General features: G+C 35.3%; 1 long non-coding RNA gene across 1 annotated transcript; it reads right to left on the bottom strand.

The window, feature by feature from the left end:
* Positions 1–22873: 22873 nt before the first annotated feature.
* Positions 22874–56211, bottom strand: LOC118610055. Its single transcript, XR_004953759.1, has 4 exons — positions 55887–56211; positions 32062–33141; positions 27028–27230; positions 22874–22941 (listed from the first exon to the last, which is right to left on the bottom strand). It is a non-coding gene; the product is annotated as an uncharacterized LOC118610055 (long non-coding RNA).
* Between the last annotated feature and the right edge of the window lie 6701 nt (positions 56212–62912).

Genomic DNA, 62912 nt, shown 5'->3' with positions numbered 1-62912 from the left:
GAAACCTCATATGTAAAGGTTCTCAAATCCTTTCTCATTGCATCTCCCATGTGTTCTTTCCATCATGTCTCTCTTTAAACCAAGAATCTACATTTTTCTTACCCGGAGAATGATGAAGTCTCATAACCATGGGATTCCAAACAATGGAGTAAGATTTATAAATTTATTTTAATGTAGTAATTTATATAACAAACAATATATCATATTGTCTCAGATATAGGTTTTTAAAAGTATTACTGTATGAGTTTTTAAATAAAGGGCCATAATCAAGCAACAAAATTTAAAACAGCAATAAACTATGTTGACCATTTTTATTTGCATTTTCCATCTATAAAATGCTGATTACCACCATGAACTATGCATCATTAAAATCCCAATGATAACTATCTAAACAGTTAAAATAAACCTCATTTTCCCACATAGCAAAGCAATCTTTCTCCAAAATGTTTAGTTCTTGGTTTTAAAGCTTAAACTTCTACCAGGTCTCTCTTTGGATTGCTAGTTAAGTTATATTAATATCTGACATGGGCTGTTCCTTTCAATTACCTATCTAATTATTTCCTTATCCCTTTTAACCTTGAAAAACATCACCCTAAAATTAACTTGACCTCAAAATGCTACAGCTTTGTACATAATTTTTGTATGGCCAAAAGTTTTGCTGTGATAAAAATAAAGATTTTTAAAGAATCACATTGGAATTGTATGTAACTTTCCTTTAAAAGATTGCTTTGTTCACCTTCGACCAGCTGAAGGTTATGATTTATATTCAGGCAACTTTTCATATACTTGTGTGTGTCTTTAAACTACTATGTGGACTGTTTAGGGTTGTGTTGAAATGAATCCATCCTAGAACTGGACTCCTAGTTTGCACATTAATCACCCAGTCTAACCAAGTGACCTTACTATTTACCAGGGAATTAGATTCTGAAACATTCTAGAGAGACTGTCCAGAGGACAAGGTAAACCTCCAGAGAATGGGTAAAAGTTTTTTGCATTTCTCTCAGTGTACAAATTTGGGATTTGAGACAGCAAAGTGTAACTTCTACAATCGACACTTCTACTCTTGCTCACATGTGTCTACTAGACTCACCGGAAGGGAGTTGATATTTGTGGTCACCCATTCACCTGCAAGTCCAACCACATCTAGCCTACTAGATGTGATTTTAAAAGCTGGTTTAAAAAGTGAGGATTTCCTAGAGAAAAAAGATAAAATGGCAAATGAGCCCAAATAAAAACTCAGGACTAAAAAGTGGCTCAATTTTATAGCAATTTCTCAACTAGCAGGTGTTCTTGGATCAAACACACTTTAATTATTTCATTTTATAAACATTATTGAGCAACTATCATTTGCAGTGACAGTGCTCAATATTGGGGATATGGTCGTAAACAGGTGGACATAACCCCCTACCATGTAGCTCTTCCTAAGTGGCAGAAGGAAAAGATATTAATCAAATAATTGACACAAATGTGTTTAATTACAATTGTAAAAAGCGCTACAAAGGATCAGCATGGTACGAGACCATCCTGAGGGACCCAAGGCAGGAGAGGCAGTCTCTAGAGAAGACTCTTGGAGGAAGTGATCTTTCAGGTAAGACCTAAAGTTCATATTCTGACAAAGAGTAGTGAAGGATCATTACTGGTGTGAGGAACAGCTTATGAGAAGATCCTAAATTGAGAAGGATAGTCAAAGGTGAGGATCCCATCCTGTGTCTAAAGTAGAAAGATCGAGAATGGGGGTGTACCAAGCTGCCTCAGTGAATGGGGGAGGCACCATCTAAAAGATGGATAATTTTGACTTGAAAGCTACTTATACATTTTTTTGGAGAAAATATCAGGTCCCTTTTATAATGATTTTTTTTGAAGATTTATAGTAATAAAGAACCATCTAGCATTAGTTGTCAAATCAGGCGATCTATGTTCAATTCTGTTTAAGTTAATCTTCCCTTCCTTAGCTCCAACTAGACAACTCAATTCGGTATTGAATGAAATCTACACATAATGGTTTGTTATTAAACCAAACAATTTCTTGGCATTTTATGAAGTAAGGATTGAGAGGGCTTATCAGGTCATAAAACCTGGGCTAATCAGTCTCTTGCAGTCTAACCAAATGACCAAAGCTTGATGACACTAGGAAGGTTGCAAACAAGAAATAGTAAAAAAAAAAATTTAATGGCCATTTAGCAAATGAAAAAATATCCATCTCAAAAGTAATCGAGGACTATCCTATAAAATATGACTTTAACAAATTCTTAAAATTTTAATAGTAGCTATAGCAATTGAAATCAATACATTATTACTTTAATAGTTAATATTATAACATTTTTGCCTGTTAAATAGGACAAAAAGTAGGATTTACTTAGAAAAGTAGTCCTAGAAAAAAAGAGTACTTTGTGAACCTTAACACCGCTTAAAAACAAGACTTGAAAAGATAAAGCTGATTCACGAATAAGTTAACTACCTACAGAAGCAAAACTCAACACATTGAAGAATGACAACATCTATATACAAGATAACATAAAATTTACAATGTCTAGTATCCAATAAAAATTACAGAGCATACAAAGAAGCAGGAAAACATATAATCCACAACCAAAAAAAAATTAGTAAATAGAAGAAATAGAACCAGAAACGGCATGATGGAATTAACAGATAAGGACTTTTAAAACATCTACTATGACAAATATATTCAAGGATTTAAAAAAAAAAACATAAATGTAATGAAATAGAAACAATAGAACTACATTAAATAGAACTTCTGGGACTAAAAGTATAAAATATTTAAACTGAAAAATTAACTAGATTGCTCCAATAAAAGATTAGAGGTTATAGTGGGTGAAAATAAAACTAGTGAATTGGAAGAAAGGTCAATAAAAACTACCCAAACTGAAGCATGGGAATAAAAAATACCGAAAAAAATAAGATCAAAACCTATTGGTATGTGCAACAAAACGGTGCCATTTAACATATCCTTAATCGTAGTCACAGAAGAGGAGCAGCAAAAAATATTTGAACAAATAATAGCCAAAAAATTCTGAATTTGCTGAAAACTATAAACCCAGAGATACCACAAAGTTTAACAGATTCCCAGGTGAATAAACAGTAAACCACACCACAACACATATATTGAATTGCTAAAAGCAATTATTTAAAATTTTCACGGCTGCCCCCCAAAAGGATGCATTATGTACAAGGAACGAAAGGTAATAATGACAAAGGACTTCTCGTCAGAAATAATGAAGACAGAAGACAGTGAAATAATTTCTTTACAGAGCTGAAAGAACATAAATACTGACGAGTAGAATTCTATATCACAAACAGAAGAGAATTTGTTCACAGACGGCACAAGATACATTAAAGGCAATTCTTTGGCCTAAATAAAAATAAAAATTTTTCTTTAAGTGAGGCTCTACTCAGAGAAATAGAGAATGTTGCAAATGATAAGTGTGTGGGTAAGTTTGTCAGGTTATTTTTCTTATTTTGAAAATTTTTAAAATCAATTTGTTTAAATCGAAAACAATAATTATTATTTTTTCTCCTCAGAGGCATCAGGAAAAACCAATAATATGATGACATAAGGAAGAGCAGTATGTGTTGGATTTGGCAGTATAAAGGACATTGGTTATGTTTACTAAAAAAAAAAGTTGCAATGAAATATTAAGATCAGAAGCTAGACTGTGCCAGGATGACTAGTGAATAGCAGTAGAATTTTTATTTTGGTTTGGGAAAATAGAATTATTTTTTTCACTAAAAAACATGTTCTTTATGGAAATATGTGTAATTAGTTTATAATGGTTACTTTCAAATAAATTGATAGATATTTTTTAACTTACCAATCTAACTTATAATATTTCTAATACAGCCAAAATTATTAGATATAACCCACATAAAACAAATTCTTTGGATTTTTAATAATTTTGAAGAAACGAATTCTTGAGCCCAAAAACTTTTTAAAACTATTGCTTTAAAAAATGCTGCCTTCATAAATACAGATACTGTAGATACAAAATTGTTTTGAGGTAGAAAAAAGTATTTCTTGGGGTGGTGTCTTATTTAAAAGAAAGCAATAAGTTAAGAGTTTTTTTCTTATGGTGACTTATTATGCATTTTTTAATGATATACGGGCATGACAATTATGCCTAGTGTTTGCATTTGAATCTCAAATGATCATTACTGAATACAAAGAGGAAAAAAATAACACCTGGATATCACAAAATAAACCAATAATGCAAATTGGCTTATGAATATTTAATTTGCATATTAATTCACCTATAGATAAGCACGGCTTGCAAAACAAATGAATAAACTCATAAATATTCCCTGAATTATTTATCTATTTGATATTTTGTAGGTGTGCTATGCAAAATTTTGCTCTAAAATGGCAGTTGGATAGTTGAAAAAATGTTCTCTTATGGTAATCACTGGACACTGCTGTGCTAATGAAAGCAAGATGAAAGATTAAGATTTACATAACTGCACACGACTTGAAAATGAGATGTTAGCGTGATTCTTATTTATACATTTGAATACTTTAAAGCTGTCAGAGATGATAATGATTAACCAGAAAAATCTGGATAGTTTTTGTTGGCCTTTCTTCAAATTTATTAGTCTTATTTTTTCCCCCCCTATAACCTCTAATCTTTTATTAGGCCAACCAACTGAACTTTTTGGTTCAGATATTTTGTTTTCTCAATCCTAGAAGTTCTATTTAGTATAGTTTTATTGTTTCCATTTCTCATCTCTAGTTTTCATGGGTGTGAGGATAGAGTCCTACTCATCGTTCACTTAGTCTCTTGCGTGTTCTATGTATTCAGTAAGATAGGGTCTTGCGCATATGTCCAAAATATATTTACTTTCTTCTGAGAGTTCACTTGAGTGAATTACAGGATAAATTCCTTTATTTTGCTGTTAACTCAGTTGTGTATGCTTTTCCAAAATCTCCTTTATTATTTGAAGTACTACGTATCATAATAGGGCTTCCTTAAGTCTTTCTCAATACCGTAAGATTAAATAATTTTTATTTCCTCAGAAGCGACATAGAATATTTTAAGTTTTATTCTGGGTTTTTACCTTTGAATGCACACACACACACACACACACACTCACACACACACACACACACCTTGCAGTGTGATTGTTTATACACAATCTACTTTATTAACTACATCATTTGATCTTTGCAGTAAATGAGCATTGTCTTATTCAGCTTTGTGCTGATTTGGTGCAAAGCTGAGAATTTAGTAAATGGCTTTTTGTGTTAACTGAAATGAATTAAACCTTAGTAAGTTCTTTCAGCTCAGTTCAAATCTCTTAGTGTGAGGACCAAAAAACAAACTTTATACAAAAAAAGTTAAGCATCAAGAGTATTATCTTTATATTTGGTATCATTACTGCATAAGAATTTAAGAATACTTTATTTTCTATTGTAAAAAAATATGTTAAAATCGATATTTTTAAATGTTGAGATAGATTATAAGCATATAACTTTTATATGCTTTTATTTTTTTCCTCTAAATTGTATCAGAGTCCTAATTACTTGATATTAGGTTATATAGGGAGATGAACTGTTAGAGATGTGACTAAAAATTGAGATGTCAATGGCATCTGTCACATCAAGGTCCCACTTTTGGTAATTAATTTTTAATCATGTCTTTGCCTCATTCATCTTCCAAGTTGCTAACAACATCTCAATAGCTTCCTAACAGAACTTCTTCTCTGTAGTTATGTTAGTCTATTAGTCTCCTAATCCTACAAACCATGGCCAAGTGAATGTTACATTCATTCATCAACTATATGAAAAAAAAAATTATTGAGTAATTTAATGTTTTTGTAGGGGAGAAAAAAATCATTTTTCCTATACCTTTCTAGGTTCTTGGCTGAAGCCACCTGTCATAAAAGACAGATTAACGAGAGGAAAACATAAATTAAATAACATGAGACATACCCGGGAAAAACTGAGTAACTCCCCCAAATGACCCAAGCCACCACCTTAAATACCATCTCCAACTAAAGACAAAAGGTGTCGGGGATGAGGGTGTCCAGGAAAAAAGCACAGTAAACAAGGACATGGTTGTTATGCAGTTTTAAGTTACAGTCTTCTCCACTGATACGAATTGCCAGAAATTTAGTCATCTTCTTCTCTGTTTACAAAGAGGGAGAAACCCTTACAGATGAAGATTGACCTTAAAAACGCAACTGTCTCTCACAAAAGGGTGACTTCATTTTCAGAGCTTCTCTCGCGTCTATTTCTTTAAAATAATCAGTTTAAAAATAATCGGTATGTCAAAGAGGTGGTATATTTTGTTTCCTTTTATGTCAAACACATAGGTCCTGGCGTGGTCAATCGCACACCCTATGACCGTTGTCTTTCATCCACAATCGAGCATATTGCCCAAGCTAGAAGAGTCAGAGCCCTTCCCCAAGAATTTTTTAAATGAAGCAAATGCTAAAGACCTCTTTTCTTTACTGGGGTATAAGTGTTTGACCCTGACTCCTGGTGCTGTGTCCTCTGCCACATAAAGTAGTAAATGAACCTGGAGAGAATGAAGCTGATGATCAAAGAGAATAGAAAATGAGATTTACTTCTCTCCCCCCTCCAGTATTTTTCTTTTCCAGATATTTCTCCCCAAATTATTTTCCTGCCTTCCACTTCTAGGCACACTCTGCAATCTATTAATCTTTAGCAACAATCCTCATTTTATTAGTCACAGACATTTGAACTCTTGGTTCTATTCCTTCAAAATAAGTACTACGTTTTTAAACCCAGGGGTAACCTCTTTTAAAACATGATAAGATAGTGAGTAAATATGCTTTATACCATAAATAAACCTTACCTGGTATGAAAGGATGTACTTGCTGGGTGATTCTATTAACCTCTTTGGAAGAACAAGCAACTTTCTTACACAGTGAGTTTAATGATGTTTGGAGAAGATAAAACTGATTGATTCGGCTAATAGGAAAAGTCAGAAAAAGCTCATTCCTTAGATTTTTATTTTTCCAATTAATCGACCTTAAACCCTGAGGCCTCTAGGACCCCCAAACCTGTTTTAATATCTTCCTCTTAACTTCTTTCTATTTAGTCCCTTTCCTAGCCAGCCTGGGCCCCATGGCTCATCACTTTATTCTCTTGTCAATATTCCCAGCTTCTTATTGTTGTCTTCTGGCCTCTCCCACTCAGCAAATCTTCCTCTAAACTTTACCCCAATCGCTACCCCAAATAATCTCTCTCCCTGCAGAGACAAAAGCTATCAGATTCCCATTTCTCTATAAACTTAAATGCACCTTCTCTTAAATAGAGGTATATTCATAACAAAACTTTTTCACGATTGGTAAAGAAAATACCTAACTTTAATATCTTAAAGGAATTCAAAGAGCTAGGATGTATCGGCGGTAGCCATGAGGAAATGTTTTACAAAATAATGCGAGTCTCTCAATAAAAGAAAAAAATACATTTACTTAGCTAAAGGCATTTCATAAAAACAGAATATATACTTAAGATAATGGGAAGAATGTGTAACAACTTTAGGTTACTGGCAATTTCTGGAAAGGCAGTAGAGGAGGCTCAAAAGAGGAGCTACCTTTCATTATTACACTTAATACAAAAAATCAGTAAGCCATCAGTCACAAAGCGCAAACCACAATTCTTTTATGGTTGGCTTTCTTGTTGGTGAAATTGACTTAGTGATATATTTGCTCAGAAAAGCACACAAGATTGTGATGGGCAAACTAAATAATATATGTGAAAACATTATTTAACCCACTTCCCGTTTGCCCTGAAAATACTCGCTGGCAGCTCACACAGCTGCAGCATTTATCTTGAAATAATTTGCGGATTACAGTCCTAACTTTAGCCCCAAAGTTTGCCACGAAATATCTCTTTCATTATTATTTTCACATCGCTCTAGTATATCGATAGTCTTTGGAAACAAATGACATCATTCTATGGATAGCATTCTGCTTTTAGTAGTGGTATTTCCACTTACAAAATATAGTAATTCTTGTGCACTGAAAATGTCAAATCTTAGAAAATGTAGCATTCCTTCATTTTAAATTAAATGAATGCTGGCAGGGGCTGTACTTTCTTACAGGAAAAACGTTGTTAAAAAGCACAGTGCAAGGAACGAACGCTGTCTACCGTGGGTCAGGAAAAAGCTAAAGTCACGAGAATAAGGATGAAAAACATCTAGACGTCTCGAAAATGTGCATTCATTCTAGCAAGGAAAATTGATCTATCATCAAATAATTTGAAAGCAATATTCAAAGTAGAAGAGACAGAAAAGAAGCATATATCAAGTAATATCAGAGCATGGAAAGAGAATGGCCAACTCTACTTGAGAGAATCGGGAGCACAAGGAAGAGTAACATTTAACTCGATTTTGAAGCTAACTTGTAAAGAAAGGTGAAAGAGCATCTCAAGCAAAGGGACTAGACATGCAGAGGGTTGACGGTCTTGGTTACAAGGGAATCGGACACGGCAGCGTGTGCAGTGCATCGGGCTGGAGACAGGGAGGCAGGACTGTGAATGCGGGCTGTCCGCATCCATCTGCCTCGAAGACACCTCATCCCGTGTCTTGCGAGGACTCAGTCATAGAATTCGTCTGGATGGCAAGAAAGTGCTTGAAACACCTCCCTGGGCTTAGTCATTTAAACTGTCCCATTCTGTCTGCAGGAATCTAGTCTTAAATCCCAGTGAGTGTTCCCAACTCTTGAGGCTTTGCCTACCTCTGACCTTGACTTGCTCCCTCCCTGTTCTGCAGTGGGGTGTCCTGCAGGCTGTTTTGTCAGGGCCAGGTTAATCATTTATCTCACCATGAGAACCAAGAAGATGACTAAAAGCTGAAATGACCTCTAACACACACATACACATATACACGTACACACACACACACACACACACACACACGCACACACTCCACAACCTGGAAGGTCAGAGAGTTGAATTAAAGCTTAACTGTTTTACCTCCAAATTATCGCTAATGCTGAAAATATACAAGTCTTTATCTGAAGTTTTTCAGGTCATGTATGGGAAGGGTGAATTTAGGGTGTGGTTTGATTCTACCAGCAGCTATTTTTAGATGAAGCATCACAAGATTTGCTTATTCTAAAAGGTATTTGTCCTTCCTTATTCAGTCTTTCAAAGCTCAGAAGATCAGCAGCTCTAAAGGACATTGTTCTATGTTGAATAAAATGAAATCCATGCTTTGTGCTCTGGGACAATAATTGGTAATATCCTTAAATTTGGCTGATGGGGCATGAAATTCAATTACTGTTCAAGTATTATTTGAACTATACGAGTTTGTTCTTTTGTAAAATTTAACAAATGAAAAGGAAGTAGAATGTCTTCTAGTTGAAAGATATAATTGGCATTGCTATTCTGTAATTATAATTAGCTTTATATTCCTTTACTTTTTGAAGCCTGGTCTCAAGGGATAAAAAAAAGAAAGAATAAGAGAACAGAATAAACCAGAATAGTTTGGCTAGGTCACTTATATCTGCTTTGCAAGTTTTTCAACTTAAAAATTTTATAGCAATTATCTTCAGTATAAATAAGCAACATATTTGTCTTGAGATCAAGTCTCATTTAAGTATTCTGTCAAAGACAGAGCATCTCCTCTGCTATATTGACGTGAAATGCTGAATCATTTTCTCTTAAACAGAATCTGCCTTGTTAGTTTCTCTGGTATCCAAATAACTTCACGCTCTCTGCAAAGGTGAAAATACTGGATCCATATTTTCTTTGAACATTTCACTTTTCATATGAGAGATTTTAGAGAATAGCTACAATTTTCTTATTAGCCTTGAAAAATATAGGTAAATTATTCATTTACATGAAAAGATTGTAGCTCAATTTTTATAAACCTTCCATTTCAAGGTGTATTAAAAATGCTGGTGTCCATTTAGGTTTATCTTGCCTCCGAATGTAAACCATGATTCGAGTAGATCTGTATTTGTAAATAGTCATTTGTTTTACTTAGAAACTTTGCTAATACTGAGCACAATGTCTACAAATGAACCATAGAACCTTCCTTATTTCCCAATCAGTAAGTAGGTGTGGTCAACTGCAAATCATTTCAATTTGGTTTTTAAACTCCAAAATTATTATTATTTAGATCATTTTTTATTATAGTATAATTTCCAGGCAATAAAATACACAGAAATTAAATGTCAGATAATGAATTTTTTAAAACCTTTTTAAAATTTAAGTTTATTGGGGTAACATTAGTTAATACGATTATGTAATTTTCAGGCGTACATTATAATATAACATCTGTATATTCTATTGTGTGTATATTATTTTTAAATATCATTTTTAAGTAATTATTTTAAACATTAAATATTATTAATTTAAATAATTAATTGATTTTAATATTATTAAATATTAAAATATTGTTTCTAAAAATAAGACTATTTCGAAGCTAAGCATAAATATTAGATAAAGCATGAAGAATAAATAGTACATATTCATTTTTTTACTTAGATTATCTAGCTTTATCTATGTTATGGTATCAGACTTTAGATAAAGTACACAAATTCTGTATAAATCAAAGACCCCAGGCAAACCATTTACATGTAATTTTAGTAATCTAGTTAAGAGTTATTTCACACCTCAAAAAAGATAATTGAAAGAATGCTAAAATATTTTAATTCTAAGCTTTTACAAAATTCTTGGTGATTGGATGGGAAATATTTAAATCATGTATGTGCTCTCTTCCCCTACTCCCACTTAGGTCTTTCAGATAAATCACAGTTAGGAATTTTAATATCTTGGAACTAATTACGATACAAGGAACATTTTAACACATAGTATTTTAGTAATTTCAGAGCCTCCATTTTAACAGAGTCAACTGTTTGGTTACCATAAGATAAAGCCTTAAACAAAATATCTTCCTGAGTTCAGTCAGTGTTTTTGCTACTATCAATCAAAACACAGTTGTTACAATTAGGAAATAGTATTAAAATGTATCTGCATCCCCTACATCTCTTTTCATCTCTTCCCCACCCAACGACATGAGTATTTGTCAATTGAAAGGCTAATAACAGCTTTTGTTGTTGTTGTTGTTAATGGATGAACTATTAAATCCAAAATTAAAATCACTTTCCTCCAATTCGCTAGAAGTCACAACTAAACTAAGTTGAAATACACATCCAGGAAAAGAATCTGAGTTTGATATTTTTTTCTTTTTTCCATTCTAATACCAACTTTACAAAGAGGCAATTTACACCAAAAAATGCACTCATTTTACGTGTATTTTTTCATAAGTTTAATAAATATATACAGAACTGCGTTTCACCAACAATTAAGATGCACACCAATTCCAGTTCCCTGTGTTCAGTCCTCTGAATCCAGCCCCAGGAAATAACTAACCTTTTTCTATCGCTGTATATTAGTTGTATTTTCCAGAATCTCACAGAAATGAAATGAGATATGTACATTTCTGTTTCTGACTTCTTTCATTCAGTATAATATTTTGAGATTTAGCCATTTTATTTTCTTTGAACTAAACATCCACAATATCCTTGAATGTTTGACAGAGTTCATGCGTGAAACCATCTGAACTTGGAATATTCTTACCATTTCATTAGACATAGATCTAGGCAGATATTCTATTTTTTCAAGAATAAGTTTCAATAACTTTATGATTTTTATCTTTTGAAAAAATTTTCCATTTCATCTAAGTTTTCAGGTTTATTACAATTTTTTTCATATTTCTTTACCATCCCTTAGATATCTATAGAATCTATAATAATTTCTTCAATTTTTTCTAATATTTGTTATTTGTATCTTTTGCTTTGTCTTGATCAATCTACCCAAAGCTTAATATTTAATCAAGCTGTCAAACAATCAGTTATTGATTTCATTGATTTTCTTTATTGTTTTCTGCTTTTATCCTTATTAAGATTTCTTTCCTTCTACTTTCTTTAATTTAATTTGTTTTTTATGTTACTTTCTTGAGATAGAAACTTAGATCATTTGCTTTTCATCTTCTTTTCTACTATAAGATCTTAAGACTATAAATACTCCTATAAGTGCCACTTTAGTTACATTTCACACATTTTGATATAATGTGTTTTCATTTGTATTTGGTTCAATTTTTTTCTTTTGATTTCTCCATTGCCTGGTGGAATGTGATGCTTAATTTCCAAATTCGAGGGATAGTTCTAGATATCTTTTTAAAAATGGTTTACAATTTAATGCCATCACAGTCAGAAACATACACTGTATGATTTCAAATATTTTTTAAAAAAATTTTTAGACTTATTTTATGGCTCAGTATAATGCTTATCTTGATGAATATTCCATGAGTACTTGAAATGAAGTAGTATTGTTGTTAGCCCAGTAGAGAATTTTACAAAATTCAACTAGTTCAAATTAGTTGACAATGTTATTCATGTCTTCTATATCTCTCTTTTTACTGTCTACTCGCTCTTTCTCGTACTGAGAAATGAGAGTTAAATGCTCTAATTGTAATTGTGGATTAGTTTATTTTTCCGTTCGGTTCCATCAGTTTTTACTTCAGTACCTCAAAGTTCTGCTATTTAGTGTATACACATTTAAGATTTTTTTGCCTTCCTGTTGAGTTACCACTTTATCCTTTTGAAATGTTTCTTTTTATCCCTGATGATTTTCATTATTGTGGAATCTACTTTGTCTAATACTAATATAGCTACTTTAGCTTTCTTTTGATTAGGGCTTACAAGGTGTACAATTTTATTTCATTTACATTTAACCTGTAGTATTTTTTAGTTATTGTTATCCATTTGCCTTTTCTATATTTTTAGATATTTTACACTTAATATAATTTTAATGTGTATGGCTCAAAATTTACCATCTTGCTATTTGATTTATATTTGTCCCATCTATTCTTAGTTTTGGGTTTTTTGGGGGGGGGGGTTCCCACTTATTCTGTCTCCTTTTGGATTACTTTTGCCTCATTATATATTCTTCTTTAATTTTTCAAATTATTGTTCTAGAATTTACAATATACATCTTTAACTTATCACTGTCTAGCTTCAAGTTAATAAGATATTTCTATTTCCTTCTTTTTTACTATTGCTATTGAACACTTTACTTCTACTTAGGTTAAAAACAAAAGTACTTAGGATTTTTTTGAGTTTTTTTTTTTGGGAGGATTCTTTAACAGTCAATTGTCTTTTAAAGAAACTTAAAAGTGAGAAAAATTGTTTGATTTTTACCCACACACTTATTGTTCTCAGTGCTTCCCACTCCATCTGTAGAGCTAAACTTTTATCTGATATTATGATTTTTCTTCTGCCTAAAAACACTTCCTTTAACATTTCTTTTAGTAAGTTTCAGCTCTACTGTCCCTTTATTTTAACAGACTTTTTTAAACTATAGAATTATAAGTTGACAGCATTTTTTCAGCACTTTAAAGATGATGTCTTCAAGCATTCATGTAGATGAACCGTCTGGGCAATTTTTAAGTATCTTCTTTCTGTGCCTGAAATTCAGATTGCCTCTAAGTAGGGCTCACATGGCTGCTTTTCTTTTCTCAAAAGTAACATAACAGTCTTGTGCTTCCTTTTCTTAAATGCATACTATTGTTTTACATATTGTGTTTCGACTTTGATTAATTTACAGGTAGACAATAAATGAAATACCAAATCTTTCATGGCCATTAGAAGTATTCAGAGCTTGATTTATATTTAACAAAATTAGAAATTATGTTATATTATGGCATATATATTATGTATATGTTATATCGTGATTATAATGTATAAACATATGTGTTATAATATATTACGGTTAATATATATTATAATTCTGATGTGAGAAATCTGGTTATTTACTTTCAAGGAACTTAAATAGAAATTAAATCAAGTCGTCAAAAAGCGATAAATGATAGTTTGCCCCCCATTACATCCCCATAGAGGTGCCAATGCTAAATGCAATGGTGCAATATCAAAAATGGCAACCAGTTGTAATCCCAAGTTTTCCCTGAATCGGTTTCTGCTTTTTCCTTGCATTCATCCTTTGGAGCAGAGAATAAGGCCCTCCCTCTAATACAGCTTCTCACACTAGCAATGGTAGTTAATGGCGTTTGGTGCAATCCTGAGGAATTGTGCCTCCTCATCTTTCAGACACGTCTCCTGAGGCCGCTCACCGCAAAGTATCCACTCATCGCCACTGAGCCCCATGACTCTCTCAGATGTCACTGAGCTTCAATTCCTCAGAGCACTCAATGCCATCAGAAAGTATAAAATTAATTTAATTCTTGATTGTTTTATTGTCTGGGCACCGTCTTGTAGTCTCCCCATGAGTGTCGTATTGTTCTTAGCTATTCATACCTGTATGTCCAATTCCCAGAGAAATGGTGATATATATCGAATGTCTAATAATGATCTAGGATAATTCATTTGTCTGTTTTTTTCCCCCCTTAAAAATATTTGCATTTCCGAACTGCTACTTTAGGACTCAACAGGCTTTGCTATGAAATAGCATCTCTAGACACAAAATAAAATCCCACATCTAATCTTTGTGGATACATGTAAATTAGGCCACAATGCACCAAGTTCAAAACTAACTGAGTTGGTCCTACTTAACAAATTTCTTCATCACACATGAAAATCAAGTTGAATGAGGATACTTGTTAATAAAAATGGAATCTGTCAAGTGAAACTGCCGTGTGACTTTTACTAGGAGAAATCATTTAGAAAAGGGTGTTGTTTCTAAATATATTGAGACGTTAAGTAAAGAATACTAACAATTAATAGCTGGCAACTCGACAGTTATTTGATCTCAAAGACAAATATTTTAACATAAGAGTAAGCCAAAAAATCTAGTTCCACAAGTTCCAAGCAGTGACAAACTTTAGAGATCACATTTTTTAATGAAGAATTCTAAAATTTCCCATAACTCAAATCTGGCTTTGCAAATATCATATGTAATATGTAAATACAATCTATAAGCTTCAAAGTTTGATACTATGGATAAGCAACTTATCCATAGTATCAATCTTCCTAGAAGATCAGAAGACATTGCTATTTTAAAAGTAGAACATATTTAGAATCAGGTATTTTAAAGATTGTATGACTAAACTTTTCTTATGCTTATTTTGAGAATAGAAATCACAAACGAGGATAGAGTCTTGTCTTCTTGATCACTTCATGTTGTTTTTCATGCACTGGAATTCTGTATAGAGAACGAGATATAGAGGGCACTGTTGTACTTATAATCAGACGCACAAAGCCTCTGCATGGAGAAATTCAGGGAGTAACTGAGCAGGACCAGTTTCGTTCACTTTGTTTACCTGACCAAAAACAAAAATATTTTTTAACTATTTGATAGACAAATGATGCTTTAACCTCTTACAGGGTATTAAGGTATTTGGATTTCTGTATTATATAAAATTTTCTTACGGCATTGTGAAATCACTAATAAAATTATTAATAAAATCAGGTGATATGATTTATAGTGAGTCAGGTGGTATGTATTTTTCAAATTGAAGGAGATCAGATTTAGGGAAAAGCAATATGATTGGTCCAGGACTCCCACAAGATAAATCCTTTCTTTATCCATGCCCAGTAATCTTCGGTTTTTTCATAATATTTTTTAATGCAGGAGTTAGAACTCCAATTGACCCCTTTAGTTAGTATTCTTTATCCCATTCCTTCTTACTTCAAAATCTTGCTAAACTGTTAACATTCAGCAAAAATTCCACCTTAATTCTAAAACTTTTGGTACCCGTGACCTACAAATTCTCTTTTTTTCACTGAAATCGAATCATCTTCCCTTTGTTTCTCTCACAAAGCATGCTCTATCATCTATTACAGTTATGTGTGAGCATGTTGCCCTCTTCCTAGACTCCTGCAAGCCACACTCAGGCAACCTCAGTCTGGAGAGCTCAGAACCAAGATCAGCAATTTGTCCTTGGACTTAGGTAACAGCCATTCCCAAACAAAAGCCCACACTTGGCAAAGTGAGACAGAATTTGTACATCTTCCACTTTCCTTACTCCTCCCCCATGATCACATCCAAGGACCTCTCTTTCCTCTCCGGCCAGGTGTCTGGCCTCTCTCACTCTGAGACCATTCTGCTTAGGTAAGGCAAATTTATCACTTTTCATTTAAGCACTTTGAAAATGAAAAAGATACTATTTAAAATTACAACAGGCATAAATCTGAATGGTCCTGGGCAACTGAGATGTATGTTCATCCACAAAATTTTGTGCCTTTTCTGTTCTTGCTTTTCGTGCCACAATTTTAATCTCAAAATTGTGATAAATATTCTTTCTAGTTTTTATTTATACTTACAGTTTTTAGGAAATAGCACAGTACCCACACCTATGCACTCAAAATGTATGTAATTACTGTTTTCGATTGACAAAGTGAAAGATTGTTTTTGTGTGTATGTCTGTACTGGTTTTGATAGCTGGAAATAATCTTCTCTGTTCTTTCGCTCTCTTTGTACTAAGGAATGTTTGTAGTTAAGACTATCTAGATACATAATGCCTTTCCATTCCACTTGTGCACAATTTATAAAGGTTTTTATTACAAATTTTTCTAGTGGCAAGTAATGAGAAACAGCCCAATCATCCATTGGTTTGGAAATGTTTAAATAACTAGTGGTAGCTTCATATTGTTGAATATTGTGTCATTTTTAAAAGGAATAATTTATAAAATACATTGTGTATACCACTCTGATTAATACATATAAATAAATTAATATGCATTAATAAAATAAATAAATTTTCAGGTTAAATATTTCTAGCAAGATTTTATTTAAAAAGACAAAAGAAAATAAATACATTTTAATGAAAATAGAGAACATTTTTAGATAGAAAACAAAGAGTTAATTTCAAGAAGATAGAATTAGAGGTAGATTACTATTTTTATATATTCTCATATTTGTTGATTTATAAAAACAAGCATATAAGCATGACTTACTTGTCTAATTTTGAAATCAAGTTGATATACAGTATAGAAGGTATGAACTCTAAATGTGCAAAGAAAAAGGTGTGTCAGAACTATGAAAAAATATAACAGGAAGAAACATGGAAGGCTTGATCTTGAGTAAACCGAAACACCATTTTAATTCTTTACTATTTCTTTGGAAAATACTTCTTTACTATTTCTTCCTATTTCTTCAGGTATCCACACTGACCATTAAAATCAGAGCAGTAATATTGAAAAAAAATGTTTCACTAATAAAATTGCATCAATTTTATTTAGACCCAGGGTGGATATTTGAGCTGGTATATATCTCACTTTTTGTAACAGATGGATTACATAAAAACTGGAAGTAATTTGGGCACCATATTATAAATGTGTAAGTAAATGTCACTAAAGGTATTTTCATATTCAGCAATCATTAGGTATTTAGTAAATTGTTTTGTAAAGAGAAAAAAAGAAATCAAGTTGAGAAAAAGCCCTCATGTAAAAATTATAACATTTTATTTATGAAGTTCACTTTTTGATACAATATCTTATAAAGTATTCTCTGACTTTTACAATATTTTTAAGTTTATCCATGTTGAACTGAACAATAATGAAAAATATGACAACTTCTTTGCCTATTTAAATTTTACCATTCAAGGTTAAATTTATGTATTCTAAATATTATCATACATAACCTAAATTGTTTATTTTGTATTTTTTGAACAATTTATTTTGTGTTATTTGAACTGTTATATTTAATTTTTTCCTGGATATTGTCTGCTCAAATATATTATTTAGTTAAACATTTTAACACATTATAATGCAAATTATAAATCAATTTTTGATTAAGATATAAATTTGTACATGGCTCATTAAAAATAAAAAGCAAAAAATGTTATTTTGTTTTTTGTTCTTGTCTATTTCTTGTTTGTTAAATCTACTTTATGTACTTATTAGATTTTCTGAAGATATAATTATACTTTTGGGAGGTGGATAGTCATGATAGTATATTGTACTCAGCACCTGTAATTACTACGGAACCTTCAAAATCTCAGTTCAGATGACCAAAAAGTTAGAAAACAAAAACTTAAGCTTAAAACTAAATTTAGCATAAAAACAATTTTGTCAATATGAAATATAAACCTCAGTGGGTCAAAAAAAAAAATTTCTGTATCAGTGAGCTTGACTTCCCTGGACTTTCTTGTTACCAGCTTCTCCCAAACTATATTTCCAACCATAGGAATGCACTATTTTTTCAATTTGGGGACCAATAATTAGATATCACTTTTGTTAATGGACCAATCGATACTAGGATTTATTAGTGAGAATCTATGATAGCAAAAGCCAAGGAAATGGAGCCTGGTTTGTATTGGACATCAGCTATTTTCCAGGCAGTGAATTAAGTATTTACGTTTCCATTTCAGAACCTTCAGTTCTGATGAATTTCCAAAGCTAGGTATGAAAATGTATGAAAACATTTTCCCGATATAAATATTCAGTCCATGAAGATATTGACCAATTAAAGTCCCCATCAAATACCTCCACTTTGCTGAATCCTCATGTCTGAGTGATTAATTTTTCCTCACATGACGTGACCTTAGTTCAGGAATCACGACATCATAATGTTTAATTTTAATGACTGTCTTCTTTACTAGATTGCCAGGACTTTTCGAGATTTTTTTTTTAAATCTCTTCAAGGCAAATAGATCGGTTTGGACCTTTTCCAACCTCAAAGGGGTGACGATTTCATTTTGCTTGGGAGAGACATATATTCCAGGTATGGGTTTGCCCCTCCCGGTCACACCTTTTGAGCTGATCATGTATTTCCTCTCCTGGAGACCACAGAGAAATGAAAAGCAGCTCTTCCTCTTGAATAGCTGAAGTTCTCTTGATAGGAAATTACATTGATTGTTGACACAGCTGCCTCTACAGCAAAGTCAAGAAAGTTCATTATAAGTGTACTCGACAGCAAAAGCCTTGAGCAATGCCTTCCACACAGTAGGAACTCAATTTCTTTATCCTTCCTACATATATTACAGTAATTATCATAATACACTAAGTACTTGTGCATCGACCAGTACAGAATGGGAGAGATGGCCTGTGACAACTGGCTGAGGTTCGTTGCTACGGGGATAAGATGCAAACATGTGACATCATCGGTAACCATGCACCGTGTCTAATTTCCCATCCCTGCTTGGAGGAGAACATCTTCTGCATGCCCTGTGATTTCATTTAAGCCTTCAAAGCAGCCCTGTAAGAGTGGTGCCATCTTGTACACTTTACAGGTGAGGCCCAAAGGAGATGAGGCTACCCACATGAGTTAAGTGTTAGCTCTTGGAGTAAAACCCTAGTCTGCTTAATTCCAAAGCGCTGTAATGCCCACGGTCTTAAAGTGGGGCATATTTCTAATGTTCTCATCCAGCAGTGGTATCAAGGGGGAAAAATGGTTACATGCACAAGAATGGGTGACCAGGTTCTGGCATAAATGAAGTCAGACGTTCGTTCTCTTCAGGCACTGTGAATGCTTGGTCCATTTGCCGTTAAGGCAGGACACCCCACAAGTTTAGAGAAATCGACAACTCTGTAACAGTGTCAGTAATAACAACAACAACAAAAATGTTTTGCCTCTCTAAACTTTACCATTATTATTATAAGAGAAACAAACAGTTTGGTGCTTACAGGGACCTAAAAATCCATAAAGTGGATGGGACTCTCTCTGCTAAGATTCTAGTTTTTCCTTTGGCTAATGGCTTATATAAGTGCATAAATTCATAAATGGAGCGTATCACCCATTGGTAATGCACTTGGATAAAGCAGTAGGATGAGAAGTAGCAGAAACCATTTTACTACCGTAATGCGATGTAACTGATGGCTGTGAGGCTGCATTTCAGGGACTACCATGTGATGACACCTCACAAAACCACATTCACAAAGCAGCAAATATACAGCATTTACCCAGTTCTGGGAAATAGTGCAGAGCGCGAGGGTAAAATTCTATCCCCACAACATGCACGTGGCTCACTGCCTGCTGACATTGCTGTTCATTGCTGTAAATCTTGATTTCCGATAGATAACATTATTTGAAGGTACACTTTATTTCTGGGTATATGATTTATCGGTGGCTTTGCATCAGTGAGTAAGTGTTCTTTAGCTTACCTCAAGCACGTAGTGAAAACCTCATGAATAGAATAAGTTTTCTTACTTTTCATTAACTTACAAAAATTTTCAGTTCCATTTAAGGATAATATCTGAATACTGGAAGATATGAGACTGATGATTTTTCCTTTGTTAGAGAGGTTTGTGTCACTTACGAATTTCTTCCTATGAATCAGCTTTCTGGTTCTCCGTAATCTAATTTGAAGATATAAAAATGAGTGATTGTGAAGTTTATTCTTGATGATACGATCAATTATTTTCTTCTTTCTCTCTTTAGACAAAGAAATTTCTGAATGAATGATGGCAAACCACCAATAACTTCTGTCTTACAGGCACTATTTTTTTTTACTAAATGATGCAGGTTTTTCTTCTTTTAGTTGGTTGAGTTCTATGTGCTAAACACGTGAGGTTTGAGGGATTCTAGAAGGATTGAGAGCATAGTTGTATAGGTCAGCATTTTCTGTGTTCTTGTGAGATAGTTAAAAATCTTCTATTGGAAAACATGTTAGCTTCTCAGATTATTTACACAGACAAAATTTTAGGAAATATAAATACATCTTAAATATGTCTTATATAATCTCAAAATGGCAATGAGAGATTTTGTTCATTTGGACAGATGTTGTATTCTCCTTCATTTACTGCTCACCAGGCTTTCTTGTATATTATTTGACCACAAGTTTGAGATTTATCTGAATAAATTTAAACTTCAGTGTCTTTCCTGCTCCTTATTCCAAATTTATATATTTCTTTGCAAGAACAATATTGAAAATAATCGGAGTTTATATTCAACCAGTTCTGAAATGTCATACAGGTTATGAAAATATTGAAATAAAACCTTCCTAGAAAATAGTAGAAGCCCTGCTCCCATAAGACCCTTCGCTACACAGCCCTGTGCCTCCCTTAGGGACCCTGAAGACAGTATTTGGGGTTGGAAATTTTGGAAAGTTGAAATTGAGATTCCTGCCAAGTGGGAAAGGTGTGAAAGTGAAGATAATAAAACTTTAAAGCGTAGAAGAAATTGAACTTCGAGAATTGATCTTTTATGATTCCCGTGGTCATTTTTTGTATCTGAAAAGACAAATACTACATGACTTCACATATAAATGGCATAAAATAGTCAAACTCACACAAGCAGAGAATGCTATGGCGGTTGCCCGGAACTTAGAGGAAGGGGAAATAGGGTGATTTTGGTCAAAGGATATGAAGTTTTGGTTACGGAAGGTGAGTTCTTGAGGGCTAGTGCACAGCGTGATGGCTATTGCTAATACGGTTTTGTACATTGGATATTTGCTAAGAGGGTAGAATTTAATTAAGTCTCATCACACACAAAAGGAAGTGGTACCTATGTGGTGACGGACGTAATAATTAGCCTGATTGTGGTGGTGGTCATTTCACAATGTGCACATATCGAGACATCGGATTGTACACCTTAAACATGTATCATGTGTTCATGTCAATTATAACTCAATAAAGCTGTTAAAAAAATAAAGCCTGTGGTTAAAGTAACACAGCCCAATGGTTATCACAGGGTCCATTGAGTATTATATCAAAACCAAGGAAGCCACGGGTATCAGTCTACGTCCAATCAGAAGATAGAAACCACACGGTGATTTGAACAGAGAAGGTTAAATAGAAAGAATTATGAAATTATGATTAAAAAAGTAACTATAAGTGTAAGAGAGCTATGGGTAGTGTGCAAAGGCAGAGGGAGCATACCCAAGGAAGGGAAATCTTGAAAGGAGGTCATCTGCCCCAAGTTAGGGATCAGATTGTGTTGGACAAGGTGTGGCTGCAGCCCACCGGGTGACACAGAGGTTCGCTGGCTGGCCTGAGCCTGAGTAACTTTCTGGGGCTTGCTGAGCTCATGCTCACGGTTGTGCAAAGTGAGTCGGGGTGCCAGTGCATGTGAGAGGCCTGGCATACCTGCTCTAGGCTGAGGGTGGCGGGAAGGTGATCGTCAAGCTGGGCTGGGGCTGCAGGGTCGCTAAGGGACCAGACATCTGAGTTCAGGGCGTAGGCAGGGTCAGAGCAGGTATCGTACCACTCATACTGCAGATCAAGTGTGTAGCCATTGGCACTGAGAAGAGAAACTCCGTCTTCCTTCAAAGTCCCTCCAGTGCCCTTTGCTCAGAAAGCTTAACATTGTTTTCACTGTAAAGGAAAAATAATTACAGGAAGTCTAGCCTTTACCAAGGAGCAGGTATAAAAAGGTGGTATTTGGAGTCGGTGGGCAATAAAGTGATTAACTGGCAAACATATAACCCAAAATATTTCTGTTCTGTTGATGGATTCCCACGGATTCTTTAAAAAGGATCATTTGTTTATTTCTTTAAAAACTTCCGAGCCCATATACATATAAACAACACAAAGTAAATAAATTAATATAGGATATTAAAATACCTGATGTACTTTCATTGATGTTTTGTGTAAGTTTGGCCTTTATAATTTCAGCATTTCTAGATTTTATAAAGGTTTTCTATATGTGGCCAAATATGTCATCGAATTTAGTAAATGTTCTTAGCACTTGAAAGAAGGCTTTCGGTATATATTTGTGAAATCAGTTATATGAAACACATCATCCACTTCCTCCATTCGGCTGTTTATGATATGCTTGTTTGTGCTACATAGAAACCAGAGTTACATTAGAAAACCAAGAGCGATTTCCAAGTCTAGATTATCTAATAGTTTTGTTTTCCACTTGACACAATGTAATATGAGACTACTGTACTTGCCTACTTTACTTTTTCAATATAAACCTAAATTCACAGCCACAAAAGGATAGATTCTGTACTGTACAAAAAAAATCGTAAAAAATAGATAATACCTTAAGAGGAGGTGATGCTGAGCCATGCTGTCTGTAGTCATCTGCCTTCCCATTGTTAAAATGAATTACTGGAAACATAGAAAGAAAAAGAAAAAGAATTAAACAGAGGAAACCAAGAAATCTTATTCAGCATCTTTCTTTGCTCTATTTTTCCTTTGAAAATTTTCAACTATCAAAAAATTATTTAAGCCTTTCATTACAAAATGTAAAAATTCATCTAGCTTTAGCCCTCTTGGTTAAAACTCTTTGATATGAGAATTTGGGGCTAATAAATCTTAGCATTGCCTATTTGTCAAAAAAAGTGCCAAGAGTAAGCACCAAATAGTGTTAGTACAAGGTATGGAAAGCTGACAAATTCAGTTCTAAGCACTTTCTCATTGGTGAAAGGAAAACGAAATAAAATTAAACTTCATCGCTTCTTCTCATTTGCTAAAGTTGCAGTGACATACGGTCAACTCTTTTTACCAGTGAAACATATGAAGCTTTGAACATGCTATCAATTATGTGTGTCCATTCATCTGATTTAAACAGATCTGGTGTTTTGAAGTCTCTTTTCTTGATAACCGTGCTATATTTTTTTTGTACTCCTGAGCCCTCTCATTGTATGTTTTTATATTCTCTAAGAACCTGGATATGTTTTCTTATATGTGTCACAAAAATATTCACAGTTTTCCCATAAATGGCATTGAGCTTGGATCTAAGTTTTGAGTCTATCGTTCAATAGTAGTAAACATTGGCAATTCAAAGAATCCATCTACCAGCAGGTCTCAAAAGATCAGGTCTCAGCAAAGTTTTACATTCTTTAAAAATCTTGGAGACTCCAAGTTTATATAAGCTTTGTCTTTCACTATTTGCTGTATTAAAAATTAAAGGCGATAATTTTTAGAAACATTTGAGTCATTTAAAATGACAATATTCTCCTTACATTTTATACAAACGACATATTATTATTAAAAAGAATTTTTAAAATAGTGAGAAATCACCTTTGCTTTGCATTTTTACAAATGTATGTAATGTCTAGCTTTGTAAAAGGTATCTGGAATCTACCTCTGTTTCTGCTGTTACAATACGAAGAAATTGAGGTGTCACACGAATTTGTAGTTAGAAATGGCAAGAGTATTTAAGCTATTATTGATAATTGTGGATATTCTTCTTTGCTACTACCCAAAACTTGACAAATGGGGAAGTTATCTTAAAGGTTATTTGTAATGTTTAATCTGTAACCATATGAAAGAAACTTTCATATTCTGTAACAAAAAAACTCTGTTGGTCTATCACGCACAGTGAATGGATCGTCTATCCATGTATCATTTTGTACTGCTGTGCATTACAATTTAGATAATACTGGCTCATTGATTTATGCAGGTATTTCCAGTTCTCAGTTTGCCTCTCTACACTTAGCAACTCTTTCTTGGTTAAGCTTCTAGTAGTCTCTCTCTGCATATGCACTGTCCATATTTCAGATTAAATTTATAAATTAATCTACACGCAGGTTTCCGGGTCCTCTCATCAGTTGAGATTTCTCTTCTCTGGTCTCCTATTCCATATATTCTAGACACTTTCACACCCCTGTTCTCTTATTTATATGAGGTAAGAAGATTCTGCTTGGGTTCTATCGAGCTTCCTATTCTGCATTCAGGAAGGTACCCCAGGATAGAGATCTGGGTTTATCATGGAACTCACCTGGTGATTTTCTCTTTACTCAGGTATCACAGTCTTTGTTTTGCCTATTACTCATAGCTTCTATTTCCCCAATTTTATTGAAATTATGAGAATGGGGCTAACCCAGTACCAATTGTTCCATCATGGTAGAAAGCAAAAGTTTCCTTCGACCTCCTTTTATGCTTTCATATGCATTTCATTGACAGTTAGAAATGACAAAAAAGAGAAAAGAAAAGAAAAGAAAATAGTTTCCTGCTATCTTATACTCAAACTCAATTTGTATGTTTTACACATTTTTAAAAAAATAATAAGAAATTATTTTAGCTCCGAGGACAAAATTAGATAGCAGATATAAGCCTTGGAGTCTTTGGTTTCATGAGGAACTTTGAGGAGAATAAATTAACTCTTTTATTGAAAATCTATTATGACTCATACAACAAAGTGCCATTGATTCCATTTAAATATTAATTTCTTTTCATCCCTGAAAATGATTCTCTTACACTTTCATATGCTTTTTGCACATAAGGAAACTTAGTTCCACTGAAGTTAAATAAGTTTCCCAAGATCACAGGCCTAGTTAATTTTCAGAGATTAACTGAACACAGTTCTGAATATTCTAAAAAATGATCATCAGCAGTTGAACCAGAGATTTATGTGCAAGGTATTGGCATAAAGTATTAAGGAGCAAATGAAGGTGACCTATGTAGATAATCAAGAACATGAGGTCCTAATCCAGATAAAACCACTTAGAACTTTCCCAGATTTACTACTTCTGAGATGGTGGTGAGCAAAAAACTTGATAAGAATAATAAAAAGTTTCCCAGACTGTATTTAAGATAGAACACAGTTTCTTAGTGGCCAGATATGTAGAATTAGGACTCAGGATGTAGTAGATATCCTCTCTGTTCTACTCTCTCGCATACGTTTTAGCTTATGATGATGAACATAAATTTTCACTTAATCACATATTCTCTACAATTCTAGTTTTGTATTTAAGTTGGCCTTGTTTACACATTCTTCCAAGTAATTTTAGCATTTCAAATTGATATATTGCTGCAATGCTAGTTTGTATTTATCTTTAAATATTGGTATTTTTCACCAAACAAAAGTATCAATCATCCGACAACCAAACAGGATCATAAACCCTTTACATTCATCATAGCTCAAAGCTAAAAACATCCATAAATATATGATTTCTTGAAGCAACATTTATTTACTAAAAGCTTTTTAGTGAATGTGTTAAGGGGATTCTGTGGTCAAAAATTACCATAAATATTTCCAGAATGACAAAAGTAAGTTACACAGAAAAATAAAAAACGAAGTTAGCTTTTCTTCACATTAAAGTATATAAACTTAAGTTCATGACTCTGATCCAAACTTTTCTTTTAAGGAATATTTGAATTTATAAACTCCAGCTCACCAGAAAGGCATAGAATGGCACATCTAGGGTCTTCTAAGCATGACCCCTGCTCAACATATACTATGCATCTAAATATGTTTCCCCAGAATATCTCATACATTCAGCTTTAGCACAAAAATTCACTATCCATTCAAGCACTCTAATTTTTGATTTATAAATATAGTTCTCTGCCTCAAGGGAAAAGTTGAAGAAAGAAAACAGATTTTGGATAAACTAAAGTTTACAAAATGTTTTATTGCACTGGGTCACTGTCTTAATATTTTTATGGACAAATAGTTTATTGTAGATGCTTTACTCATGGGATATGATTTAAAGAGTTTAACAGTCAACTTTTCAGAAATTAATTTATAAATGGTAATTTAAAAAGTAGTCTGACAGGTTACGGTTCTTATCATGGTCTGCTTGAATGAATATGAATGTTTATTTTTATTATGACTTTCTTTGTCTCAAAACATTGCAGTAATCATCGTACTACTAAGAAAAAAATAACAGCAAGTACCCTTTATGTAAAGCAGTTTGCTTTGTTGTTAGCAGCACAGTTTGTTACATTATAATTAAAAAATTTAAAGGCCAAGGGAGTATACATAGGTGTATTTTAAAATTTGATTATATTCTCATCTTTATATATATATAAAGTTATAATTTATATTTTGACCAGTTGAAAATCGGACTTTCGTCTCTAACCACAGACTTTGTTTCAGATGCCCCCAGGTGATACTGGGGATCAAATTTCTAATAAGGAAGAAAATCATCTTGCAACGATGATTAATCCTGCCGGGTTTCATGCTCAGATTATTGCTTCACAGCAGGCTAGGATCATTCTCATAATACAGGATAATTAGACTGAGTTTTCCACATGGAGGAGTACCATAGTCGGAATTTCTATGACTACCATTTGTAGAGGCCCTAAAAGGTGCTAGACATTGAATTTTATCTTATTTATCTTATACAGCAATCTTATGATATAGATATGTGTTATTATCCTTGTATTTCTTGTGAGATATCTAGGACTCAGGTCAAGGTGAATTTTTAAAAGCACGTAGTAAATGGAGAAGGCAGAATCCACACTCACCTGTTCCGCTGCAAAGCTCTTAGTCTATATTACTGCACCGGTGCCCGGTGACGATGGTGTTACATGATCGTTGTCATGGGAAAGCACAGGAAGCTGCCATGACTTCCTGAGGTTCACTCGGCAAGAATGCAGACCTGCAATGGAATTCTCAAGTCCCAGGAAGAAAGTTCTGGAAAGCACGAGTTTCATTCTTTTGAGTAGTTCTGAAATCAAAATAAATGTCCATTTTCCACTAGCCAATCCAAAGTCAGGTAGGCAAGTTAGAATCCAATGTGAAACACTGAATGATATTAGTACCTATAATGCCACCTTCTTGTGGTTCACCTGCGAAGTCTTAACAAGTACTCAAGCTGCTCATGCCACGCTCTCAGGAAGTTGTGAATTGTATTAATCAAAATAATAAGCTATATCTCCAAAACTTTTCGTTACCCTTGAAAATTAAAACTTAGTTAGCTCTTTTCTGAAGTTTAAATTTTAAAGAAGGAGTTTCAAAAAATTCAAAGTCAATGATTAATTTTTTTATCAAGGGCTTAAATAATAATGAAAATGATTATTAAATCATATTATTTCATTAATTTTGATTAATTATTATTAAATTAGTAAATAATGAAAAATAATGGTGATAAATCTTAAACTGAATTGTTTACATACAAAAATCCTAATGTTTTAATATTAATGAGCTAATATTAAATAAACATACAATTAAGTCTCAATAGTTTATCAAAATGGTTTAAAAAATTGCTTCCTATGAGAATTTATTTAATCATATCTAGTTTTTCCCTTGTTAGGCCTCCTCTCCAGATGAATGAAAGATACAAAAAGTATTAGACTAGTTCCTTTAAAAGTACAAGCCCCTTTGAAACCATCCACTTTGACACAGAGCCTGAGTAAAATTCAGCCACCACTGTAAAAGATACCAAATTTGGTTTTTCTAGTCCAGGCAGGACTAGTCAGTGGAATCTTTCAGGAAAGGTAATTGTGCAGGAAAAGAAAGAAAACTGACTGCCAATACAAATGAATTTATTAGTGAGCAAAGCAGGCAATCACCTATGGAATGTTACTCCAAATTATATCCAATTCAAGATCTATTAATCCCTACAATGTTTAATTAGAGCCTTTCCTCCCAGCAACCCAAACATGGGCTCCAATTAAACTCCAAGACTGGAAACCAGAGCTAGGAGGTATGATATATATATAATTTTATTGGGCTGGGGTAGGGGAAGTGAGTAATTCCAGAGGAAAAGCCAAAGCCAGGTGTCTGTCCGAGGCAAAGTGGAAAATCAGGAATGACACCCAAGATGAGGGCCAGGCAGTCAGCAGAAGCAGATCTACCCACAGGCACATGAACTTCAAAACTGGAGTAAGCCATGCTTCAGGAGGAAGCCTCTTACACTCACTCTTATAAAGCAAGACCTGGCTTTTCATTTTTTTTAAACCAGGCTAGAGGTCCAGGAGGCTGGCGTGCAGATTCATATAAAGGTACCTTAAAGATCACAGTCAGGCTAATTACTCTAACAAATGGAAGCATATACATGGCCAAGGAAATAAAGGAAGTTGCTTAAGTTCATATAGTTAACAGCAGATCTGGTGACAGAGCCCACAGATCTGTTTGTTCCCAATCTAACTCTCCCTAAACCATAGCACATAAATGGAAAATATAGACCCTGAGAAAATGCAGGTTCTCATGAGCACAAAGAATGGACCAACATTTGGATGAAAGACCATCATCTGACTGAAGCTAACCTGTAGGATGCCGAAGTAAATGAGAGAAATGGCCTGAAAATGAAGGAAAACTCTTCAGGAAGATGTCAGCAGGTCAAAGGGGCCCGACGGGACACTGAAGAAAGCCAAAGATGACCTCACCTCCTCCTCCTCCTCCTCCTCTTCCTCCTCCTCCTCTTTCTTCTCTGTTTTGTTGAGATCAGACCTATAGCTATTACCTAAACTCCACAACAAAAACAAAGCCAACTTCTGTTGTCACTCTTCCAGTTGGGATCCCTTATCTATGAGAACAAAGGGGACGACATAGCATTCGAAGAAAATACCAGAAGAAATCTGCTGCCTGTTCCGTCTGCCAACATGCTTCCGCGAGCCCCGTGCCTGTCAGTTGTGCCCGTATGTGGTACCAAAAAAAGAAGCCCCAAGGGTATTTTTATTTCCCTTCACCTCACCTCTGCCCAAGGAATAAAGGACAATTTCTTATGTAACCGAAGGCCGCTTTACCATTTACTTTTATTGGTAAAAATGTGGAATAGAATGTTTATTCTTTGATAATATTTACATCATCATGTGGTATAACGCCTAAAATTAAAGCTCGAGATCAAGTGCTGTTTCGATATCTGGTGAAATGGGGAGAGCTTCGCATGGCCTGGCTGGAATTTCTCCCCACTCTGCCCTGAGAACAAGGCGCTCCAGCAAAACAACCCTCTTTAACAAAGGGACCTGGAGCAGATCCTGCTTAATCTCGGTGAGGCAGGATTCAGTTCCCAGCCAGCCGTGGAATTATTCAAACAAGCCAATCACATCCTCCCGAGGGAACGAACCAGGGTCGCCCCACCTTCTTGATGCTACAAAGCTTCCCCCCCACAGCACCTGGCTGTTCTCTCTGTTCCCAGGTGCAATGCCAGTGTGGCCCTGCATGGCATGGGGTATCCTCCTTCCCCAGGCTGTGAGTATATGAGGCTGAAAAAAAAACAACAAAAAAACCAAAAACGGCTGTCAATCTCATCTGTCCAGCGTCAGGGGTCATGTGTTCAGCCATCCCCATAACATCTTCCTTAGCGATGGGGTAAATAGGAGGTGATTGAATCAATCTTCTGATTCAAATCCTCCTACCCGACTCACTCACCCCTGGACTGCGCTCTGCAGAAATGTAGAAACAAACCACTTTTCTTCCTGGGGACAACTCTTTATGTTTAGAGCACATGATGCTTGGCCTTCATATTCACCAGACACATCTAACTAACCCTTTTAAAGTCATATAGTAAGTCTTATTTGCTAGCCCTTTATTTTTGTATTTTTTCAGTTGTTCTATACTGGCCATTTCTAATTTTTTCTATCATCTTCATTATGTCATGAAAACCCAAGTAAATAATAGTATTGTGTTAACGACATAACCTTGTCGAGAAAAATTTGAATTCATATTGCTGAGTCACACTGGTAAAGTAATCAGCAAGTTAAACATCTTCTATACCCTGGGTTGCTTATTTATATTCGCTCACTGATTCGGTTGACTGGACGGTCCTCTACCTGTGCACTAATACCTGCTTTATGACTGTTCTTCCACTGACACGCTGTGCTATCTGTTCACCAGGGCTCTTGCTTCACCCCAGAATATTAGCTCGTCTCTGAGTCAGTGAAGGCTGTGACACTAATGGTTTTGCAGAAAGAATATATAATTACAAAATAACCAAAGCAGTGGGTTCCAAAGCTGAATGAGCCACCCATAGAAGAACAGATTTTTTCTTATTACAGATTTCTGCAGGCTACCCCACACTTAACTATATTGGAATTCTTAAAGGGTAGGACCTTCGTATTTGTGATAATGGGAAGAACCCCAGGTGAATAGATTGACCAGTCAAGCTTGAGAATGACTCATGCAGAGCACGTAGCACCCAACTCACCATCCAGGTTCGTGATTTTCAAAGCTTATTTGTATGAGTTTTTGTTCATTTGTTTGTTTGTTTGTTTCTGCTTAGTGATGTGTTTTTTCGTAGTTACAATCATACAGAAACAAGATGCAAGTCAGACTAAACATGCATTGTTGTTTAAAACAATTTTTGATCTGGAGCATCAAATGCTTCCATTTCTTCCTTACTCTGAATGGATTTGCAGACCCCCAAAAAGCCCCAAGTTCATGACACAAGACTGTAAATCCATAACCTGCAGGGCTGTTTCAGCTGTGAATTACCGAAGACTGCCAGAGGCCTGCGTGCAGCTCCTAAACGAGCTTTCTTAGGATCAATAGGCTGACGGGTGCTTTAAATTTCACCACCTCAGACTATACCAGATTTCACCCCGGGAATCACAGATTTGGATTCCACTTCTGCATTTGCTATAAAACTTCAGGATGCTGTCCATCATCCAGCAGATCCTTCATAAGATCCCAAGCAAGACATTTCCCTTCATATTTAGTAAATGCAAAATCCGGGTCGCTGGGAAAACTTGGGTTATTTCTGTCTTTCTGGGCAATAAGACCTAGTTTGTGTGGGAGAAAATGGAGGCTTTTTTTTTTTTAAGAAACAATGCGGTGTCTGATCTCAAGGAACTCAATCTAGTAGGAGACAGACTCTAAGAAAATTAATTTTAAAACTATGCAATAATTTCAATGCTGGAGATATACAAAAATTGCTAAGGAAAATGAAGATACGTTTTATAAGTAATTACATTTCCATTTTTACTTTAGCTACAGGAGATAAAGCCAAATTGTAGGCTCAACTACAACAGTAATATCAACATTTACCTGAGGGATACTTGCTTTTCTTTTCCCTCCAATCTTTATCTGTGTTATACCTTTTAATTCGTCCTTCTACATACCATTTTTCTGTGGAATAACAAACAAGATTTAAGTCTTGTACTAAAAATACACAATTTATAAATTTTTTTACTAGTTATTACTTGCTTTTTGAAACTTTTTTTTAATTATAGAAAAAAGATAAGTCATGAGTACTTAGTAGTGATATTATATTCTACAAACTCACGTCGATTCTAAATAGAAGAGTGTTCAGAGATAGAAAAATGAAAATTGAAGACTAAATGTGAGGCATTATGCATAATTTATCTACTCTGTGTATTGGTAGACTGATGAGTGAGTTGACTCACAACCTCATTTCTCAAAGACTGGGAAGTCTCTTGAGTTAATGAAGCAGAAAGCTCAACGCTTTGCATTACGAATCCCTTAAATCTAAAGAGTCATCTGGAAGCGAGTTAATAGAATGGTTATCACTATTCTGGTACAAACACATTTTCTTGTTTCTTATTATAATTGCTTAAAGCCCACCATCTCAAGACTGTTGCAACAGATTTAATGCTCACCTGTGGACAAAAGACGGGGCACTCGTCCACCGAAGACAAAGTGGTAGATAGCATGTGCTCCTTTATCCGTTGAGAAGGACACTGTTCACCTATAGAGAGGCCTGATGTTCAAGTTACTCTTCCTTGGCTGGGGATGGCTCCATCCCCACTGGCGTTTACTGACTCCATCCAATCCCCTGCCTGGGCTGTGCAGAAAATAAAACGAAGCTAACAGGTCCGAGGAAGTGTGGAGCCGACAATCTGGCCCTCCGTTTTCCAGGTGTTGCTTTAACCAGCTGTGTTCCCTGGCGCCTGAGCTTAATAACGGACGTAAGCTTTACATTTCTTCACTCGGACTTTGTTTTACAAAGTAGCAAGACATAACATGAACGATAATATGAGTTTTCATCTTCACTTCCGTTCCCGGAAAAGTCAAACGTCTTCAGGAGAGTGGTTTTGTAAATTATAGACATAATAAATATCCACTGAGATCTCAGCTCTGTCCCTTTCTAGCTGAGCGATCTTTCCTGAGAGATACTCAACGTCTCTGTGCCTCAGTTTTCTTACCTACGGAATGGGGATTCTGACAATACTTGTATCATAGGGTTACTGAGAGAGTTTAACAAACTTAAAAACGTAAAGTGCTGAGAACAACACATTAGAACACTGATTGCTATAAAAGGGTTATTTTCAATGGTGGTACTGCTATGCTATTATGATGCTCATTAAAAACAATACCAAAATGCATCAGCGACACATGTGAGAACTTGTCCTGGCTTTCATGCCAGCCTAGTGACAAATCTTTCAAGTCGTTCATTCCGAAGTGTTCCTGCATGCTGTATGGGTTGTACGTATCTTGTCAATCCGACATTCGGCCAGAGGCTTAATTGTTTTTTGTTCCGGAGTTGTTTTTACTGACTTGATACTCTAAAAACAAGTTACGGCAAAAATGAATTTGCAGTTCACTGCGGCAGTCATATGAGATCCATGGCTGGCATGTATGTGCTTCTTTCTCAGATCTCTAGTTCTAGCCTCGGCCTGATTCCATATTCCTGGTTATATTGAAGCGTATGTGTTCTTGTGCCCGCCACCTCAAATACTCTGTGGAAGAAGGATGTTAATAGATAATATGAAATAACGTTCTTTTTGTACTTTGCTAAAATATCCCTGTTACCTATGGGAAAAAAACTAAATCCATGGACAATCATCCTTGCCAATCTCTCTGCAAGGTATTTTGAACTACACCTTTCTCCCAGTCTAGGCTGTACCAAGCGATCATATTTAGTAAATGGAGAAGAAGTAGATGAAAGAAATAGAGAAAACACAAACAGAAGCATGAACCATTAAAATTCCTGATTGCATAAGTTGATTGCTACTGTTACTCTATGTTGAAATAATGTGTGAAGTTATTGAAGGAATTTAAAAATAAGAAAAATAAAAAGGCTTTTTTAATGAGCTCCAAAAAATTATTATAGCATATTTAAATTCTGGTCATAAAAGTAAAAATTTATATATACTTCCCCTTCACTATTTCTAAGTAATCATGCCTGGAAAAAAAGACTTATGATCTCATGGCTCTTTGGGAACTTATTTTTTATCAGCTTTCAAACATCAGTAATTGCTTTCTCAGTGGTAGGACCTAGATGAGAGGGCTAACTCACCCTCAGGCTGACTGTATTTACTGAGGTGGTAAGTGTCAAAATTCCCAAAGAAATTTCCTATCCAGATCAGCATGCAGCATGTTATGGGAGATCCTCTCCAAAACAAATAAATGATGCTTTACGGACATCTTTATGCAACAGCACTAGTTAACTCTCTCCTGTCATAACCTACAAAAAATAATAATACTAAAGAAAAAAATCATATGTTAAAAATGAAATTTTACATCTCAAAGGCCTATCTTCAAAGCCTATACATACAACAACCCTGGTCTTGTTACCCTGCCCCTACCTCTTACAAAATTATCCAGATGTAAATGGTCCCAAAGTAGCTTGAGTCTCTTATTTATTTATTAATTTTTTGTTTGTTTGTTTGTTTATTGAGGTATGATTGACATATAACATTATATTAGTTTCAATTGTACAACATTATGATTCGTTATTTACATCTTTTACTAGCCTGAGTTTCTAGGGGAGTTTTAGTACCAAGCGCACACTCACATATACATGAACCTGACAGAAAATGTCCTCTGATGCTCAGCCTCAGAAACAATTCCAGGTCACCCATCTTGAGTTTGCATGAGGACGAGTGTTGAAGTTATTATGAAAGTGGGGCCGAACGTCCGGTTATCAGTCGGTGTCCATATGAAAGACATGCCTGGGGGTTAGACCTTTGCTATCTCTAAGAACTGGCTAGCCCTGGGTGGAGCAGCCTCTTTCCCCAGTCAGGAGGCCAAAAAGCCAGATCATCAAGAATATAGAAAATAAGAAAATACAGTTAATGTAATTGTCCCTGTGAGACGAATTCAAAATAGACAAATACAAAATATAAGAAAACACAGTAGGAACAACTCTCTTTGTGTTTGTATTAAAAGCTATTTCTATTTTCTAATATGAACAGTAGCTGCCTATGAATCTGGGATTAAGAGTAATTTTTTTTAACAGTAAACATTCATTGACCACTGTGATTTTTTTTTGGTAATCTGGTCACAATGTTTCAATTAATTTTCCCAACTAACCAATTTAGTAGGTCTGTTGTTATTTGCCTTTTAATGGGGAAACTAAGACCGAGAGAGGTTAAGTGACTCTCAAAGCCACACAGGCAGTGAAGGTCAGAGCTGACTTCTGATGAGGTCAGCCAGATTCCAGAGCAGTTTGTTAAACGGCTAATTATGTTGTTAACTGCACTGTATATTTGAACATGTGCCACTTTGATGAATAAAACATAACAAGGCTATTTTAGCCAAATACTTTCAATCATGCTTTTGAAAAGTTAGATATATATACAAACGTGCATGTATATATAAGTTATGTGTATGTGTGTGCACAAACATCAAATTAACGTCTTAAGACCAAAGTTCTCAGAGAGCCAAGGTCATGGAGAGTGTCCAAGTGGGCAGCAGAGGACATAACGTTGATCAAATGGACGCTCTCCTCATTTTCTTTACCTACTTCCATTACGTGTGTGTACACGAGCAGGTTTATTTTCAACAGCTGTGTGTATGTTTCGAAGGTACTTAAAAGGTATTTTCAAACTCGTTTTATGTTCGACGTTTTTCTGAATAACAGACAAGAAAACATCTGTGCAGGATCAGCGATAACCCCTCCTTTCAAGGAGCACACACGAGACGAACAGGGCGCTATTTAACCGCAGCTGAGTTTCAAGGATGTCCTACATTACAGAACCAAAGAAAGGACATTTAATTACTGAAGTAGCTTGCAGATGTTTTAAAAAAAAAAAAAAAGTCAACTATGTATTTGATTTCTGAGCAAACGAAAAGAAAGCTCTGAGAAAAACTCATTTTCTGCAATGCCGCCCTGATGTAATATTCATGTTATTTGAAATAACATTGTCCCCATTTCTCTCAGAATGGCATTTTAACACCACTGAAAAACAGAAGTAGTACGTCAATTGGAATGACTACGCTGAGAAAGGAAGAGTTAAAGTACGCTGTGAAAAACTGGAATTCACCTTATTAACAAAAGGCTTGACATTTGCCAAGAAAACAAATTTCTTCCTAGTCCTTAAAGCGTCCAAAGCTTCCCATTTGAGCTATCTTCAAACCCCGCCGTGGGGAATTCAGAGACGCGAGAAGGAAACAGCTTTGCTGATGCAGATAGGCAGTTTCCCGTCGGCATCCAGAAAGACCGAAACCACAAGCAAGCACATTGCTGTGTTTTGTCGCCTGCTGAATTGCATCAGACGTTCGGTCCCTATTACCCTCCGCAACCTCTCGGCCATCCCCTGAGCTGCCCCCCGTTATCTCATGATACTTTCTCAGAAAAAGAGATTGATTTTTAAAAAGTTCTCAGTTCTCTTTTCCAGTTTTCTACATGCTCGTTAACTCAAATGTTTAAAAAACATTTATTTATGTATCTGATGTGATAAAGCCTGTTCTGATTAATGAGAGACAGGTGAAGGATAATGACTCAGTGTACAGTTCTTGGATCTGTAATGTTTTGTGGAAAAAATATCATAGCATTTTTGAATAACTGCTGAATAAACCAAGATACTGAAAAGTTGTATACTATTGATGTTTATTTTGGTTGCTTATGGTGCTAGAAGCTTAATATGCATGAACTTCTGTAAGTCTAAAAAATTACTGCATTTCTTATGTGTATTTATTTAAAGATAAGAAACAGACTGAGAAGGTTAAATATCTCCTGAGAAAACTTTAATAATTGGCAAGTCGGGGGTTGAAATGTAGTGTTTCTTTGCAAAAGCGATGGATATAAAAGATCTTGGTAAATACAAAAAGACCACTTTCTGACTGCGTAATTCTAAGCAAGTTATTTACTTTCTAGTGCTTCGATATCTCTTCTGTAAAATGAGAGAAATGATAGTGTCTGCTTCACATGGTTTGGTGAGAATTCGATGTATTAATTTGTATAAAGCAGCGGTCGCTAACATTTTTGGCACCAGGGACCAGTGCTCCCTATGAGAATCTAATGCCTAATGATCTAAGGCGGAGCTGAGGCGGTGATGCTGGTGCTGGGGAGCGGCCGCAGATACAGATGAAGCTTTGCTGGCTCACCCACCACTCACCTCCTGCTGTGCGACCCAGTTCCTACAGTTCGAAGCCCAGGGTTTGGGGACCCCTGGTTCAAAGTACTTAGCACTTGGCGGTCAGAGAAAGAGTTCCTAATATATGGTAACTCTAGTGGCAAGCACAGAGCCATTATATTGTACTCTCTCTAATTTTTAGGGAGACTATATGTGATTTAGAAAGTTAACGATATAAAAACTTATGATAAGGCAGGCAATGTGAACAACTAATGAATATTACACAGGGAGGCAGTTAACTACTTTTTGTACCCTATCCAACTGTAGAGAAAAGACAAATGTAGACAGTAGAATATTTTATGGACCTGAAAGTTTGAGTCTGCTGCAAATGATACTGCACTATCTTTCATAGGCACCTGTTTAGTATTATCTACCAGTCTTGAATTTAAAAGTTTTGGGGGTAAATGAGTATAGAAGTATAGGCTAAGATGCACTCTGCTTGGGGCCAATGGATTTACTAGTATTTTTTGAATTGCTCAATGGATGACAGAAAAGAGCAGAAAACTTCAAATCATTTTTTGTTCTATCTTCTCTATCAAAAAGAAGGTTCTTCAGGTGTTTAAGAGAATCATACCAGATGGACTTAAACAGGCAAGCAAGACTCATTCAAGACAACTGTAATGAGTCAAGACTGTTGCAACGGGGGAGAGAGACTGGACTTAGCTGTTGAAACAAAAGGCAGGAGAATTCTGAAGCGTGGAGCTAATGGGAAAGTACTGGAGGGTATTATTCAAAGGGAGGATATCACCACGTACAAAGTTTGTCTCCTACCCTCCCACAGAGATGGGGACTCTATCTTTCCTGATGATTACATTTCAAAAAGCTGGCCCCCAGGTCTTTGAGAAGGATAGTCCTCGGTGGCCAGAGTCTGGAAGAATAGTTCCATTAAAATTTATATTTGTAATAAATTGTCCTTCAATGTAGAAAAGAAGATACAGATTTATGAATCTATACTTCCAAGGACTGTCTCCATGAAATTGTAACTGCATCTATTACGTTTATCCAATGTAAAGCAATAAAATACAAACTTTGAGAATGTAGTCTCTGAGAAAGAAAATATGAATTTAAATACCAGCTTTACCAGTTATTAGATGTGTGGACTTAGACAAGCTATTTAACCAAACTTATTTATTCAATCTATAATTTATGGATAATATTAGGACCTTGTCAAAAGGTTGCCGAGACAACGCTTGGCACATAGAAAACTTCACAAAGTTCACAAGTGAGGAGAGCTGAGCTAACAGGATAAATGGTTAAACGATTTACTGAAGGTCTGTCATCACATTTCTGAATAACCACCCACTCTAATAGTTAAGTGCAGAAAGCTAGAAAATGCACCACAATCTTGTTCTTTTGAGTACTGATTCTGCCAGTAATTTCTATAATCACATACTCAGGAAGTTTATAGAGAAGGGGAGACAGTGGGCAGCGGGGAGAGAGAGAGACGCCGAGAAGGAGTGAGCACACGAGAGGTCAGAAAAATGGCACCTTCGACATCCCTTGTTATAGATGACCAGGACTGAGGCTGCTTTGGAGGCCACTCTGTCCCACGGCTCAGATGAAATTACACAAAATAACAGACAACCCAATCAGTGTCTCTCTGCGTTTGTATGTAATTTTAGTTGGTCTCCTTGCAAAGAACTCCTTTATTTGTGCTCCAAGAAGATTGGACTTTGGCAAAGAGAAATAGAAGCTTAGTGGTTGTATAAAAACTATTTCTGCTTTTTCTTAACTGACAACAGCATAGTTTTAAAATCATAAAATCTTTGCTGTTTTTATGCTAAAGTTACTCCCACCTTAGATTATTAATTACTAGAAACATTTTGATTTTGTTGCGCCAAATACGAAGGAATGATTTTAGAAGATGAAGAATGGTTTGAATGGCTTTCTGTTGACTTATACAGCCTTTAGATATGAGAAAAATCAATACTCTGCTGAGGGGTTTTTTTAATATATAAAATAATGGTATACCCTAAGTTATCATCAGTAGCTACATAAGCTTTAAAGGACTTAGGAAAAAGAGTAACTACTTCTATTTTAGCATTTCCTTATCATTGAATACATTTTTTTCAAAAGTTAATTATATAGATACTAACTTGGAGAGAAATCTAATATCTTTTTCAGTAAAAAAAAAAAAAAAGAGCAAGTTGCTGAATAACACCTAAAATTTATTTATGTATTTCTATGTGCAAATTCACTTGTGTATAAGTGCATAGAAAATGTTCTGTAGTACCATATTTAAAGCAGAAGTTATCTCTAGGAAAAAGAGAACAGCCTTAGCTTTAACTGTTATGTTTTTGTATTTAATATATTTAAAATGCCTTTTATATTACTTCAGTAATTTAAACATTAATAAAAAATGTTTCAATAGATGGTTGCATCTCCAAACGTCCTTAACTCACTAAAACTGGCCTTTCTGATAAATAGAAATGCCTAATGACCCATAAGAAATAAAATGCGTTAAAAGTACCTCCTCTTTGTGGTTTAAAATAATTTTTCAGAAATTAAAAGTATCTTTTTACAGGAAAATTGTTCTAAGAATGTAAGCGTGGCTGGTAGTTCCTTTACCTTTCACCAACATTTTTCATCTCAGATTTAGCATTGTCCAAGGACATTTAGTTAAAATACAACAAAAATTGCTTTTGCAGGCCAGAGTAAAAAAATGTACTAAAATATTTTCCTGAAATTAACTATTATTTAATATCCATGAATTTATTAAAATCTCTTTAGACATATTGTTATTTTCAGGTTTTTAATAGCTTTTGACATTAAAATTTCTCCCAGCTGTGCAGTTATATCTCCTTTCACTTACTATATAAGGAAAGTGCCATGCAGAGATAGCAATTACATTTTTCTATGAATGAAATGCTACCATTCTTTTATCTGTATTTAATATAACACACACATCTTAACTGTTCACGTTTAGTGTGTCAAAATATGTCCAGCAATGAGATTAATTCCTGTTCGTTATGTATTAGAATAACTATATAAATAGAAGAATGCTGTTTCCGAATGTCACTTACCAGTCTGATGGTCAGTTACCAGAGGACAGGGATATGGTCCCTGTGTTCAGACACACTACTGAACACACAATAGTAGATACTCAATAAAGTGTAACTCCTTTTATCTTTATCTCTGCCTCAGATCGCCCCCTACATCTTTAATCTCTATGCTACTCAATAGTTTCTCCTCTTCATTCACTCTTATTTTGTTGACAAGCGTTCAGCTCCAATCTCAGAAAAAAATGAGGTCAATTACAAAGTTGATACAGGTAATTCCTGCTTGGATCCTTGGGTATAATACTTATCACAAACTATGAGAATCTAACATAGATAATTCACCTCTGTAAAATGTGGAAACACAAACATCGATACAGTATAATCAAAAGATTCAATTGCACATAAAAAACTTGTGGATTTTAGGAGCTGATTCAGTTGACTCAGAGGTCCGGCGAAAGCTGGCCACCTCTCTGCCCAACTGGGTGCTTCCGGAATTGACTGGGTGAGTTTCACATTTGATACTCTGTGGTATCTGAGGGAGTGATGTCAGCAAAATGGGAGAGGAGAAGTCTGCAGCCCTGTCTCCCTTAGAAACACTAATTTCGACAACCACCCACAGGGGAGAGCCCATTTGTAAAGCCTGAGGGTCCAGTAAAGAGGTCCCAGAACCCCGCTGGAGTAAAAAAATCTGAGAATAGACACATCGAAGAGGGTAAGAAGCACAGTTTCATTTACCCTGTGTCACCCATTCCCCAAAGCCGCTCAGCTCCATGCCGAGAGGGAGCCCCTCGGCCAAGGGAAAGTGACGGCATAGAGGTCACCTGGCCTCCCAGCCGCGCAGGGTGCTACCTGAGACCCATTGCTCTCAGGCCCCGCCCAGAACACAGCACAGCTGAAGAATCTGGAGAAAAATAGGAAGAGAGAAAAGGAGCGGGGGACTCAAGAAGGAACCTCGGATTCTACTGACCACCTTGCAGACTCCAACAAGAGGCCCACCCATAAATCTCGTAGGACATATCGCCCAATGTCCCCCAGCTAGCCCATGGGCACCATCAGGGCTTTCTTTGTGCACCCATCTCCCTGCTGATCTGGTGCCTCATACATGTTCCCACAGACAGCGTGCACAAGTCTCTGAAGTGTGTGTACAAATGCAGGTGCGCACACAGCCATCCTGACTTAGCTGGACTGGGAGAAAGTACATAACTTCGAACACTTCAGGGCACTGCCCTTAGCAAAATCAACAGTGTGTGTGTGGCCGGGCGCTCTCGGCACCTGGCCTGGCTTGGTGGAAGAGAAAAGAGGTATACAGTCTGAGGACAATCTGAGAGGGAATAAGGTGGGGGGTTAGGGGGTAGGTATCGATAGCAAAGGACTGAGTGACCCTTAGAAACCCTCTCAGAGCGAACTGAAGAGGTCTTTCTCTCTGAAGTCAGTCACTAAAGACCTGCAGAGGTGACAGAGTCTTCAAACGAAAAATAGAAACACAAACTTCAGGGAGTATAAAAAATCTGGGAGCCACGACACCACCAGAGGAATACAATATTCCAGCAAGAAAAGTTAGAAGAGTAAAGTTAGAAAAGAATAAAGTATACTGCCTAAAAAGCTGCTTCCTACATGATAAAGAGATTAGAAAAACTCCGTGTGCCCACAGACGCGGCAAGGAAGCATGCTGCCAGCTCGGGGTGCGCGATGAAGGGGGAAAAAATCGTCCGAAGTAAAGTGAAAACACATTGTTCATGAACTAAGTTGCAGGTTTGCACTCTGAGTCGTAGTAAAGGCTGGTAAACTGAGAGATTTAAAAAAAAAAAAAAAAGCCCCCAGACTCAGATAACTTTATAGGACACTGTTATAAAACCTAAAGCATTAGATAACTTCTATCTAACGAAATCTAATCTAGATCATTGAAAAGCGAGGAAAGAACTCGAGCCCTTCGAGAAGATACTAGAACCTTAATAACAGATCTAGTCAAAAATAGGACAAAAACAATTTTTCATTCAGCTTATGACAATGGACACAAATATCTTTAATAATGTAAACGAAATGATAAACAATCACAATTAAGTGAAAAAATGGTTTAACGTTTTAAAAATAAATCCGTGCAATAGACCATGTCCATGCATTGAAAAGTAGGAGGCATATTGCCTCTTAGTAGATATGGGGGGGGGGCAGCAAAAACTTTAAACTCAATTTTTTGTTAAAAAAAAAAAAAACAATTAGAAATAGAAAACTTCCTGCATGATTAAGGATGGAAAGAACCTATCATAAGATGTGAACAAGCTTTATATTAATGGTGAAATATTGAGCATTACCTCTAGAGTTAAAAAGAAAACACAAATACTCTCTAAATTTTTTAATATTCGACAGTGAACTAAATGTTCAAAACAACGATATGAGGTTAGAAAAGATCGTATTGTTTTTACTCACGGAAGATATGATTGTCTACATAGGAAATTGGAGAAAAACAATGGACAAACTATTCCCCCACGAGTTTTTCAGATCCTCCCCACCTCGCCTTTTAGGAACTAAGGTTATATATACTAAGTTAAACCTCTTCACTTTTCTGGGTATCAGCTCCTCTTTGTCAACTGGTTCATTGTCATAAAATTTGAACATGTGCAAACTCCCACATAAATGCTTTTGAAAGTAATTTTTAACAGCTCTATTTAGGTATAATTTGCATACTGTGAGAGAATAACTTTTAGTAGTGTATTCACATACATGTCTAATAAATAAAATTAAAATCATTTAAATCACACCTTATTCCTACATTACAGCCAACTTAGGAGAAAATATAGGGCAATAAAAAAATTTTAAAGACATGAGAGATAAACAAGGATATGGAATAACAAATACCTAGGCATATAAAAAGAGTGAAAAATTTTAAAGAGCTTTATCTTAGAACTTAAAGACTTCGAAAGTCTCATCCCTCTTCAGCCGCTAATAGGCTTGTAAATGCCACTTCTTGGCTTAGGCCCAAGGCCAATATTCTTTTTTGGTCCCAACTTTATTTTTTGAATTTAAAATTATATTGTGCACTGCTATTTATGTACATATTTATGTTTGTCGTTCATATATTTTTGACACACAAGTATGAATAATTATCTGCAGTTCATGAATCCTCTGGAACCTACTAGCTAATTGAAAAAAAAAAAAGGTGCACCCCGAAGTGGAGAACCTCCAGCATGGCATACGTGATTAGGCCACCTTTCTGCTCCCCATCATAAGCCCCTTCATTCTTCTTCAATATCCGCCTGATAAAATCTGCCTGGCTAGGAAATGTGAAATTTACTGGATTAGAGAAAAAGCGCAGACCGGTTTGTGCCACTCAGGAGGATGGAAGCGGAAGGGTGATTGCTTTTTCCCGTACATGGACGTGGACTATTTTATGTAAAGATGAAAACCCAGTTCAAGAATTATAGTTTCACTTGATCTAAAATAAGTCCTTCAGCCAAAACAGTCTACATACCTTTAATTAATTATTCTAATAATTGTAAGGCAAACATAAGTCCTAAATCCTAATCATGGATCAACTGGAATACAGTACTGAGATAAGCAGAAATAATATACTTGTACTAACAGGTAGATTAAACTAAGCATTCTCATATATAAAATAAAATAAATCTCCAGTAAAGTTAATGTGCTTGTCTTTGATATCTTTTAAACAAGTAGTCTTCACTACATTCAAGATTTTTAGCATAGATTATATGATAGTTATATTACTATATTATATGATATATAATTATTGCTTATAATATCATATGAGCAATAAATAATTTGGAGAATTCTCTAGCTGCTTTAGAAAGAGCTGAAGTTGGAGATATTGCATAGCTTTGTACTGTCAGAAAAATTAAAGTTTTCATTAACTTTTAAAATTATAGTAGATAACCAAAAACAATCTTTGTATCTATGTACTTGCAATTAAACAACAGAAAACAAAAAGATTATGCATGTATCTGTCTTCCAATAAAATATCTTATAAAGGTATTCTTGGAAAAGCAGAACATGGAAATCCTTTTAACTGGTTTGTGAGCTTCTGGGAAAAGCCCACACATTTCCTGAATCATGTACCTCTGGTCTTCTGTAGAACGTAACTTTAGATGCATTCACAGGGAGAATACTTGTCATATTTCAATGATAGCAGTATCATATCTGTGCTCTGAAAATATATCTGCTGGAGAAAATTAGCGCCAGCTTTTCCCAACTTTTAAGTAGAACTACAGTAACAATAAGCTATGGCAATGAACAAAATACTTAGAAAAGTGTAATACTAGGATTATGCTCTGTACTTGCACTTTTATAATAATCTTAATTTTTTGAAATGTATTTTATTCCAGTTTGTAGTATGAAAAATTTCCATGATGGAATTACACTGATATAACACAGACAACAAAATAGTTCTACAGTGTAGATAGTATCTCCATACTTCTATTTAAAGATAATATTTTGTATAAACATCGAAATGAAACACAGTTGACTTACGATATCAAGGAGCTGGGGAATGTGTCAAAGACAGACATTTCAGGAAATCAACTCTGAGTTTCAGGATAGCAGGTAAGTGTGAGTATGATAGCCTGGCATTATAAAGAAGATAAAATTACATAATTCCATTGGCTTCCAATCTGAGGATCCATAGAGAAAGTGTCTTAAGGCATAAAAACTACAACTGGAATGGATTTCGGGGGATGTGCAATTGATGTAATACACAGCTGCAACTTCCATCTTCCCATCCTTAGTATTAGTGTCTCAAGGTGATATTTTAACCTAAGGTAAGCCAGAAGGTAAATTGATATTATGGTTAACATCACCCAGCAGTGTCTCAAAGGTATAAAAAAGTTTTCTGCCATTTGTTCTATGACTACAGAAAACTTTTTGTCAAACCAAAGCCAAGAGAAAATCTCCACTTTTTACTTTGTTATTTTACAAAATAAAAGAAAAAGAAAAAAGAAGAAAGGGAGGGAAAAAAAGAAGAAAGTTTTATACAAAAATAAAAAAGGTATTTTTATTGAATAGATAATGAGACAATAGATATTTTATGTAGAAAAAGTCCGGGAAGAAAGAAAGTTATTCCTTTGGTAGATGAGTCTCTTTGTACATTCAGATGATCATTTTGAATGAATTAACAATTATTAGACTAAATATCATGGTGCTTTTCAGAAAAAAAGTATATGTATTTTTTAAAGTAAACCACTAATAAATTTGATGACTAAATATTGATTAATTAACCTCGATAGAGGGGATTAAAACCTGGCCTCTCTGAAATACCTCCAAGCTGCACTATGTGCCCTGGTAATGGTAGCCAAGTGGGGTCATGCATTTCCTGGGGTTTCACAGAGATCTCAAGTAGCCTGAAATGCAACAGCCCAGGAATGGCTAGCCCTTTTTAGATAACTCCTTGTAGATTCCAGGTAAGTAATTTGGTAGAATTATTAGTAAGAAGATGGAGCATAAGAAGAAAACATAAAAATTAGTCTGGGCCCTCTCAGATTAAATCTGAAAAGGCTCCTGGAAGGAATATACATCTCACTCACACCGGATACTGCCTTGGGTGCTAGTTAATTCAGCATCCATCTATCAACACTCTCATGGTTTTCCTTGAGTTTTTTCTGGCAGCATTTTTAAAGGATTAAAAATATTACTCAGCCATAAGGAATGATGAAATACTGACATTTGCGACAATATGGATGGCTCTTGAGATTATCATTCTAGGTGAAATAAATCAGACAGAAAAAGTTGCGAACCATATGATTTTCGCTCATATGTGGGACATAAAACTGAAAGCGACAAGCAAAGAAGAGAAACAAACAAAAACTCATAGACACAAACAACAGCTTAGTAGTTACCGGAGAGAAAGGGAGAAGAGGATAAAGTAGAAAAGGGTAAAGGGAGTCAAATTGATGGAAGGAGACTTGACTTTGGGTGTGAACACACAGTACAATAAACACATGAAGCGTTACTGAATTGTACACTTGAAACCTCTATAATTTATTAACCAATGTGACACCAATAAATTTAAATTAAAAAAAAAAGGCAAAAACTCTTCATAAGCAGAAGTTGCTGGCAGTTTTTTAAAAAATACTATTTACCCTTTCATTACTCCAAAAGTATCTGTACCAAGGCAGGTAAATTTTTTTCTATAAAACATTTTAGGTTTTGCAGACAATAACATCTCTGTCACAAGTATTCTACTCTGCAACTGTGGTGTGAAAATAGCCATAGGTAATAAACAAAAAATGCACAAGGCCTTGTGTACATAAAATTCTATTTACTGATACTATAATGTAAGTTTTATATAATTTTCACTTGTCATAAACTGTTGTTTTTCTACCAATTAAAATATATAAACCATTCCTACTGTTCAACTCATGTTGTGTATAGAAATAGGTAACAGGTCCAATCTAGCTCACAGAAAGTCATTTGTGAACCCCTAACTTTATATATTCGTCTATCATGGTATTTATTATATTGATACACAGCTGTGTGCAGGTCTGTGTCTTCCACAGACTGTGAATTTCTCGAAAGTGAGAATTTTTGCTTAGCATATTTACATCTCCAAAATTTGACATGGTAATTTCCATATAACAGCCTCTCAATAAATACATTTTTTAAAAAAATTACAGTTATTCTCCACTTCACATTGTCTGTGACATAGTGTTTAAATGAATCTATTGAACACATTAAAATTCTGAACTCTAGCAAACCTGTCATTCGTATATAATATATCTGTGTGTGTATATATATATATACACATATATATATACACACAGATAGATAGATAGATAGATAGATAGATAGATAGATAGATAGTACACCTATTATTGGATTCTAGTTATATTAAGAAATCAAAACACATCATATATATATATATATTCCAATGATAGATATACTATACATATATTAAAAAATTAAAACACGGAACAGTTTGATGATAACCTAAGATAACCTCAGTTTGTTGTTCTTGGGAGTAAATTCTAGAAGAAGCAACATAGCAAATGAAAATGTTGAGGGTTTAGGTAGAGTAAGGATGGTATCTAAAGAGGTGGTTATATTTTCAAGGGTCCTACCCAAACTGACTCTTTCTACTATAAAGTGCTTTGGATTTGAGCACTAGAGAAAAAGTAAACAGAATTCTATACAATGGTTGGGGATTAGTACCTAGCACAATATCTGGAACATAGTAGGCATCTGATGAGTTTTAAATCTAGCTTAATTAAGGAAAACTTAATAAGAGCAATGATACCTGAATCTGGATTTTACCAATGGGAGGGGCTTTGATTAAAGGAGTTCCAAATCCATTGGAAAGAAGAGCAAGAGCAAATATGCCCAGGCAAGAAAATATGGACATTTCTGATTTAAGAAGTATATGGAAGTTTAATTTGACCAGGGTTAAGGTGAGAAATAGGTGAGAATCGAGGTTAGAAATTAAGATCCAAGCCAGTTCACTGAGGGGATGGAATGCTGGATCAATAATCAGAAAACAAAGGTGAGTCGCTGAAGTTTTCAGAAGGCATTTTTTGGCATATGAATAAATGCCTACATAAAACATACATTTATAAATGATTTTATATAATAAATGCACATTCTTATGCAATTTTCCCCCCTTTTGGCTTGTCTTTACCCTCACCTGCCTCCTCCACACACATAAATAAATCTCTGCCCCTCCACTCGATCCTGGTACATCTATTGTTTACTCACATTTTTCTTTAGTCTCATAAAATCGGAGATAGTCATGCTTCCACACACACACAGCGAACTACGCTACAGTATATATTTTTGTAAAACATTGCGTTACAGTAATACACACTTTTGTGCACGCTGCTTCTCTCATTTAACAATAACTCATGAAAATCTCTCCAAAACCAAGTCGCCTGCTACGGCGCCATGTCCGTCTTTCCAAGGCTTGTATAATATTCACGATATGTATATAACTCAGTGTTTCCAACATTGTCATACCGATGGATATTTGCTGTTTACAATTTGCAGCACTAAAAATGATGTTATAACACACATCCTTGTACTTACATCTTTACTAACTTGTCGTTTTTATTTATGTCTGTGAAACAGGTTTCTAGAAGTAAGATTGTAGATGTGATGGTTATTTTAATTGTAAGAGATGTTGTTAGATTTCTCTCCAAAACATCATAATAACTCATTTTTTGGCTCAGCAGCTACAGGAGTACCCTTCCCCTAGCCTCATATGAGCAACAAGTGCTATAGCTGGGCATCAATCAGGGGTCTGCCAGGAAGCAGATGCCATGCTCAGGAAAGTATAATAAAAGGATATTTTCGAAGGTACGGGCAGAAGGAATGGGAACCCACAAGAGATCATTACCATAACTGGTTAGAGCTGATGGTCTCATCACCGCTAAGCCTAAAGAAGCAAAGGGAGGGATAAGTACCTGACTTTCGTGGAGGGAGCTGGAAAATAAATACCCAACCTCACTCTTATCTCCCATCAAGTGCTGCTACTGCTTCTCATTGGACAAACCCAATTGGAGGACAGAGGACAATGGAGTCAAAGAAGCCACCAACTCACAGAAGGATGCCAGGACACAGAGCATGCTGGAGAAGGACAGAGAGGGGATCTGGAGGGCAAACAGAAGACATCCACACAAGCTCCCTCAAACTCTCACAGCATAATCGTTTTTAAAGGAAGAGCTCACTGCTAAGTTAATGAGTCCTGCCTGACTGCTCGAGAATTTGAGCATCCTTGCATTTATTTGCTGATCTTATATAGTGGCTCTTCTGTGAATTGTCTTTTCACATTCTTTGCACATTATAGATTGGATGTTTGAGTTTCCCCCCTCCCATTTTATAAAAGTTCCTAACATATTTTCTGTAATGTTGCTTTTCTAAATCAATTGCTTCTCTGTTGATTTAGGTTAGATATTTCTCTGTCATACCTAAGATTTAAAAAAAAAACTTATGAAATTCGAATACATCTAATTTTGTTTAATAGATTCTAGACTTCCAGTCTAGACAAAGATGATATCCTTCACCTACAGAGGGCATCCTTTCTCTAAATTATTTTTAACAATTAACTTTAATTTATTCACAATTTGTTCTTACATGCGGTATAACTAGGTGTTCACTTTTATTCTTCCATGAGGCTAGCCAGCTGTGTCAGCACCAGTTAATAGGTAAAACATTCTATTGTTAATAAATTGAACCATCATTTTTACACATATTAAATTTCTATCTATGCTAAAATTAATTTCTGGATACTCTTTACTTTCTCCTGTAATCGGTTTGTCTACTGAAAGACCAAGACCAGAAAGATATAATTACATTGGTTTTATAATGTGATTTAACATCTAAAATAGAAGTCACCCATCAATGTTCTTTGTTTTCCATATTTTTCTTGAATATTTGAAAGCATTTATTAAAAATGTAATATCAGTTTTAGTTAAAAAATAATCTACTGAGATTCTAATTGAAATTGCATTTAATACATTAATTTTAGAGTATTGCTATTTTAATGGCAATAAAACCTCCCATTAACAATATGGCATATCCTTAATGTTTGTTCAAATATTTTATATCTGTCAATTTAATTTAATAGTTTTCTTCATAAAGGCCCTGAATTTTTTCTGTTAAATCTCCTTTTAAATTTTTCTAGATTTTTTTGCTATTGGGAATGAATTTTTTCCCCATTTCTTTCTCTAGTAATTTATTGCTAGAGTCGAATAAAGTTTATATAGTTCCCAAACAACTTTACCAAATCATATATAATTATAATAGATTTCTTCTGGTCTCTTGAGTTTTCTAGGTATATAATCATAGTGTCAGGAAGGGGATAATATGAGCACCAATTCCCAAGTTTTGTGAGTGATATTTTACATATGCAAATATAGAGAGAATAATAATGTGAACACTTTCCCTTAGCCCAGTCTAACTAGTTAAGCACTGCAAATGAGACTGTGTCCCACACGTGTACTCCTCAGGGAAGTCACTCTGGTCCTCACATCAGGTGCTGCCATCCTGAGTCATTCTCAGGAACATATGCATTGTTTCAAACATACAGTGAATTGTTTCGTACATCTTAAATGATATCGCACTGTATTTATCTTTCTACAATGTCTTGTCACTCCACATTAGGTGTCGGAGATTTATTCATGATGACACATGTTTGTTCTAATGTATTTATGTTAATTGATGTCTACTATTTCATCGAGGGAACACATGATAATGTATTTGTTCATTTTCCAATTGGTAGAGTTTCTGTGTGATTCTTGTCTATTATACAACCTGCTGCTAGGATGTCTTTTTATGCACATGAGTCAGAATATGTATCTAAAAGTGGAATTCCTTGGTCGAAGTCTATTTTTATCTTCAACTTGAAAGCCTATTGACAAAGTACTCCCCAAAACATTTTGTGTCATTTTGCCATTTTATACTTCCATCAGCAGTTATTTTCTTTTCGAGCCAACACTTACACACTTAAAAGTTTTTGGCAAAGTAATGAATGTAAAATAGTATCTTGTTACATTTTTAATTTGCACTTATCTAATTTCTTGTGAGCCTGGTGTGTATACATATATGTATGTATGTGTGTGCATGTGTATGTACATATATATACACATATATGTACATATACATATATATACATATATACACATATACATGCACATATACACACATATTTATACATCTCTATATATATATATATATACAGAGAGAGAGAGAGAATTTCTCTTTTGTGAATCCTCTCTTTAGGTCTCATCTATTTTTCTGAGTAGTTTACCTTCTCCACCTGATTTGTCAGAGTTCTTTATATGTTCTTGAAAATAATCTTTGGTCATTGTATGCATTGCAAAATCTTTACCCAGGCTGTGGCCTTTTTTTTGGTGGTGATAGGGTACTGGTTTCTCCTAAAAAATCTAAACATTTCACGAGTGTAAGAAATTTCCCTGTCTTCAGTGCAAGAACAGTTCCTGGCATATAGTAGGTGCTCAATAAATCTTTTGGAATGAAATAATAAGTATCTTTGCATTCTCGAGGTCTACTATAACTCTTCTTGTTTTTAAATGGCTATATTTTCTTAGTTTTTTTATCCAGGTATTCCAGTTAATACCATATTGATTTTAAATGTTGAGATTCCGTCACACATTAAAATTTAGAAGAAAAGGCAATCTATATAGTTTTAACTACAGCCTAGCCTTGTACCAAGTGAAAATTAGCATACAATGATATTAGAATACTGGATACTCATAAAATCTAATCCATGCCTTGCTTACACACACATACACACACACATATACACACACAATAACAGGTAAGAAAGTGTGTTATATTTTATTTATGGTTTTCCAAGTATATGAAAAAAAACTGAAAAAAAAAACAAAAAGGGCAGATATATTTGCCAATGAAATTCTAAAGATTTGATATACAAAAATCATGTATATTAATTATTTTTCCTAATTTCGTTCCCAGGAAAATCCTACAACTAAAACTTAAATAGTCTTCATACCAAGAAAGCTAGGTTGGAGAATCATGGAGGCAAGAATAGGTAGTGAACACTGCAGAATAAAATAAATTTAAAAAATTATAGCAGGAGGGTAAAAGAAACAGAAACAAAGAAATGGTAAGGTTAAAGGTACATTTGAGAAATAGCTAATGTCCCAAACGAGGCAGGCTGGAAGGTTGCTTATACTTTGAAAAACGGCAGCTGATTCAGTGAGATGGTTTAATATCATTCTCTCTTAAGGTGACCCATCCATCCGCACACTCTGCCAGTTTTAACCTGACATTTTTATAAGGTCCAGATGAAACATCTCTTTTCTAAATCCTTCCTTGAAAAAAAAACAGTTGCTCCTCTGAACTCCTACGGCCTTTTATTCGTCTTTCCCTCACGGCCCTTGCCTACCACGAGGATAGAATGCATTAGGCTAAAACTTCCTTACGGACAGAAAAACCCATATTCTTTGTACGTAGGACATGTTTAATAAGATTTAGTGAGTTAATACCTCAAAATCATTGAAAGAGAACAAAGATAAATATTTATGTAAGGCTATAAGTTCCCAACTAAGAAATTTCAACATTATCTGGCAAGTAAATGAGGTGTTTTTGGAAAGATTATAAAAAGTAGTTACATTTTTTTAAAATCATATTACTCTTTACCTAATTTAGAAATTAATTTTTGATAAGTGAATTGATTCACTAATGGTTAAGAACATTGTACTAACAATATAATATTGAACTGAATTCCTTAGGCTTAAAAATCAAAGCTCAGTAAGATATCCTTAAATCCATCTAAATAAAAGAAATATTAAAGCAATTTTTCACATACAAAAATCTAATGATTCAAATGAAATAGGCTTTTTCTGACAATGTACTCAGGAAACAATGGCCATTTCATGAAAATAATTGCCTCGAATGAAAATTGGAAAAAAAATAAAAAGGTTCGTGATAAATTTAGTTGAGTGAATCAAAATTTATTTTTACGTGGGAAAAATAAGAATGTAGAAATAAAACTAAAGAAAAATAAATTATGATATAGTTCACCGAGGTGTAATACCTACTCTAATGACTTCATTCAAGATAAGTCCAGATCTTTTCAGACCACAAATTTTGAAAGAGAATCTCATTTTCTAGTTAAATAAGTAGGCTATCCTAAAGAATATTCTAGGCATGATTTCGTTAATGTGTTTTAAAGATGCCGTTATATCCTATTTACCAGGAATTTCAATTCCTCAGATGTAAAGCACACACTCCAGCTTAGACCCCGAGAGTTCTATGCATTTCGACTTTTTTCGTTTAAAGCTGTCTTTCATCCTTAGGACGGTCAAAATCCTTTCTCGTAAAAGAGAACGTGAACCTCGTGCCTGTGTTTCACGTCCTCCGGGAGCCCTGGTTTGGGAAGACGTCCCCCGTTCTTCATCTCTGTGACAATGTTTTTTTTTTACCTGGTGTCTAAATAATCAAGATAACGACTTTAAAGTCTCTTTCAACGGCATGGACTCTGGAAACCATGCTTTACACATCTAAGTCCTACACGTCTAAGCCTCCCGCGAGTTCGTGCCCTCCACACCCTGCGGCACCCGCCTTTGTCGTCGCCCTTGCCGCTCCAGGGGCTGCGGTGAGGTCTATGGCATCACCTGTGCTGTTGAGATGGAGTTGCTTCTTCACGATGCTCCAGGCTCTCTCCCACCTCATTTCCGCTCCCTATGAGCCTGCTGGAATGACTGTGCCCAGCCAGTGCCCCAGCAATTACCTCACGTCCCAGATAGAGTTACACGCTCCTGCACGGAGTCTGCTTGTCATCTCTGTCAAGCAAAGCTTTTAAGTGACATTAACCTTAAGGTACTCATCGGAGCAGCCCCTTCATTGTGGGATTTCGACATGCACTTAATACGCTGGCATAAAGGAAAATGTTCAGAGACACGTGTTACAACCGGAATCTGTATCTTCCTCCGACATGAATTCATCTTATTTGGACCAAGTTCTCATACTTTCATTTTCTTTGCTCTTTCAATAAGTTATTTTCCAGGAAATTCCATGGATTTCATTATAAATAAATCCCATGTAGGTGAAATTAGCTGGTGTTCCAAAGATATTTAAATAGGTGTGAACTGCTGAGACACACTACAAACAGCTAATATTGACACGTTTAAATCAAAGAACCCTATACCGAATTACTAGAGTAACTCAGAAAACAGATCATGAAAAACAAATAAATTGGCCCACTTGGCATTCTAACAAAATAATGAAAGATAAATCTTGAAATCTAACGACAATAATTACTTTCTGAATATTCAGTGGCCTTGATTTGAAATCCAGCTAAGTCACTGCTTATCTCTATGTTAAACCTAAATCTGGGCAAGGTAAAACGTCTGACATCTGGTTTCCCACACATCAAGGTCAGATAACATCACTTAGTAACAGGCTTAGTTTGAAAAGCAAATGACATCGTGGAATCGGAAGCAACCTGTAAACTGAATAACACAGTTACAATTACTAGTTGTCGATTTTCTTCTTTATCCTTACAGGCTCTTTTACTTTTTTCTTTGCCTACCTTCAAAGCCCTTGATCCCGGAAAGAAATTTACCGTGCTGCGTAAAGCTTAGGACACGTTTTTCTTTAAAGCACACAATCTGACTTCAGTTTGGCTTATAATTAACCCTAATCTTTGTTCCCTCTTAACAGCAAACTTCTGGAACCCATTAAAAAGTTACTACCTTTCTATGTATATTATAGTAAGGCCATGAATTCCTTAATCCGTCATGGCTGAAAAAAAAAAAAGGACAACCATACTCTCAAATAATGTTTTTCAAACTTCTTTTTGACTATTTTTCATGTTAAAAATAGATTTTTACATTGAGTGCAGTACATATATGCAGTCACACACACTCACACTCACACACACACAAACCCAAAGTTCTCATGAAACAATACTTAATTTGAATTGAGGTAATGCATTATAATATTTCCTCATCTATTCTATTCTATTTCTCTTTTTTTTAAGTGTTGGTTGCTACCTTTTATTTCACAACTCACTACTGGTTGTGACTTGCAATTTGAAAATTAATGCTTGCATTTTGAGGGATTATTCCTGTCAGAGTTCTTGCTGCAAATAACAGAAACCTCATCTGAGTAATTTAAGTAGAAAATGAATTTATGAACAGGATACCAGATATCTCACAGCATCGACAAAGCAGCAGCAGAATTAAGGTGGTGTTCTGGGTAGCAGAGATGAGCACCAAGGTCATGCCCTGGCAGCTGTCCGGTATGGCACAGCTGTTTGATCTCATAACCACGGCTACTGTGGCATGACCCTTGACTCCCCTTGTGTATGAGTTTTCTACTCTAGATGAGAGCTGTAGGTGGAAGCATATAATTGATTAAGTGTATAACAAGGATATTCAGAAGCTGAACTGCCAAAGAAAATAACAGACACACTACAAAGTTTCCTTTCAAACTCCGGTTGCTTAATGTTATTTAAACTCACTGGATTCAATAGAATTTTCAGGAACCAGTAGTTTAAACTCATTCTCCTCTTCTACCAAGCGCAGTACAATATAGAGCCAAGGAGAAAAGGACAGGAATAGAGATATCCTAAATCACTGACCCTTCATATCTAATGGGACAAGGTCTTCACGGCTGTGAAGACAGAGAAGCACCTGCTAGTCACGGGGAGACTGGGGTTCCATAGCAAACACTCTGCTCCTCAACTCTTCTCAATCCCCTGGGCTGCCTTACATGAATCATGTAAAAGTTTATCTTGGCTTTTGGTTGGGTTTGATCGAAGAGGATCTTAGCAAGAGATCAAAGAGGGAGGTCCCTGTATTTCCTTCCCATCATCCTCCCTATGAGTCTGCCTTGAGCTAACTGGGTCCCTCCTCTGATGCTCATTGATTCTCTCAAGCTGACTCCGCAGGAATCTCTCCTTCCAGGCTCCAGTAATTGTTCCCACCTTTCGTCCCTTTGTGGCTAGAGAAGATGACACTTCCTATTCCTGTACCATCTACGCGAATGTCCTAATGAATAGCCTCATTAGTAAATAATCTCTCAGAATTATCCTAATTCAAGGATTCCACCTGCTTCTTCTTGAGAGCCGGGCTAACACAGATCATATCTTGACTTTGCCAAACTTACATGTGCTTGGTCAACTCAAAAGTTATCTGTCCTCAGTTCTTTATCCATAAAATATGTTGCCTTCAAATATAATTATCCAGGTTATAATAAATATAAAAAATGTTAAACAGTATTATCCCAATTATCATTAGGAATAGTATTAAATTAATATTGCGATAGAGCCAAATTTTGATAATAAAGTTCAAACGTGATAAAACGTAATGAAATACAGATATTAATTATCTGAAGAATCAAATTGACATGATAAAATTTTCTTATCCCAATTCATTAAAATGACTCTTAGTACTGCTATTTTTTAATACTTCTTAATTCGAAGTAAGAACGATGAATCTTGGACATGTTCCAATGATATCATCACACTGCATTAACCGAGCAGCCTAACTTGATTAACACAATTAACTGTCTGGCAAAATTAATTCCTTTATAAAGGAAATATCTCAGTGCACCAAAGAGAAAGATACCATCTTCAACATCGTAAACATCTCTGTTTATTTCCAGTGCTGTGAAAGAGAGAATAAAATGCAAAGGTTATACCTGAATATCGTTTCAGTTTCTCTCACTCTGTTGCACCTCAGAGATGCCCCAAGAGAGATGAGGGTCTCTGGTAGCCATGGCAATGCACTTCGGAGGATTCCCAGAGCTCCACAAAGGGCCTAAACAGAAGATGCTATTTCGGCAACTATAGCTGAAGCAAGAGCTTACAGACAGGACACATGTAAGGACAGCTCCCGGAGACTTCAAAAACACACAATAGCATTCTGGTTTCCATGAGAAAATATGGAGCGAACCCATGAGAATTGCGTTGTTGCTCTTACTGTTTTCTCCTCATCTGTACCCTCAGTATCTTTTAGAGAAACTGTGATACCTGAAAAGAAAAAAAATATATGTAAGTCTGTAACAACCGCTCTACATATTTCAATGTACTTCCTACTTCCTACCAGTCTCTGTCTCCCTCCATCTCTTTCCATGTGCATGACACACAGATGACCTATTTGGGATAATGCTAGTAGCAGTGCCGACAAATTCACATCTAAAACTTTTCAGTGACTCAAATGTGTTAGATGTACATTTGTTGCTCGGAGTCGTGTGTGTGTGTGTGTGTATGTGTGTGTGTATTTTGGGGGCGGAAGGAGTATTCATTTAGGGACTCTGTGTCTCTGACACCAATCTGTTCATTCTGAAGTCATCATTGTCATCTCTGATTACTCGCTGGAAGGGGATCAAGCACAGATAATCTTCCTTGGGAGATATTTTGGGACCAGAACAAGCAAATAGTCTGTACAAATGTTCCATTAGTGCTCAGTCACTTGGCCCTACCTAATGACAAATATAATTTAGCTGCATTAGAAAAAAAAGAGGAAATAGGTTTTGGTTAACACTCAGCACATGCTGTCATAACAAATTTTTTTTTCTTAATTCATCACAATCTTTTGCAGGTTTTATTTGAGGAAATCAGATTCGATAGCTTCATAATATCTTATCATATGAATGTACAACAATATATTGAGTTTCTTCTCGACTAGAAGTTTATCAAGTTTAGGGGTGTTATGAATCATACTTCTATGAACATTTTTATACATTAATTATGTAAATCATAAGCTCACTTCCTCAGGCAAAATATACAAAAAAGGAAAACAAAGTCTAAGAACATTTTAAGATGTCTTGATAATCTTGCAAACTGCTTTTCAGAAAGACCAATTACCATTTCCATGGGCAGAACGTGAGAAGGCTTAACTCACCATTCTCTTGCAGGTATTAATTAAAATGGTCTTATTTATATCTGCCACTTTGATAGAACAATCAGCAAAAACATTAGTTAAATGTACATCTCATTGATTACTAGAGTGGTTAAATATGGTTTCTTGAATGTCTTTGCATTCATTTTTCCTTTTGCATGTTCTTTTCTTATGCCCTGTGTTTAAGTATTTTGAATAAGAACATTTTGTGTGTGTCACATGTATATTAAGGCTATAAACCTCCTTAATTTTATGTTATATTTGTATAAAAATTTCACGTAGATATTTTTGGCTTTTCAATTTTATGAATTTTAAATTTGGTAAATGTGAAAGTTAATGGTATGTGTCAACTTGACTAACCAAGGAGTAACCAGATTATTTCTAGGTGTGTTTGTGAGGGCAGTTTTGGATGAGATTAGTATTTGAACTGGTGGACTCAGAAAGTAGACTGCCCTCCACAGTATAAGTGGGCATCATCCAATCTGCTGAGGGTCTGAACATAAGGCCCCAGAAAAAGGAATTGTCCCCTTCTTCCCCCTCTCCCCACCCCTGCGGTTTCCTACCTCACTGCTTGAGCTAGGACTTCCCATTTCGTCTCTTGCCCTTGGGCTGGAATTTATACCATTGGCTCCTCTGGATCTCAGCCCTTAGGATTTAAACTGGATTATACCACTATCTTTCTGGGGCTGCAGACTGCAGAGGCAGGTTAGGGGACTTTGCAGCCTCCATAACCAGAGAAGCCAAAGAAGCCAATTTCTTATTACACATACACACACACACACACACACACACACACACACACACACACAGAGTTAATTAGGTTTATCTGGAGAACCCTGACTGATACAGTAAATAGTTACATATGTAAATAAAAATGCGTAAATACAATAGAAGAAATCATAAAGAAAATTATCTAGGCAATAGCATCCTATCTCAAAATAAGATAAAGATCCATTTTTCAGAGGAGTTTTGCTTTTTCTTCTTCCTTTTTTAAAATGGTTAACTGCTTACTCCACCTTGAATTGATTTTGAAATAGGGTATGAACAAAAAAAATAAATAAGAGCAAAATTGAACAGCTAGCTTGCCAATTTTCTTAATATACTTAATTGAATAATCATTGAATCATCCATGGAACCATGAATAATGATTAAATCAGCATTCGGTTTATTTGTCATAGATTAGATAACCGATGGATTCATGTAATAATTAAAGGTATCTTTATTACCAATATTATCATTTTATCATCAGCATTTAATACTTTGCACGAAGAATAAATAGATAGCCCAATGTAGCAATTGTCACTTAATTTCAAGAATTGTACATTGTGTCTCAAAACTTTACAGATAGGTGCTCCTTATAACTAAGAAAGTGCCCAAATAAGAGAATGAAAATTAAATGCCTGGACTAAATTAGATACTCATTATTGCAGATGAAAAAGAAAATGTCCCTACTTTTTCTAAAAGACAATTTCCTAATATAAATGATCTCCAATAAACGCAAGCAAAGAAGTGTGGCTAAAGGCCAACAAAACACAAAAAATCCATTTTCTGAGAGATATGAAGATTAGCTGAATCATCAATCTCTTTTCAATCCTTCACTGGGAACTATTCCAATTAATAGATGTAAGGCAAGATTGACATCATCTATAAAACCTATGCTATACAAAAATAATTAGAATGCAACCCAGAAACTGTCACAGCACATTAAGGACTTTCTGTCAGTTAAGACTTTTTATCTCTATGACAAGGAAACCCAAACTTCGAGGTTTATCAACACTAAAACAATTCAGGATACTGGAATGTATATAAAACACTCATTTGTGGCCTTAAATGTAAGAGAAAGGTTCATTCTGTTTAGGAATATAAATAATAAATTTAAAAGCACCTCACAACAGCCACGAATTGATATAACCTATTTGGACATCTCTTTGTCCATATCTACTACAGCCCACAGATATACCCAATCATCCAGTAATTCCATTTTAGGTAAATAACCAACAGAAAGGTGCACCAAAAGATATGAATGAGAATGTCGATGGAAGCGCTATTTGTAACAGCCCCCGAACGGGTAAACTGGGATATTCATAGGAATAATATAGAGCAATGAAAGTGAACTAACTATTCTGAAAAACAGTATTAATGAGTTTTACAAAAAAAGAATGTTTAATAACATCAGCCAGAGTACATACTGAATTATTCCATGGATGTATGATTTTTAAATAGCCAAGATTGTGGTTATCTTATGCGGGTACCGCTGATATGGGAAAGTGAGTGAGAGATACAAAACCACACAAAACAAGTAAAAAGTGAAAAGATGTATACACCTTTAGTAAAAAATACGTATGTGACCACTGGTTTATTTTGGCACCTCGCACCCCTGATGGAGATTGGGGAGCATCTCTTCCCACTCCTGCCTCCTGCAGAAATGTACAGATGTTCAAATGACACATAGGTACCCATACATAGGAAATAGTTTACTGTTTACATTATTCATATTTATTATTTATTATTCATTTGTATTACTCCCTGGGAAGGGCTCAGAATCCAACGGGATTGAAACAAGAAGGAAGGGGAATGATGGCTTGTACTTTTGAGGTATTTAGGGGGTGGAGACAGGATCAGGGTACCAATAGGACAGGACTAGCCTGGTTTAAAATTTATGCCAGAACAAAGGGATGGAGGGCAGTGGGCTTTTTAAAAATCAGATTACATGAACATTCAGCAAAGGAAAAAGGGGAGAGGTGAGGGCTTGAAGCTGTCAAAGGTCAAATATCAAAAATGCAGCTGCCATTTGCAACAACATGGATGGACCTCAAGATAATCATGCTTGCTAAGCAAAATAGGCCAGAAAGAAAAAGCTGAAAATCATAGGATATCACTTATATGTGGGATATAAACCTAAAAGCAACAAATGAACAGGACAAACAAACAGACTTGTGGACATGGACTATAGACTGTAGACTAGTGGTTAACAGAGGGAAGGGGAAGTACATGGGGTCAAGGGGGTCAAATATATGATAACAGAAAGAAATATAATTATGGAGGTGAACACACAGTATAAACATATATGCCTTATTGTTAAAGCTGAAATTTTTTGGATTTCATTAACCAATGTCACCATAAACAATAAACAAATAAAAAATGAAGTCTCTTTATTACAATTATAGTCATGTGATTATGTAAAAGTATGTCCCTGTGAAGTTGTATATTAAAGTTAAAATAATTTTTAAAAAGCATTTAAGATAATTATCATTTTAATTAAATAAAAAAGCAGCCTCCCTGATCTAGATCCAAATTATGTCCTCCTTCGATGATGGACAAATCACAAGGATCTCATGAAATAAACTGTGATAGGCATATCACAATGCACATACATAAATGGTTGTACCAGAAAAATGAAAATTATGTTAACCTCTATGTATATGTTTAGTCTTAACAGCAGATTTTGAAACTGTACAGTTATATTCTTTCTTTCATTAGCTATTCAGTCAGCATAACTATTCTAGGTAACCAAAAGGCTTTACATTAGTTTTTTTTATACATGGTGTATGATTTATGGCTTGAGCAAGATAGCAATGTTTGATCAAGACAAAGGACAAAGGGTTTTAGCAAAAGGCAATGTTTCTTAAAATTAAATTATTGACCTGCCTTTGCCCAAATCTTCCCTGGAACAGAATTTCTCTTGCTAAAGTAGAAAAGCTGTTGAAGCATTTTTGTTGTTTCAAAAATCCTTGAAATAATTCATTTCCTCTAAACATGACAGAGAACAATTGTGCTTCTTTCTCCCCTGATTTCAAAACAGCCTTTTAGAGAATGATTGCCTCAATCCTCCCGTAACCTCCATTTCTTATCTCTGTGTAATGAGCATTTGTTCCTCCCTTTTCCTTTATATTTTCTATCTAGGACTGCCAAATAGTGCATGGGCCATTCTTACGCTAAAACTTAATCATCACTTATCTAAAATTCAAATTTAACACTGTGTCCTATGTTTTTATTTGGTAAATCTGACGACCCAACCTCTAACCCAGGAAGTCCGCTTCTACATGTGAATCCATCCATCCTTCTTCTCCACGTACCTCTTCTCACCCAAGACTCAGCCATAGCTTTTCACCTGCTCAATAGCTGCTTTCGCTGTCGCGTAGTGAACTCGAGTTCAGCATTTCTGAAGCTAAAAGTTTCATCACCACACTTCTTCTAACCAAGCGAAATTACTGCCCCACTCACCACACCCGGACACACCAGATTCCATATTTGTTCATTCCACAAGAACTTGTTGAGTGCCTATTGTTGAGTGAACAAAATAGACAAATACCCTGTTTCCATGGAGCTGTGCCTCTTTTTCAAGATCCTCTATAGTATCGTGGACTCATCCCCAAGTCCCCAAATGGATTCCACATGGATCACTCTTATTTCTCCTTCTCGCTCCATAAACATGCAATCTTTATTCTTGTCGTTGCTTCTGTCCCCTTTTATCTCTACAAATCCCTGCTCTTCTCAGTGAGTACTTCATATGCTCAACTTAGACTAAAATCAAGAGGAAATTTATTTGTTTGTTACTAAATTATCCAAAATTAGGACTAATCTTGCTGAAAGTCTGGGTCCGGTGGCTTAGAGATTATTGCCAAATAATCTCTGTTTCTCCTTGTTTTTCCAGTCTCAACCAAGCTTTTGAAAGGTGTTGTCTTTCTGCCTGCACATGATCATTCCTAGTCACTCGGGCCACTGCAGTTGGCTTCCGCCCTCATCATCTTCTTGCTAGAGTCACCAACAGCATTTTGCAGCATAGCACAGTCGGCACTCGGCTGTCCACTCTTACGTCTTTTATCTCACAACGCCACCTCATCCCGATCCTTTTCCTACCTCTCTAACCATTCACAGACTCTTCTACTCACTTGTCATGAGTTTTCCATGTGGTTTCATCTTTGACTCCGAGCCCTTCCCATTTCCCATGGACAATCCTGTCTAAACACATGCCTTCATGAGCTACCTATGTTTTTTGAATAGTCAAGCTGATCTCGCTTCTGAGCCCCAATCTCATATCCTGGACTTACCACCAGTATTTTAACTCAGCCAGATCAACCTCGTTACCATCCAACATTCGCGACAAATTTGTCGTCTTTGCTTTAGTCTCTTTGTGTAATTGTTGACACCTCCATCTACTCAGCCGCCTAAATCAGAAATCTCAGAATCAGTCAAGAGTCTTCCTTCTGCTTCACTTGCCCTGTTTAATCCTACCCATTCTAGCATCTGAATCCCTCTGCAATAGCAAAATAGCCCTCACTTTTATCCTACTCTGACCTCCCTAGTTGAGACCTATATGATTTGGGGATTAGAATATTTCACTACACTTCTGTGCAGTCTCACAGTTAGGACTCATGGTGCTCTAATCCATTGTCCACCCACAACCAAAGCGGCATTTCTAAAGCATCTTGTTTAAATCTTTCAAGTGGTACCAGTGGGACAAAGTTCAAACTCTTTAGTATGACACAAAGCTCTTTAGAGCCTACTGGGTTTCCATTTCTGAGGTTTATTATTTACTCTTTATATATAATAAATTATCCTCCATTCAAAACATTCCCCATGCTCTGGCACACCAGTAAAGTTTTACACATCTTTCCACAGCTCTTTAAATCATTTCCTGACCTTCTTTATCGGCTTCAGGCTGATGCCTTCCATTGTGATCTCGCTGCAGCTAGTCCAAGCCTCTGTTATATCACACAATACTTTGAATTGGACTTGTTTACTTTTCCCAATTTTCTCTCCCATTGAACTGTGCCCCATTGACAGGAATTACATACTCTTTATGTCTCTAGGACATGTCATA

The sequence above is a fragment of the Rousettus aegyptiacus genome, unplaced genomic scaffold (assembly GCF_014176215.1).
Source record: "Rousettus aegyptiacus isolate mRouAeg1 unplaced genomic scaffold, mRouAeg1.p scaffold_m13_p_12, whole genome shotgun sequence".
In the NCBI taxonomy this organism is placed as follows: domain Eukaryota; kingdom Metazoa; phylum Chordata; class Mammalia; order Chiroptera; family Pteropodidae; genus Rousettus; species Rousettus aegyptiacus.
The sequence above is the reverse complement of the archived record's forward strand: the minus strand, read 5'-3'. Positions and strand labels throughout refer to the sequence as shown.